The 72,089-nt window shown below is 40.0% G+C and overlaps 3 protein-coding genes and 1 pseudogene across 3 annotated transcripts in view; 3 read left to right on the top strand and 1 right to left on the bottom strand.

Moving 5' to 3' along the window:
* Positions 1-3,561, top strand: part of LOC137737756 (uncharacterized) — a 12,003-nt gene extending 8,442 nt beyond the window's left edge. The window contains exons 14-18 of the mRNA XM_068477309.1: positions 172-239; positions 389-461; positions 982-1,043; positions 1,227-2,406; positions 3,030-3,561. Of these exons, the coding sequence (XP_068333410.1) occupies positions 172-239; positions 389-461; positions 982-1,043; positions 1,227-2,406; positions 3,030-3,291 (1,645 nt within the window). The 3' untranslated portion in view covers positions 3,292-3,561. The remainder of the gene's footprint in view (positions 1-171; positions 240-388; positions 462-981; positions 1,044-1,226; positions 2,407-3,029) is intronic.
* Positions 3,562-9,336: 5,775 nt separating this feature from the next.
* Positions 9,337-9,840, top strand: LOC137735969 (uncharacterized). Its single transcript, XM_068475320.1, has one exon. It carries the CDS (start codon positions 9,337-9,339, stop codon positions 9,838-9,840), a length of 504 nt encoding a protein of 167 aa, XP_068331421.1.
* Positions 9,841-50,984: 41,144 nt separating this feature from the next.
* Positions 50,985-53,073, bottom strand: LOC137735968 (protein disulfide isomerase pTAC5, chloroplastic-like; annotated as a pseudogene).
* Positions 53,074-54,619: 1,546 nt separating this feature from the next.
* Positions 54,620-59,972, top strand: LOC137737757 (E3 ubiquitin-protein ligase PRT1-like). The gene is made up of 8 exons (XM_068477311.1): positions 54,620-54,892; positions 55,277-55,305; positions 55,383-55,562; positions 56,794-56,921; positions 57,001-57,154; positions 57,237-57,404; positions 57,956-58,065; positions 59,317-59,972. Exons 1-8 carry the CDS (start codon positions 54,759-54,761, stop codon positions 59,689-59,691), a joined length of 1,278 nt encoding a protein of 425 aa, XP_068333412.1. The 5' UTR covers positions 54,620-54,758; the 3' UTR covers positions 59,692-59,972.
* The last annotated feature ends 12,117 nt before the right edge of the window (positions 59,973-72,089 follow it).

Genomic DNA, 72,089 nt, shown 5'->3' with positions numbered 1-72,089 from the left:
GACGAAAAGCTACTTCAAAAGTTGGATGCAGACAATCCACTATGCATATTTTGCAGTACTGTACTTAGATGATTTACAAATGAATGGATTTAAGAATATTGTAATCTAGAAAGTGGCAGCAACACTAGTGAGGTGCATTATTGGTTATTGAATTTTGTAATTTTGCGGTAGGAGGTACACAAAATTCTATGGGACCTCTGAAAGGGCAGCTCAGGACATGGTGCATGATGCGCTGACAAGTTTGTATATCTCTTTATCTATTGTGACCTTTTCATCAAAATACTAATATGTTGACATTCACTAGATTTAGTTTTCCACTTACTGTTTCTTGTTTAACAATCGTTGCGGTATATGTGATGAGTCCTGATCAGTTTTGAAATCTGGACAGATTATAAGCGATGGGAAGAAGATAATGAAAGGTGGCAAAACCCTATCCTCAGGGACGAAACATTACCAGAATGGTAAGAATGGAAGCATTATACTGTGGTTGCTCTTTGTTAAATCAGAATGTCCCATCAGATAATAAATTGGTTTCCTAAGTTGGTGAAACTGCCTTAAAGTACCCAGCAGTAGAATCTGAGCTTATGTTTAGAATAGCGTTGTCAATTCTTAAAAGTTGTGAAAAATAAGTGCACCGCCTTACATAAAGAAAGGTGTTTGCATGTGTGTGCACGATTTGCATCTCATTTCTTTAGAGATTGTGATGTTAGATACCTTCCTTATATTCAAATTAACAGCACACAACTGTGTCCACTGAAAGCTGTTTTGAGCTTGCTCGAATGATTGGTCCAGTAACAATGGTCTCTGCAATTACTGTAGTCAAAGAATCATATATACCCATCTCCATTACAAATAGAAACTCCCCAATGAATAATCCATTGAGTAAACATTGTGAAGTTGCTTCGCTATGTTTACCTGTCAATGATTAACTATGAACTTGGTTGTCAATCTTGCGGCTAATATTTCACAAAATTTTTGCAGGTACAAGTTCACATTATTCAATGAGCTCTACTTTTTGGTGGCAGGTGGAACAATTTGGATCGGTATTTATCTAATCCTGATTTCCTTGATAACTCACATCTGGAAATAGGTTCTAAGAATGTTTTCATGTGGATACTAGTTCTAGTCCGAACAGCGAACGTGCACTTTTTATTCACATATTTCCCTTTTTGCTAATTTTACCGTAAAACTGAGAAATGGGCTTTAACTGTGATTGATTCATGCAGATTGTCCCTTGCCAACAACAAACATTAAAGACAATCGACACCAATTAACAAATGTTGAAAATACAGATGTTACGGTTACTGAATCTGAAGTGAAGAGCAATCACAGCGCAGTTGTTGAGCACACTGCAACTGGTTGCCAAAGGAGTGTAAAGTTGGACCCACAAAATGCCAATGAAGAGGTTGGGAGGTTCCTTTATCTGGAAGGAGTGGAATATATCATGTGGAACACATACGACGTACACTTCTATGCATCATTTGCCCTTCTTGAGCTGTTTCCCAAAATTGAACTTAATATTCAAAGGGACTTTGCAAAAGCTGTCTTATCAGAAGATGGAAGAAAAGTAAAGTTTCTGGCTGAGGGTAACTGGGGAATTCGTAAGGTTAGAGGAGCTGTCCCTCATGACCTGGGAACACACGATCCTTGGAACGAAATGAATGCATATAATATTCATGATACTAGTAAGTGGAAGGATTTGAACCCGAAGTTTGTACTTCAAGTGTATAGAGATTTTTCTGCATCGGGGGATATGTCATTTGGAGTTGATGTTTGGCCTGCTGTTCGTGCTGCAATGGAGTACATGGAACAATTCGACCGGGACAATGATGGACTCATTGAGAACGATGGTTTCCCTGATCAGACCTACGATGCTTGGACAGTTCATGGAGTAAGTGCTTATTGTGGGTGCTTGTGGCTTGCTGCACTTCAAGCTGCAGCAGCAATGGCCTTTCAACTAGGCGACAAGGCCTTTGCTGAATGGTGCAAAACCAAATTTTTAAAGGCAAAACCATCTTTTGAGGAAAAATTGTGGAACGGCTCTTATTTTAGTTACGATAGTGGGTCCAGTAGTAACAGTAAGTCCATACAAGCAGATCAACTGGCTGGGCAGTGGTATACCGCATCCTCTGGTTTACCCTCACTTTTTGATGATTTTAAAATCGAAAGCTCTCTGCAGAAAATCTATGATTTCAATGTCATGAAAGTTAAAGGAGGCAGAATGGGTGCTGTAAACGGAATGCATCCCAGTGGGAAGGTGGATGAGTCTTGCATGCAGTCACGTGAAATATGGACTGGTGTCACATATGGGGTGGCTGCTACGATGATTCTTGCTGGAAAGGAGAAAGAGGCATTCACTACTGCTGAAGGTATTTTTATTGCTGGCTGGTCTGAAGAGGGCTTTGGGTAAGTAGACATATACCTCCATTATTTAGAGTAATCAATTGTTCATGTGATTTTACTCTTGTTCATGTCATGTGCTAGATGTGAAAATTATAGAATCTTACAGAGAAAGCTTTAGACAGGAAGAACTCTTTGACTGAAAATACATGTATTTCTCATTAAACAATAATTAGTTCTACACTTGGTATTTGTAGTGTTAACAGAACTAGCACTTTACACATATACCCTTAGTAATACTAACAATTACATTTGAGAATAACAACTATACAGAGAAGAAACTAACAGTAGAACTATATTAGATTGCTCTTAAAAAATGGTGATCATTGAAAATCTCGTAGTTTCTAGTTTTTAAGTTGTTTTTTCCTCTGGCAAATTAAGTTATCCAGCCAAACTATAGTAATGCTCTGCTGTTTAGTTATCATTTTTTCTTCCTGAAAACATAAGATGTCTGGAAAGGACCCGTCGAAAGCATAAGTTGCTCTGCTGTTTAGTTATTCAGCATCACGTCTCCCTGGACTTTCGTGGCGGAGAAATAATATCTCAAATTTTGTCATATTTTTAATGGTCATTTTTTGTTGTCATATTTTGGCGTTAACAAAGTTAATTTTCTGTTAAACTACCTTTAGATACTGGTTCCAGACGCCTGAAGGATGGACGATGGATGGGCACTTCAGATCTCTAATATATATGAGGCCACTATCGATTTGGGGGATGCAATTCGCCTTGAATCTGCCCAAGGCAGTTCTCGAGGCTCCTCAGATCAACATAATGGACAGAATACATTTATCGTCTGTCAGCTCACAATCCTCTCACAACGAAACAGGTGTGAGAAAGATTGCAACCAAGGCAAAATGCTTTGGGAATTCAGTTTTTAACTGTGCATGCTGATATTGTAAGATGTAAATTGATTGTATTGTAAAGAAGTGTATAGTGAAATCTTCACTTCCCCATACCCTCCCGATGTGAGGTAATATAAGTTGGGAGAGGTTTCGGGGGGGAAGTCTTGAAGAAATAGCCAAATAGGTATTTGTAGATCAGTCTTTCCTTGTAATCTGAATCCTGGCATGTAAATTGGAAGACAGTATCGAAATAATGTTGTTGTGTTGGGTAGATGAATAGAAAAAAAGAAACCTCTTTCAAGGGGTGGTTTTTGGTGCCCGTGAATGGATTCGAATCCAACTAGCTAGTGTTGGCGACAGTGTTAAAATGGTGTAGACTTGGTTGTTTTTGCATTATGTTCAGGCATCTAATTCTGAGACTTCCCAAGACATACAGCTTAAGCTTTGGTTCAAGGTTTGCCAAAGCTCCAGAGACTTCCCAATGTAAGGCTCAACCGCAATTGGTATTGGTGGTAATTTACCAATATTCTATTGTACTCCAAGGTACCTTATACTTCTGTGTTTTTAGTCGTTAGATTTTTTTATAATTATGTCTTTTATAAATCTAATGGCTAAAAATTTTGGAGCATACTAGAAAATCTTGTTATTTTTTCTATTGGAAATAATAATAGTGGCTAGAAATTGCCAGGTTCCCAATATCTCCTTTATCCACTTAACCCGTGAGATAACACGGGGGCCTTAATTATTGCATGTGTGTATAGTCAGTACAACACGGGGGCCTTAATTAAAAAAAAAAAATTCTTAATTTTTGGTAATAAAAAATTATATAATAACTTTATTTAATAAAATAAACTTAAAACTTTAACCAAAAAAACTTTAACTTTAATAAAAATGACTTAAACTTTAATGAAAATACCAAAAATTTAATATAATAAAAATAAAGAAAAAAAAACAACTACTGATGCGTGGGTCTCATCACAACACTGTGACATCCCACATCGCCTAGGGTAGTGATCCTTAAATGTATATTCCAATCCTTACCTAGCACGAGGCCTTTTGGGAGCTCACTGGCTTCGGGTTCCGTAGGAACTCCGAAGTTAAGCGACTAGGGGGCTAGAGCAATCCCATGATGGATGACCCACTGGGAAGTTGCTCGTAAGTTCCCAAAAACAAAACCGTGAGGGCGTAGTGGGCCCAAAGCGGACAATATCGTGCTACGGTGGTGGAGCGGGCCCGGGAAGTGATCCACCCCGGGCCGGGATGTGACAATTTGGTATCAGAGCCTAACCCTGGCCGTGGTGTGCCGACGAGGACGTCGGGCCCCTAAGGGGGGTGGATTGTGACATCCCACATTGCCCAGGGTAGTGATCCTTAAATGTATATTCCAATCCTTACCTAGCACGAGGCCTTTTGGGAGCTCACTGGCTTCGGGTTCCGTAGGAACTCCGAAGTTAAGCGACAAGGGGGCTAGAGCAATCCCATGATGGGTGACCCATTGGGAAGTTGCTCGTGAGTTCCCAAAAACAAAACCGTGAGGGCGTAGTGGGCCCAAAGCGGACAATATCGTGCTACGGTGGTGGAGCGGGCCCGGGAAGTGATCCACCCCGGGCCGGGATGTGACAACACTATTTTTGGGAATTTTGAAAAGTAACCATATTTTAAACCCTATATCGAATTATAGCCACCATTTTAGTTTTATGATAATTCTAACCAAAATTTGATGTAAAAGTACTAATATACCCTTAATATTAGGGTTTCTCATAACAAAAACAAAACCTCCTTTAAACTCTCTTGCAACCTTTTGGCTTCTCACCTTAAACCAAAAGAGCACTCTTTGCCGATTTTGCATAATTAAGTAGCAGGGATGTTCTAACAAAAAAAAGGCAGCAGGACACATCAACCTTTTCAAATTGTCCAAGAAACAATGGAATGGTTGGTCAATTGTAGCTTCCAATTCCTAAATCAACTTTTTGATATTTCATATCATGGTTTTAGTCAAAACTTTAATGATTTTCATGTTCCAATGCAGGTGAATATATTATGAATCCTTCGACAAATCAACAACTTTAATGATTCAGTTCCTGATTCATTTTATGTTTAGTTTATTGGGTTATCTTCAATTTTCACGTTCTCTGATTACATTTGAATATCTATATCTACTCTATATCTATATACATATACATACATAAATATATATATATATATATATATATATATAGATAAAAAATTAAAAAAAAAAAGTGTAGGAAATGGAGAGGTTCGGGATTAGGGGTACTGGGTAGTATTCAAGATCTCAACTAATCGTTGTTTTTTCATGGTTAAGAGTAATGGGGAATTTTTTGTCATTAAGGGTATATTAGTACTTTTACATTAAGTTTTGGTTAGAATTATCATAAAACTAAAATGGTGGCTATAATTCTATATAAAGTCTAAAATATGGTTACTTTTCCAAATTTCCCCTATTTCTTATACTGAACATTAACTATTTTTTAAACTGAACACTAGTACTATCACTATTTCTTAAATAGAACACTGACTATTTCTAGAATTGAATATGAATACTATCACTTTTTTCTAAACTGAACACCAACTATTTCTAAAACTGAACACTGTCTATTTCTTAGACTAAACATGGGTATTATCACTATTTCTTAGACTGAATATTGATACTATTTATTTCCTAAATTGAACACTAATTATTTCTTAAACTGAAAACTGACTATTTCTAAAATCCACGTCAAAAAACCACCTTGTTTATGCTTGGTTGGTTACATCCCACGTTGAAGCAATGAAATGTGGGGGGATGTTCTTTATTCGATTGTACCCATAAATCATTACATTCCAAGTTGCAAATCCTTCTGGTGAATCATATCAAAAACTACACGTGCCATATCAATCAGGCCACAAATAGGATACATATGCACCAATGCATTTTGAACAGACATTAGAATCAAGCTCATACTTCAGCACATGAGGCGTTTATGATAATGCGTTCTGGGACAAGGTGTATTGCTGCAGGTAGCAAACCGAAGACAAATCTGTAGGATGTGAACATTAGAATGAGTAGAATAGCTTGCAAAGGGCTTATAGCTCAAGTAAGTTACCTATATCTACATGGTAGCATGAAATGGCACGAAATTTGAACAATGTTGGGGCTCAAAAATGTCACACACCAATCCAATCAAGTCTCAAGACCCAATTGTCATGCAAAGCCTACATTCAAGCCCAAGCACATGCCAAGGCACGAGATCGACGAAGAATATATTTACAAGCATGCCATGCCGTGGTGATTAAGTCAGATGTTCACACCATGCTCATGCCTATTCATCACGCCATGCTTCCTTAGCCACAAATCATGCTAAGCCTAAGTCACATAATCGGGGCTTGCCAAGTGGATTGTGGTGTGGATAGTTACGGAAGGTCATCGGGCCTACGTGGAATCGAGGTCATGGAAGACTTTGGGCTGCTTGGGAGCCCAAAGATCCAAGCCCATACCTTTTGTATTCCATGCATGCATCATTGAGAGAGAACCAGCCCATACCTTTTGTATCATCACATGCTCTAGAACCATCCATGGATCCACGATCCCAAGCCAGTGGAAGCCATTTGGGAACCTTCTGGGAACATTGAGAAGGCTTACTAGTGCAAATACTCCAAGCTGCAGAGCTATGATACACCATGGTCTCAAGTTGAAGGATAGGGAGATGAGGATGCAAATCTCATGGATTTTACCCCAAGCCTAAGTGATGACGTCTTCACCATCGATATGCCAGAAGAATACAATGAGGAAGCTGCAGAAGAGTAGCTGTTCCACCAGAAAATGATGGCTGTGACTCTGTACAGCCTTCCTGACATGGAAGCTGACACATCTAAGCTTTACTTTTCCCCAAGGCAGGGGCACACTACAGCGCATGTCCTCCAAGAAAACCCGAAGTTCAAATCCCTCTTCAACCAGTTTGAATATGACCCAAAAGCAAGGATTACTACTGTTGAAGCTCTCATGCATGTTTCTGAGGACTATGGCCCTCAATGCTACGACGCCCAACTGCAAAAGGCTTTCCTCGAGAATAACGCCATCATCTTCATTGACGAAGACATGGAAATGGCTTTCCTTGAACATCGAAGGCCACTGTACCTGGAAGGACAGATCAATGACATCTTCATTAGGCTTGGTTGACACTAGTTCCTCCGTTAACATTCTGCCTTTGGCAGTACTTACTATAGCAGGCGTCCCAATGACAAAGGTGGTAAGGTCTCAAATCTCTATCAATGGGTTTGGGAATATCAGTGAAGAAACTATGGGATATATCGAGATTGACTTGAGGATTGGCCTTGTCAGGTCTTTTACTAAGTTTTTTGTGATGGACATCAATGTGGCTTACCACACTCTGCTAAAAAAGCCATGGATAAACAAGCACAGACTTGTAGCCTCCACCTACCACCAGTGCGTCAAGGGAAGGATTGGGCTAAGGCCTATTCGCATCCTAGGAAACCGGATGTCATTCAACTTTGACGAGGTCCACTATTCCGATGCCGAATTCTATAATGATTTCTTAAGTGATGGACGTGGGATATCACAGGTCTTAGAGATACCTTTACCCCATTGGGAAGAAGTTCGAGATCTCAGTGACCAAGAATTCCTAGCCACTGTGGAAAAGGGAAAACGCATTCAACCTGAGACCAATGTATTGGCCTATAGTTCACCTCAATGCTCCAAGGTCGTGTTTCCTGATGGCCGCGTCGTCTACCGCTTATGACGGGTTGGGGGGCCTAACCACATTGAGTGGGAAAGCCCCGAGTATGGAGAGAGTATGGAGGCATTGAACACCAAGCAAATGAAGTTCCCAAGAAAGCTGAAGACATACCTGCACCTGTTGGTGAGGATGAATCCCTACAGAAAATCATGCCTGCGCCAAAATGCATGCGGGATGGATCCACTGCAGTGGTGGAAAAGCTTGAGGAGGTAAACCTAAGTGATGATCCCTCTATGCAAAAAATGATTTCTATTAGTGTTTGCATTGATTACCTAGATCTCAATGCAACATGCCAAAATGACGAGTTTCCACTGCCCAACATGGACATCATGATCGATTCAACCTCAAGGCAAGGCCTGATGTCATTCATGGATGGCTTCAGTGAATACAACCAAATCAAGTTGTCTGCCAAAGATGTTGAGAAGACGGCTTTCCGCACGCCATTTGGAAACTTTTATTATACGGTCATACCATTTGGACTAAAAAACGCAGGTGCCACCTATCAACAAGCAATGATGGCAGTCTTTCACGACATGATGAGGAATGAAGTGAAAGACTGTGAGTACGATCTTGTCATGAAATCTAAGACCAGGGAAGGGCACTGGGAAGTGCTAAGGAAAGTGCTGGGAAGATGTCGAGCATAAGGGTTGAAGATGAACCCCAAGAAATGCGTTTTTGGTGTTTCCTCAGGCAAGTTCTTAGGCTTCCTAGTGCATCAGTGCAACATCGATGTAGATACAAACAAGGTGGGCACAATTGGAGCTCTTATGCCCCTGACAAATGCAAATGAGCTGAAAAGCTTGATGGGGAAGCTGTCATACATTCAACACTTCATCCTAGGATTAGCAGCAGTAACAAGAGCCTTTGCCCCACTGCTCAGGAAAGGGAAGGAATTCGTATATACCAAAGAATGTGGTGAACCCTATCAATGGGTCCAGCAATTAGTCATCAACCTTCCTACCATGAAGGCACCAGTCCTAGCATTCCGTTCAAGCTCTACCTAGCTGTAACAAGCACTGGTGTAGGAGCCCTGCTTGCCCAGGACAATCCAACTTGGGAAGAAGCACTAATTTACTATGTCAACCGATAGCTAAGAGGTGCTGAAACCCACTATGAGAAGACATAACGCCTCTGCCTAGCTCTTGTCTACACATCACAGTGGCTACGACCACTATTTCGTAGCCCACAAGCTGCACCTTATGGTAAAGTCTGATCTGGTAAGATACTTACTCACTAGACTTATACTATCTGACTGTTAGGCTCATTGGTTGCTCCAACTTTTTGAATTTGATATTATATGTGTGACGCCTAAGGCTATCAAAGGCCAAGCTGTGATAGACATGCTAGCATTATTCCCTAAAGAAGAAGAGGCCACCATCTCCAAGGAAGTCCTTGGTGCACTACCAGAGATAGCTGCCGCAGCTGTGGAAGAGGAGCCATGGGTTATGCAATTTGATGGTTATTCTACAACCATAGGAAGAGGAGCTGGTGTTGTACCTGTTAATCCAGAGGGCCAAGCTACTGCCCTATCCTTCAAGCTAATCTTTCCATGCACAAACAACGTAGTCGAGTACGAAGCTTTCATTAAGGGCCTTTCCACAGCCAGGGAAATGGGTGCAAGGAAAATACGAGTCGTAAGGGATTCAAATTTGGTCTTGAGCGAGGTCCAAGGAAACTTTGCGTTGAAGGAAATAACTTTGGCACCATACAACACTATGGCAGAGAAACTCATGGCAAGTTTCAAGCAAGGTGGTGTTGGAGCACATTCCCAACATAACCAACAGATATGTAGATGCCCTAGCCACACTTGGCTCCAAGCTTACCTTTGTCGAAGAATAACCTAGCATTGCTGTAATCAGAAGGGAGGCCCCATCCATTGATGTACCCTTCCTGAAGGAAGCTCCAAAAGATGATGACTGGAGGGAAATTGTCAGAAGAGAACTTTTCAAGCCAAGTAGAAAGCTCAGCATCAAATGTCTTAAGGAGTAAATCAATGTTACTGGGACACTCTACAAGCGTCCACCCGGATGAGTGTTAACCCGATGCCTTAGACCAAAAGAAGCACAAATGCGGTTGCACGAGATCCATGAGACCATATGCGAAGTCGACCAAGTTGTGAGTCTTTACTGCCTACTACAAAGAAAAGCGTACTACTAGCCAGAGATGAAGCAACAAGCCATATGCATCTAAGCCGACTGTCCAAAATGCAGTAGAATGCTTTCCCCATAAGAAGCACTTGCAAATTCCATTGTTGATGATTAGTGGTCTCCATACCTAACCTTTTTTATTGATGGAATACTGCCAAGCAATATTAGGGACACACGTAAGTTGAAAGGGATAGCCAAAAGGTACTTCGTGGGTGAGGCAACTTTATACTGGAAGGGATTCAATGAGGAACTATTGAGGTTCCTTGGGCTATCCAAGTCGTCACAAGTTATGCAAGAGGTACATGTTGGAGAATGCGGTGAGCACCAAGGAAGAAAGAAACTACACAAGCAGCTACTGAGCCTAGGATATTATTAGCTAAGCATGAGGGAAGACACGCACAACATGGTCAAGCGATGCCATGCATGCCAAGTTCATGGAAATTTAATCCACAGGCCTCCAACGCTACTGCATGACATGGGCACCTCATGACCATTCCATACTTCGGGGCTTGATTTGATAGGAACAATCAATCCATCTTCCAAAGGCCACATATGGATCCTAGTAGCCACTAAGTCCTTCACAAAATGGGTAGAGGCAATCCCTCTCAAGAAAGCAATAGGTGCAGCAGTATCCAATTTCATCAGGGAATGCATCGTTTTCTGATTCAGTATACCTTACAAAATAGTAAGAGACAATGGCACACCTTTTGTGAACAAACAAGTAAGTGCCACACTTAATGCTTACGGGATCAAGCACTGTCGCTCCATGCCAAATTTTCCCTAGGGAAATGGTCAAGCTGAAGCCACAAACAAGACACTGCTAAGAATCCTAAGCAAGATGGTACATGATTACGTTGGGGCTCGAGCACTTATCTTCTAGATATCTTATGGGCCTATCACACATCCCCAAGGAATAATATGGGTTTCTCTCCCTATTCCTTGGTGTATGGATCCGAAGCTATTTCCCCTGTGGAAATGATGATGCCTACAGCAAGAGTTTCAACATTCAACGATGTGGAATGGGATGCTATAGCATAAGCAAGCTGGAGGTGGAAAAACCTTAAGTTACTCGAGGAAAAGAGGCAAAAGTAGCTGGGAAAGTAGCCCTATACCACCAACAAGTTACCAAAGTCTACAACCGCACAGTCAAGCCACGCAACTTTAAGGAAGAAAATCTTGTCCTCAAGACAAGCAAGCACATAAGGAGGCAGATCTCCGGACCTTCGAAGTTCGCCCCACACTAGGAATGACCTTTTGTGATCAAGGAAGCATATCAGAGTGGCTACTACTACTTGACCTCAGTCAAGGAAGGTACGCTAATGGAGCCTGTCAATTTAAAGTGGCTAAAGCCGTATTACTGCTAAAATGCTTATGCTTATTTTAGAAGGACAAACTCCTTCTATGCAATGATCATTTTGCTTACTCTATGAGGCCTTGTAAAGCCATGCAATGATTGATGTACCCCAAATTTTAATGAAATGAAGGAGCATTTTGTCAAAATCTTTGGTCTATTCGTTTCTTTACATTGGCAAAGGTAACTAGAAGGATTTCTTCTAAACAAGCTATAACAGTAGTCATGCCAAGGCTATAATAAAAGCCCACGCCGAGCCTATCAATGCCATGCAAGCTACTCAATGGTTCAATGCTTATGCAACATGCCAAGCTAACACGCCATGCAAAACCATTGAGTCAAGCAACTTAAGCTTTTTCAAAAACTATACTCATGCAACTTGCCAAAGTCTATCAATGCAAAGCAAGCTGCTCAATGGTTCAATGCTTATGCAACATGCCAAGTCAACATGCCATGCAAAACTATTGAGTCAAGAAACTTAAGCCTTTTCAAAAGCTATACTTATGCAATATGCTAAAGCCTATGAATGCAAAGCAAGCTACTCAATGGTTTAATGCTTATGCAATATGCCAAGCCAACACACACCATGCAAAACCATTGAGTCAAGCAACCAAAGCTTTTCCAAAAGCTATACTTATGCAATACGCCAAAGCCTATCAATGCAAATCGATTCCAAGCCTATCAATGCAAATCAATTCCAAGCCTATCGAGGCAAATCAATGCTAAGCCTATCAATGCAAATCAATGCTATGCCAAGCCTATCGATGCAAATCAATGTTATGCTTATCGATGCAAATCGATTCCAAACTTATCGATGCAAATCAATGCTAAGCTTATCGATTCAAATCAATGCTAAGTGGTGTAAACTTGCAAGTGCATAAGATAGTCATAATATAGCATTTGGCAAGTCCAAGTATCGTTCCCATGAGGATTCTAATTCAACCTCCAATTTGATAAACTGAACCGAATATAATGACATTAAAAACACACAAACACGAACATATAAACCCAAACAACAAACTAGACTTGATCTTAATTTATAATTCAATCAAAGATGTGAAGAGTTTGTTGTGATGATTTTATAAGCGAACAAAAATAGGACCTAAAATTAAAACTAAGATAAAAGAGAAGAAAACATTGAGTTTTAAGGCAAGTAATGAAAATCTAGGGATTTGGAATCAACCACAAGCAATCCAATTCAGGTTCAATGCATTCAATGGAATATTTCGTCTCTTAGATGACAATCCCCGTATCTAAGTCTAATTAAGCCACTATAGACCATAGCTCTCCTTAAGTATATGATTCTCTCCGGTTAAGGCAGAGATTGTATATCCTAACATGCAGTCTATCTAGTTAGGGCATAAATTTAACATGTAGAACTCATTATGTACAAGAGAACTGGAGAATCATGCAAACCATCAATCTTGTAATTCACAACCCTTATTCACAAGAAGCTAGTTCGAATTATATTGCAGTTACGCCTCAAATCCGTCTTCAAATTACTATATGTAAAGCCCTAAGGTGACAAGTCAAAGAACTTCAACACAAAGCATTCAATTCTTGTAGTGAATAAGAATTCATCTCGTAAAACTAAATATCCATCAAATAGTCATTGAAAACCATAAACATTCATGCTAGGGCATCATCCTAGCCCTAGAAAAAGGATTTAGTTACTCATAGAATATGAAGACATAATTAAAATCTTATAAACATGAAAAACTTCCGAAAGATGAAGATGGATAAGAAAGATGGTTGGCGGCTGCGACCTCTCTCCTTTGCTCCTTGGATTCCAAAAATCCCGTTCCCCAAACTTGGTCTCCAAAATATCCCTTTTTTTCTCTTCCTTCTTTTTCTCTTGAATAAATGCTAAAATCCTTATTATATAGGACTCTTTAATTCTCTTCTTACTTGGATTGATATTTTGATGATGTGGCACACCAAACTAGTAAATATATTAACTATGAACCTTTTAGGATAGTCTTGAACTCTTCTAATAGCTCTCCTTTTTCTTTGCAAGTTTCCTTTTATTAAAGTTTGTAAATTTGAAGTCTCTTTGCAAATCCCGTGTAAGCATTGCTGGCAGACGTCTGGTACAAGAATCACTATAACATCTTCTAGGAAACTTGGACTCACAAACTGTAAAATTCCTCTGAAAGCTGATTTCCATATCTTTCAAATGGTACAAGCCTCAATGGCTGGTTCATTATGAGGAATTACAGTTTAATCCGTAAAGTTGGCTAATCTGCATAAGCAGCTTCTACTTCCAGCATGCTAAACTCATTTACATAGCAAAAGTGCTCCTTTTTGAAGGGAAATTTGAGATTTCTATGGGATTTCTAGTGACTAGCATGCATATACAATTCTAAATTTATATACACAAGCAACAGAAGCATATTATCACATATTATCAAAGCTATAGTCATGCAAATCCCCTTTAAGAAGCATAGGTTCATATATGATGCATCAAACAAAATATTGAAGAACAAAGTGAAGGTTGAGTTTTATACCTCTTGATCTAGATTTTTGGCCAATGATGGACCACCTCCAAGCTCTTTGTTCTTTGAACTTCTTGAGGTTAGCCTCCCTCCTTGCTTCCTCCACCTTAAAGATTTAAAGCTCCTTGGTTCTTCTTAAGCCTTCAAGTATAGAAGACCTCTAAAGATCCACACCCACTAGTGTAGTGAGATGGATGTTGGAATAACCAAAAGGAGAAGAGATGATTAGCTATTTTCTCCTCTTGGTGGCCAGCTATGTGTGTGTAGAGAGAGAGAGAGAGAGAGAGAGAGAGAGAGAGAGAGAGAGACTTATTTTTCTCTTGTTGAAAAGAACACACAAAAACCCTAATGAAACTTTTTCATTAAACTCCCTTTATAAAGGTAAAAGAAGTAAGTCAACTAATTGACTCTTTCTCTCTCTTCTTTCTTCATCCTTGGCCGGCCACTTAGTGTTGGTTTGGACTTTGGGTTTTTATCATTTCAAGTCATCATATGCTTGAATAAAAAAGCCCAATGGGCCCTAATGAACCATAACTTTTTCTTTAAGCCCGAAACGATCTTTCATCGCTTCTATGATTTCTTTAGACTTTCTAATTAATCATAACACTTAATTAATCCAATTAATTAATTCCATCATCCTTAGCTATCTCTGACACACCCCGACCCAGAATATCCACAAGGACTCCGAATCGAGCGGTGCTGGCTGACACCTAGAAGGTGACGAAGCCATAAAGTATGATGATGTGGAAAAATATGAATAAATTTGAACCTAAGAGTGCCTAAATACCAGAGTGCGCTAGTGAGCAGGAATGAACCCACTTCACACGTGACGTTAGAGCATAAGTAAGTACAGTAGATTGGATTGAGAATCATACCATTGAAAGTAATCTCCAATACCAAGATTTGCCAAGAATTCTCATTGAAAAGAAAGCTCAGCTAATACAACCTGGAGGGTGAAACAAAGTAAGGGTGAGTGGCCCTAGAAATAAAATTTTAATGAAAACCTTCTAATTGTCGTAATCCCTAGCTATAACACCTATATAGTTTCCAGGAAATCATACCACGCATCAATGTGAAATCAAAAAGTATATCAACATGAAATCCAGAAGTATACCACTACTCAGCATCTCATTAGCAATATAAATAATGTTGTGCTTAATAACCCATACTAGCACGCAAAGTCAAAATCACCTATGATGACCTGTACAACTGCACCCATATCTCATCAACCAATGCTAGCACATAAGTCGGAGTCACCTATAGTGACCTGTATGACTTATCCATATCTCATCAATCAATATCCAAGTAATATGTCAGCCGGATCCACCTCTTGTGCCCTGTACGGCTGAATCAATAACTCATCAACATGCTAGCCAATAGCTCATCAACATGCTAGCTGGAGTCACCTCATGTGACCTGTATGGCTGAATCAATAGCTCATCAACATGCTAGCCAATAACTCATCAACATGCTAGCCAATAACTCAATAACATGCTAGCCAATAGCTCAATAAGTATACCTGCACACGAGTCGGAATCACCTAAAGTGGTTTGTACGACAGGACTTGGTGTAAATAAATACGCTCAAGTGCTATGATCACGTGAAGACTGTGCGAATAATCACGGGTCACCTACGAGTCGGAACCACCTATTGTGGTCTGTACGACAGGACTGTGCACCTACCTTGGATCCAAGGTGAGCATAAGGTGCGGAAAGTGAACATCACGTGAAAGATTGTGCCCTGGCCACGGGGGGAGCACTAACACCGAGGTGCAGGTTTATGAGCTCTAACTGCATCTAATATAACATGTACGACGCATGGGCAACTTGTATGACAAGGTCGGAGTTGCCTATTATTGCAACCTATACGACAATGTCAGGGTTGCCTAAAACATAAATGTAGTCATGCCATAACTCCACCACTTCAACTAATACCATAAACTCACTTGAACTTACCTGTGTGTCCTGCATTCACCTTTGCACTTCAAAGCATTCACAAAAATTATGTGCAGATATTATACATGTGGATATGCCATGACGCAATCTAGTACTCAACCATAACATAGTGTTTCCAAATATATATATATATAGACATACACACACACAACATGGCGTGAAATGCATAATCTATAACGTCCCACTTCAAAACTATTTATTTCGGGAATAATTATCTGGGATAAGCCCAACTACACACTAGTTTAATTATCTATCATTACTTACAATTCTTTACTTCAATTTCTCAATTCCTCACACATTGCTCAATTCCCCAAACAAGGCTTTTGTCTCAATTATTTAATCTCATCTATTGTATGGCTGCATCTAACGTCTCATTAGACTGCCTACGTACCCTAAACAGGGATCAAGCCAATCGTAGTTCACAATAATTATTTATAGGTAACATGCATAAATTAATTTAGAAGCGTTTGTGGAACTTTCAATTATATACATATGATAAACAGGAAAAGATCCACTCATGTGGAGTCTATGCCACAACTTCCTAGCACAACCATCGAGGCGTCTCGAACGATCGACGCTTAGGACAATTATCAAATCACATCCCATAATTCTTATCAATAGATCATGTAATTTATGTAAAGCACATCCCTAAAACATTTTAGAGTGATTTAAGCTCCATTAACCAAAAGTCGATCGTCGGTAGGGTCCACAACCATGCGTAATTCAATCCAGGAGATCCACTCCTCGGATTTCCGATCTGTAACTTCCAAAGATCCACATTATGATTCTGAAACATCATCCTAAATTTCATTATGATCCAACGGTTGATCTCCTCCAATTGCCAAAACAAAGTGGCGGTTAACATTTATTTTACGAACTTACAGTTCCAATTCGGGAAGATCCGTATATCGGATTCCCGATCCGTCAGTCCCTATGATTCTCAAATATTATGTACTATAATATTAAAGTTTGGTGACGATCCCACGGTTGGGTCGTCGTTTCATATTTTTACCAATTAACGCATTTTAATCAAACTAGGTTCACATAATCAAGTCATAACATATAGACATCAAATCTAAAATCAAGATATCGATTTAACGTAAAATGACATTGGCGGCCCACTAGCCATGCGCCGCCGCCGGTGGAGGTCGGCCGCTCCGGCTTGCCAGAAAATCCAACTATTTCCAAAAATTCTTAAATTTCACAACAATGAAGATCTCAACGAGTGGAGAAACTTTCATACCTGTGACTAAGGTCAATTTGGCTGGGAAACACCTCAAATCACCACAAAATCGTCGGAACCCTATATGTGGGTGTTCTCCAATTCGTCCTCAAATCGAACTCGATGCTCCAAAACTTGTTTGGGCTTTGTTCCAGCCATCTAGGGAAGGATTTTGGTGGAGGTAATTGGATAAAATCATTTCAGATTTGGAGGATTGAAGACACGGTTTCGTCGCGCCCATGGGTGTGGTTTTCATCAATTCAAAGCCAAACTCCATAAATTTTGGGTTGTAATTGATAGAGGGAAGGTCATAGAGTATTTCCTAACTGTTAATTTGGCATGAATCGCTGGAAAAATGGGTAGAAATTGGCCGGAATAACCCCGGCCGAATGGTTTGCATGCCATGGGCACGGGTCCAAGAAGAAAGGGTTTTTTTTTTTTTTTTTTTTTTTTTGTTTTTTGTTCCCTCCTTTCTCTCCTTGTTCCTCTTTCTAATTGGTCATTCCCTTTCCTCCTTTCCTCCTTTCTCTCCTCTTCTTCTCATCCCAGCCGTCCCTTACTTTCTTTCTTCCATCCCAGCCACACACGTGGCTTGACACATATTTGCTCTAGAAATCTGGAGCCTTCTAATGAAGGCCAAATTTACAGTAATTTCCCTAATTTTAAACATTAATAACTCTCTCGTTATAACTCTAAATTGCGCTCCATTTGCGCCCACGCGTCCGTAACGATGAGTACTATGAAGATATGCTAAGAAAACGAACCTTACGTGGCACAACACGACAGTTAACAAAGGTCAACACTTCGCCTCAAAGGGCATTCTTCTAAATTCACTTAATAAAATTATAAAGATCATAATTATTGGGGATGGGTTTAAGGTTTAGGTACAATCTCACCACAAGAATGTATCAGTGTACAGTCACTTTAGGTTCTAATTAGCGAGGCAATGAGGTGATTGGTACCAATCCAATGGATTTGTATTTATCCAATCACTTAGTGAATTAAAACTTACTTTTAATTCTCCTTCTTTGATGACTACTTATTCAATCATCAAGAATGACCCACAAGCCACGAGTGACATTTAACCATATTTCATGGCTACCCAAGCTAATGTTGAATTTGGTCGGAGAACCTACTCAGTTGGAATTACAATGTAATTCGATCATTCCCTAAATCAATACTCTCAATCACATTACTAGGGTATGGATACTTTATGTCAAACCCCTAATGTGATTAAACTATGTCATATGATTCAATTGAGTCGTATAGGAATGCCTTCCATCATTACGCTCGATACTTTAACCGAAGATTCCCGAATCATATCTTAGAGTATTCTTCTTCTCGTACAGAGGATTAGAGATTCCTTGTTGAACATTCACATCTCTACATGATTAGGCAACTTAACCTCAACAATGTTGTGGACACTCTCGAACGGAATGCCTTTGACACTATCAAAGATCAAGGACCTAACCACTGGACAACTATGATGTCTCAGGTTAAAGGACTTACATTATTCCAACCAATTGAGTTACTTGCTTGATGTGTGAGTAGAACTCCATGCAAGTACTCTATTTTGATTGTGTTTAGTGGACTCATTCCCTTAATGAGCACCTACATACTTGTCTTAGTGTTTCTACACGAATGGCTTGAGACTTGCCATCCTACCAATTGAAGCAGACATACTATGTACTGGTCTATCCGGATTCACAGCGTCCCTCTAACAATCTTATGACCAGGAACCTTTTTGGACATTATGGTTATGTGAAGAAGGTCTTAGTAGTCTAACATCTTTAGATTACTTCTTCCATTGATCCATTGTCCATGGACTCACCATTTTGGATGTGTATCATTCATCAAGATAGTCTTAATAAGTGACTTTGCCCCTTTTGATGTATTAGACTTAACCATACATTCAGACATTGTCCTGAAAGGTTTCTTCCAAAGATTAACTTTCAGGGCATATCTCCAACACTTTTTCCTTCTTTCTTCATCTTCACTCTTCAAATCTAAGAAAAACATAAAACTAAGTGAAACAAACTAAATTCACTCAAAAACATAACAAGAACCTAAACTAAAAGGGCATGAAAATGTACGCAATTATGGTTATATCACTAACTCTAAGCCTACCAATGCAAATCAATGCTTAGCAAGTCAAGCTTTCTTGACATGCTATGCTTCCCTACGGAAGCTACAACATCTTTTCCATCTTCATTTAGGGAAACTCATTGGCAAAGTGCCAAGCGACATGATCAGCTATTTTCCCCAAGAAAGAAAACGGAAGCTCAAGCCTGTGTCTCAAAACCTAAACATAACTTCATCTAGCAAATTCTCATGCACTCAAAGTAAGAAAAAGCCAATGTCATTGCAAGATTAAAGACATTGCAAGCATTATGCTAAGATCAATATTAGCATCCAAAGCCAAAGGAAGAAGTCAAAGGCAAATAAGCAAAATACAAAGAAAAGCAGCCCCATGCCCATTGTTCGAAAAGCAATAAACTAGCTGTCTAAATGGAAATTACAAATAAAATTAAAGGTGGAGTAAGGAAATCAATCTTCTTCATGGTACGCTACTTCAACATCTCAAGGTTCATGCTTTGCTAAGAAAAAGAAGGGATGGTTAGAAAAATGCAAACAGTCATGCAAAGTGTGCAACTAAGGAAAGGTGAGGAGTTAAGCTCAAAACACCACCTCTTGGAGGAACTACTAAAGGTGCCAGCATGCAACTGATCCGCAACAAGTTGAAGGCACGCCACTATTTCCTTAGAGCTGCTACATACCAACTTCTTCAACTTGAGCTTCTAAACCTCTAGTTCCTTATGTTGCAGTTCGAGAGCACGCATTAACTTGTTGACTTTGATGAATGGGTCCAAGAAACCCTTCTTATTTTCAAGTCCAAACATGGTATCGTGCAACTCTCCCATCTTCTCACTAGAGAACCCACTGACACACCCAAAGCAGCTACATCACTGATAATATCTCGCCAACATAACAGTCTGTGCTCGATGAGTTCTAATGGGGAAGTGTGCTCCATACCATAAAGTAGGAGCCCGAGTTCTTCGAAGATCACCCCATACATAAAAGGAGATAAACCTACCAAGCTCACATCTGCATCCCCAACACACTCAAAGAGCTAGCCAAATGCCTCAGCTAGCCTGGAACGAACCTTCACTCCCCTAAAGTCAACCCTGGAAGAAAAAGCCTCGCTGGAAGGAATCAGTTCCTTAATCAAACTTAACACTCTGGCTTTATTGGCAATACTATGCTTGAGCTTTTCGAGGGCTTCATGCCATGATGCCCATTCCTTAACCAAAGCCCGCTTCTCAGGGGAAAGAACCTCTTCAAGAAAAACTGTATGCTTGGGAAGAACGCAACTGGGGGTTTGAACATTTTCTATAGCCTCTGCAACACCATTTTTCACCTACAAGGAAAGCAAAGAAAACACGCACAAGTAAGGAAACATATAAACAAGCAAAGACGTAAAGTATCACGGCTCACAAGAGGTATCCAAGGAAAAATTCCAACAGATCAACATGCTTATACATGCACATGCAAAAACATAAAGCAAACATGCTAGAAGTTTAGTTACTTCTTACAGACACATGCAAGCTTAATCAAAATTTTCAAAGGCTTAAAAGGAAAGATGGCAATAGCAAATTCATGCAAGGTTAAGCATTAACAGAGAATAGGGAGGCATACCTTTGTATTTAAAAACCCGAAAACTTTATCGAGATCAACATCCTCTGCTACCTTGTTGCCATCCTTGCTGCTTGGTTCTCTACCGCAGTTTTCATCCTTCCCTAGGAAAGCTTGATGATGTTCCCCACTCCCCTGGTCAGACTTGGCACTTGTATTGCTACTTTCTTCGGCGACTAAACCCTATCCAGTTGCCTCATCGCCTTCAATTTCCCCAGCGCTCCGTTCTTCCTCACTTGCCTCAGTAATATCAAGGAACTCAGGAGGCTTGGGAGTGTTGGAAGAGGTAGACGCTCGGGCACTTATGGTCCTACGTGCAGAGCCAGCGGGGGCTACTTCCTTGGTAGGAGTTTTGACTATAATAAAATTTATAATCAGCACACAACCACAAAGCAATGGAAGCAAGAAACAAGGGAATATGACTCATTGCCAAGCTTTGGCTTCCCCGAGGAACTTTCGCTCTTCAATTTCTTTGGAGTAAGGGAAGCATTAGGCTTACTGCTGGGAAGGTCGTCCTTTACCATGCGAGGCCTGAAGTGTTTCATTGCATCATCTGAGGCATAACATATAAAATGCTTAGGAAAAACATGCAAAATGAAGATTGGCAAGAGAAGTGAAGATAAGAAATATACCCGAAGCTGCTTTCTTCACTTGACCTGCAAACTTTCCTTTGCCAACACCTAACGACGTACTCTTCTTAGTGCTCTAGGAAGAGTCACTCGAAGCATTGCTTTCCTTTGCTACAGTAGGGCATCGGCGCTTCGAACCAGAAGCAGCAGTCATAGGCTCTAACACTAGCTTGAGATGGATGGCAACGCTGAGAGATAACCACTGCTGCTTGTCACCATGAAACTTGGTGATAACAGAGAAACACTTCAACCAATAAGCAGCATAGCCGTTAGAGATGCCACCCGAGTCCGGTTGGTAATATACTGGAAAAGGTGAAAACATTCCGGAGGCGCGTACACAAAACTCCAAAACAGATTGTTGAAAGAGGTCTTAGCTTTAATGGGGAAAGACATTGGCACACCTTGGTCAAAGCCCAGTTGCCGTCGCATCCGGAAAGGAGAGTAAAATGCACTCATTTCCTCACTATCTTCCCCTTAGAAATAAGAAGAATGAGCTAACATAGTCAATGGATTTTTAGTAAACGAAAAGAAATCCAGATTCTCGAAGAGAGGAATTGACATCACACTTGGATCATCATCACAGGCAACATCGATAAAAAACATCACGGAGGAAAAACATTCGGGGATTGACGCATATGGACGGAAAACAAAGCTGTTCATGTCATCTAGAAGCTCCAAGATGTCCTGCTTCTTTGTTGGAATCTTCCCAACCCAGCGACAAGCCAGAGGGAGCTTCTCAGGTAAATAACATGAGGAGTCAATAACAAAATGGTTTTTCACTGTGCGAGAGTGGTAATGAGTTATCACTGTGCGAGAGTGGTAATGAGTTATCTTTAAACCTTTGATACGCTCCTGCAAGAAAATTTGCAGAAAGCTAGCACAAAAAAAAAAAAAACTTTTCAACAGGGCACTACCCGTGGCTTGCTCTACCAAAGTGTGAAGCTGGTCCAGTTCATGGTAGAAGAGCCCGAGAAACAGTGAAACCAGCGGAACCACTTGGCCGTATGAGATTGCCATGGCCTAAGGAATCACTTAACGACTGAAGGTATCCTTGTTATCACAGAAGACGAAGCGGCCTAGCCATAAACATAACATGGCCTCGAACTTGCAGTTCAGCTCTTGTTTGTTTTGCCAAAAGTATTTGATCCATTTGCTGAAGTGAAATGCCTTGCTCTGAGAGGTAGGAGCACTCTTCTTTAAAACATAAAAAATGTATGTGTCTGTAGAAGGAATGATGTAACGGAAGGCATCTACGTTACCCATAATTGGAAGATGCATAATATTGGCAACATCTTCCAGGGTGGGGGTAAATTCTCCCTAAGCACAAACAAAAGTATGGGTCTTTGTACTCCACTGCCTAACCACGTGGCAAAGAAATTCGGGCTCGAGACGAACAACTTAGTTCTTGGTCATGAAGACAACGTTCAAAACCTTGGCCTTTGCCAAGGTTACACACTGGTTTGCAAAGCTAGGCTTAGTATCCACCCAATTTGCCTAGCCAGTGGCCTCACCACAGAAGAACTCGAAGTGGATAGGCAAGGCGGGAAACAACCCACTCTCAATGTAGCACTGAGAAAAATGTTTGGGATCAATAGGAGGGACCGAATCTAAGGAAGGTAGCATTGAGAAAAACGTTTGGGATCAATAGGAGGGACTGAATCTAAGGAAGGCTCTTCCCCCTTGAAAGCCTTGCTTTGAGAACCAAGAGGAGGAGGCGGCTTGCCTTGTCAAAGTCGATCCTCAGTAGTAAAAGACCCATCAACCGTAATTAGGTACTTTGCTGACTCCGCAGCCATAATGCACCTATGGAAAACAAGCGTCAAACCATAGATATCATAAGCCAGTGCAACATGCAAGAAGAAACGTGCAAGTATACAAGGTGAAACACGATAAGAAATCTACCCCAGGAAGGCAAAATGGTACGTGTATAAATTCAAAGCCCTTCATGCAAAAGTCTAGGACTTTAATATGGGACTATTTTCCCTACATGATATCACACAAACACATGAATCTTTCCCTGCACATGCCATGCTATCAAAGTCCTAAAATATCTAGCCAGCGAAAGTGCTCAAGTGTGCACCAACATGCAAAAAAGCAAGGCAAAATGACAATTGCATAGCATACATGGAAAGTATGAGAGAAATCGCAGAGGCCAAACACACAGAATTTCTAAGTAGCAAGGTTACCCAAGAAGTTGAGTCCAAGTTCTCAAAGGAAAGATCCACACCCCTTCCACGTCCATGGAGAAACCCGAGAATCTTTGAAACACACAATCAAAAGAGGAAAGATGGATGCCTAATTTCTTCACATGGCAAACGCAAAAGACAAAAAAGAGAAGAAAAATCTGAAAGGGGGTCAAGGGAAGAATTTCCTTACCTGGATAAAGCCTTATCGCAAAACTCGAAGAAATATGAACGGGATGACACAACCCAGCGCAGAAAGCAAAGAAAAATTTGGAGAAAAAAACAAAGCAGTTATGAAAATTTGAAGGAGGAATGAGAATTCAAGGAGGAGAGGGAGAGCAAGGACAAATTAAATACTTGTACTAGGGAGAAAAGCAGTTTGTAACAGTTACCAAGTGGACGCGGGGAATACCCAGAATTTCTCTGTATGATTGGATGTGCACGGGAAGCAGGGGAGCACAACGGCAAGGAGTGATCAGCTGCCAAGCAGGAAGAGGAAAAGTCCCATAGCCCGCTCAAAGCATCTCATAGCCCAAATAATCAAGGGGGCTAATGTTGGGGCCCAAAAATGTCACACACCAATCCAATCAAGTCTCAAGGTCCAAATGTCATGCAAAGCCTACATTCAAGCCCAAGCACATGCCAAGGCATAGGATCGATGAAGAATATATTTACAAGCATGCCATGCCGTGGTGATTAAGTGGTGTAAACTTGCAAGTGCACAAGATAGTCGTAATATAGTGTTTGGCAAGTCCAAGTATCGTTCCCATAAGGATTCTAATTCAATCTCCAATTTGATAAACTAAACCAAATCTAATTATATTAAAGACACACAAACCTAAAAATATAAACCCAAACAACGAACTAGACTCGATCTTAATTATCAATTCAACCAAAGATGTGAAGAGTTTGTTGTGATGATCTCATAAGTGAAAAAAAACATAACCTAAAATTAAAACTAAGATTAAAGAGAAGAAAACGTTGAGTTTTAAGGCAAGTGATGAAAATCTAGGGATTCGGAATCAACTATAACCAATCCAATTCAGGTTCAATGCATTCAATAGGAATATTTCATCTCTTAGATGACAATTCCTATATCTAAATCTGATTAAGGCACTATAGACCATGGTTCTCCATAGTATATGATTCTCTCCGATTAAGGCAGAGATATTATATCCTAACATGCAATCTATCTAGTTTGGGCATAAATTTAGCATGTAGAACTCATTACGTACAAGAGAACCAAAGAATCATGCAAACCATAAAGCTAGCTTGAATTATATTGCAGTTATGCCTCAAATCCGCCTTCAAATTACTATATGCAAAGCCTTAAGGTGATCAATCGAAGAACTTCAACGCATTCAAGTCTTGAAGTGAATAAGAATTCATCAAATAAAACTATATATCCATCAATAGTCATTGAAAACTGTAAACATTCATGCTAGGGCATCATCCTAGCCATAGAAAAAGGGTTTAGTTATTCATAGAGTACCAAAACATAATGAAAAGTCTAGAAAAGAACATGAAAATTTTATGAACGATATTGAAATATAGAAGAACTGAACGATGGTAGATGGTTGCTGCTTCCCTCCTCAAAATGTCACAGAGAATCCCCCAAAAGAACGTCCCATGGCTTCATACAATCTCTCCTTGATATATTCGTCAAAATCCTAGCATGATTAGGTCTTTTACAATATTTTCCTCATTTGTATTGGACAACTAATGATGTGGTGAGCAAACTTCCCACGTAAATTACTCCAAACCCATTTGAAACAGGATTAAAGTCATCTCCAACGTGTTTCAGTTGAATTGTGACTTGAAAAAAACCAACAGAGTTTGCAATTTCCACTTAGACTTGGCTCACCAACGTTTTGCATGAAATCTTCATAACATTGTCTAGAAAACATGAAATCGGAGTCCGTAAAATTCCTCTGAAAGCTAACATACATATCTTTCTAATGGTATAAAGCTCAGCATCTCATTCCTTCTGAGGATTCACAGTTTATTCCATCAAGTTGGCTGATCTGCACAGACAGTTTCTGCTTCCAGGACACATAACTCATTTCAATTGCAAAATCTATCCTTTTTGTTGTGTCTTTGTCTTTACTCCTCAAACCTAGGAAAAACACAAAACTCAGTGAAAGAGAACTGAATTCATTCAAACATCACAAGAATCTAAATAAAAGGGATATTAAAATGTAGGCAATAATAATCATATCATTAAGCCGGATGTTCATGCCATGCTCATGCCTATTCATCACATGATGCTTCCTTAGCCACAAATCATGCTAAGCCCAAGTCACATAATCGGGGCTTGTCAAGTGGATTGTGGTGTGGATGGTTACGGAAGGTCATCGGGCCTGTGTGGAATCGGGGTCATGGAAGACTTTGGGCTGCTTGGGAGTCCAAGGATCCAAGCCTATACCTTTTGTATTCCACGTAGGCATCATTGAGAGAGAACTAGCCTAGTTTATCCATTTCCCTAGCAAGCCAACCCCCTTAGTTAGGATTAAACTAGATTATTGCATTAAATGCATGTTAAGCCCAGCAAGTCAAGCATTTAATGCTAACTTTCCCTTCCCAGCCTGTACAGATAGCCATGAAGCACTATCAGATTTAACGACTGCAGAAGATAGCCTCGGGAAAGCTGCGCCTCGAGAAAAAGCAATCTGCAAGTCTGGACAGTGCATCTAGTTTACACCAAAATAGGAATAATAGAATAGCTAAGGAGAAATGAAGGGAAGACCAAGCCACAAAGGGATATTCCCTTGAAATCCAGAGAAGAACCCTTCACCTAAATAAGGAGGGAGAGAAGCCATTGGAGAAAAGACTTAAATGAACACAGAGGGAAAAATAGAGAAAAGGCAGTAAGATAGAGCCACCCAAGAAGAAGCCTAGAAAGTTCCATGTTTGTCCAGAAGCTTACTCCAAGCCTCAAGCATCACCGTTCATGCAACCTTAGCAATTTCCACAACTTTCTATCAAGCATCTCATTCATTAGAAACCTTGTTATCACCCAAGGAAAGCCCAAAATGTGACAACCCGTCCCGAATTAAAATATATTTTATCCTTGAATGTGTGGAAATGGCGAGTATACCCTTGAGTCGTAGTGACGTGGCTATACGTTTTTAGTTTTAAATTATTTGTAGTAGACGTGAGTAAATTATACGCGACATCACGAGAGCGTGGATGCAAGTTTGGGCCGAGTCGGGTGTGTAGAGAAAATGTTGTGGAGGAATAAGGGAGTTGTGGGTTGTTTTGATTTAAATTGTTAGCCTTAAATCTCATGGCCCAATCAAGGCCCTACTCCTTCTATTTCTTCCCAATCCCGTGAGACACACACACCTACACACTTGCTCCTTTTTCCCTAACTCTCTCTCATTTTCTCAAACTTTCTCTTTCTGTACAACTTGAGCTCATAGCTCTCAAAACCCTTCAAAAGCTCATAGATCGAGTGTAAGGATAACACTATTATGCTTCCCTTGACCTCAGGAGTTGAGCGGTACCCTTGGTTTGAAGGGAAGATTGGTAGAACTCGAGATACCCAAGCTCCGGCAAGGAGTGTAATTTTCTCCAACGTGATCGTCAAGGTTTACTTGCTATTGAGACTTGGAAAGGTATTGTTACAACTCCTCTAGTGTTTTAGACTACTTTTGGTTAAGTTGGATGTCAAAATAACCTCGGTAGTGGGTTACAGGTTTAGTTGGAACTTCAAGGGTTTTTCAGACAATTTCTCGCCGTATTTCGGACCCTAAATAGGTAAGATCGTGTTCTTCTAGCTCAGGGCTTCAATTTGATATAAAATTTGTGAAATTTGGTGTTGAACCGATGGAAATATTGAGATTCAAAGTTTTTCCAGAAATTGGCGAGTGCAGCGGCGACAGCCGGTGAAGTATTTCGGCGAACCACAGGAGAAGACAGAGCATATTCCGTCAACTTTGACGGAATATTCTTAACGACGTCAGGTATATTTATCGGAATATCCTATTATTTAACGAAATATTCCCCAACGACGTTAGGGTTACCGTCAGCATGCTAGGCACGTGCCTGCAAGTGGCCGGCGCATGAGGGTTCGTGGGACGTCGAAAAAATTTTCTAAAAATATGAGGATGCTCGTGGTGTGGAGTAGGCCATGATTGTATATTCAAATACCTCAATTGAGCAATGTATGAGAAATTATTACATGATTTTGGTTATGTACTTAAAATTGACGTTAAAATAGTGGTTCCATATATAGGTAAGACGTTTTCAGAGGATGAGCGCAGCCAGGCGGTTACGACCCGACTACATACCAGTGAGTGGGCTTTTGGTTTTCTATATATACGTATATATGCTTTACGTTTTCCCAGAAATAGTTTTAAATGGTCTTTATGTTCAAAATGCCATGTCATAATTGCTTTATATTTTAGCATATGAATTTAGTATAGCTTTGCATGATGTTGCATGACGCTGGGGACGCTCAGGTAAGCCTCAGGTAACCTTCACGTGATCGTTCACCTCCCGCACCACACGCTCACCTTGGATCCAAGGCAAGTGTTAGCCTGTCGTACAGACTACGTTTGGTGGTTGCAACTCGTAGGTGACTTGCGATACTTCACACAGCCATCACGTGATCGTAGCACTTGAGTGTATTCATTTAAACCTAGCCTATCGTATAGAACACATTTGGTGGTTCCCACTCGTGTGCCGGACTTGATTGATGAGTTATAGACTCAGCCGTACAGGCCACGTTAGGTGACTTCGGTTGACATGTTATTTTATATTGAGTTATTTAACCTGGTTTACTTAATCATGGTTGGGATGATTGACATGGGATATATTTGATTCTTGTTACTTTCGAGCAGGGTTATTATATACGTATATGGTACTATTTTCTGGGAAATTATACGGGGTTTTACGGTGAGGGGTTATTATATTTGGAAAGATAAATGGTTTTGTTTTTGCCCAATCACACTTTCTATTTTGCGCCCCTCCAGGTTCTAGATAGAAGTTCATGTTGGTGGCTCACGAGGACTTCACGGCGGTTCTGATAGACATCCACCAGTGTAGGGTTTCTTTTATGATATGTATAATTAGAAATTATACTTCTGGACTGCATTCTGATACGTGCGCTCTGGTTTTGTGTATGTACTTACACTCTAAGCACTTCCACTTGCACTAATATGCTACTCTAGTGTCAATTAGCTAGTTGGTTTTTATTTACCCATACTTTTCTATCACTATCACTTCCGCACTGCGCACATGGCTACGTCACCCCCACGTGACGGCCAACATGCCTCAATTTAGGTCGGGGTGTGTCAGGTTGGCATCAGAGCCTAGGTTCGGCAGTCCTACATATGTTGTGAGTATTCTAATTATTTTGATGTCTTTTGTCAGAACTATACCGCCTCATAGAGAGCTTTGCACTTCATCTGAGTCTAACTTCCCTGATATTACTCAACTTGGGAGGCTATTGCTAATGCCATTCAGTCCTCCTTTCGTCCTAACCAATGGACTCCTTTGGAGACAGTATGTAATTTGAAGTTGAATAATTTTATTGGTACTGAGGGGATCAAGGAAGCCGAGCGTTGGCTTAATCATGCTGATAAAACTTATCGAGTGATGTAGAGGCAGGGGAACTTCCCTGAGGATAGATAGGTACAGAAGACCACTTGGTTTTTAGGTGAGGAGTCTGCATCCTAGTGGAGGCAAGAATCTTTTCAGTTGACACTAGAGGAAGCTGCAGACTGGGAGATTTTTAAGCAACTATTCCAGAAGAGATTTGTACCTCTAGAGTATATAGATCGTAAGAAGCCAGAATTCACACATCTAAAGCAAGGGAAAATGTCAGCTAATGAGTACTATAGAAAGTTCATTGATTTGTCTCGGTATTGTCCAGAGATTGTTGAGAACCCTACTGAGATGCTACGACGATTTAAATTGGGTACTAAGAAGAAATGGATTCTATGGCGACCATGACTCCCTGCACCACCTATCAGGAGTTTTATGAGATTCTATTGCGAATTGAGGATTCTGAAACATGCCCAGTAATAGTGAAGGAGAAGCAGAGGAGAAAAATGATAATAAAGATAAAGGGTAGTCATCACAGGGACCTTGCATGACGTAGAGTTTTAAGAGAAGTGGTGCTAGTTCCAATTCGTCTAGTGGAGGTTTGAGTTCCACTGCGCAACAGAAGGGGGGCCGTTCAGGCGGTTCTCGCTTCCAGGGTCACAAAGGTTTTAGTGGTTATGGTGGTCCATTTTGCAGTAGATGTAACAGTCAACATTTTGGGGAGTGCAGGCAAGGTAACATAGGATGTTTTACTTGTGGCCAGATAGACATCGGGCTATCCAGTGCCGATAGAATCAGTAGAAATCCCAGCCATCTGCCTTGCCACCACCAGTTTCTATCCAGCAGATTCAGGGGTCCAGTGGTTATACCTAGACAGGTTATGGTGGAGCCTACCACTATCAAGGTGTTATAGCTCCATATTTTGGAGGACAGTATCAGTATCTACATGACTTGTATCATCAGGGAGGTTATTGATAGGAGCATATTCATGCGACTTAAATGGCTTGTTCTCGTACATTTACGTTATGTTTCTTTATTGATAGGAGCATATTCATGCAATATGAATTGATTAACTTTCGTTGGAATTTCATAAGTTGTGGATTCAATTTGTTTAACCGTTTGATTGATAACTTATTTATGAATGTTTATTAAGAATGCGCGCTTAATTTTCATGCATGAATATGACGCTAGAATATAAGTGAATTTCACCTAATCGTTATGAACTTATATTCACAAGTAGTGGAGGTTGCTTATAAACAATCGCGTTAAATGAATTCTTGGCACGAGTTTCATGCTTATCATAGTAACGAATGCCTCGTCAACACTTATAGTTTTCATAATGCTTAATGATCTTTGATTGTATCTTTATTGTGCTTTTCACGTAAAGGACTTTTGGAGAATGTGGTGAATTGCGTTGCGCTAACCCATCCAATTCATTAACTTAAGGAGAACTTGACGGTTAATTTAAGCGGAACTAATTAACCCGGAGTGTTGAGTTTCATAATTTATCGAAAGACCAACTGAGAATCAATCTTGTATGCAAGTGTAACATGTGTGGAGAAGAACCCCTTGGCTATTCCATCATCCATATTTTCATCACATTCATATTTACGTTTTGCCTTTAATTACAATTTGTCCATTTAATTTAATCTCGTCCAAACACAATCCCCCCCCCCATCTTTTATTAAGTCTTAATCATTCGTATTTGTTTTATTTTTGTGTTTTCAAGTATTTGAAGTCTTGTGTACTTGTTTTGAGTTCTTGTTAAGTAAGTTAAGTGTTATAAAAATTAGTTTTATTTATTTGAGACAAGTGTTTAGCACCCCTAGTTAATCCCCGGTTAGAACGATCCCTACTTACATCATTACTACAATTGTCACAAATAGGGTTTAGTTTGTGTGCGTATAATCTACGTATCAAATTTTGGCGCTGTTGCCGGGGATTGGCAAAGTTGCTAATCCCTTGTCTTGAGTCTTGTTTAAATTGTTCAGTTCTGTTTTGTTTTAATTTGTTTTGCACCGTGTGTATGTTTTATTTTCTTACTTGTGTGCAGGTACTAGTTTATGACCCGTAGCTCACAACCTGTTCGTGAGCATATCTCCGACTTTGACGGTGATTTCGAGAGGACTTTGAGAAGGAACAAGAAATTGCAAGAGTCTAATCCTCCTAGTCCCGAACCTGAAGTAGAAGAGGAAGCCACGGATTGGGTTAAAGAGGAAGTACCAACCATGGCCGTGGACAATCGAACCATTAAAGAGCTTTCTGCCTCAGGTTTGGCCAATGCAGCCCCTCTTTGCATTCAATACCCCGCGGCTGCCCAAGACAAGACCGATGAATTTGAATTGAAGTCAAGTTTGTTGCACCACATTCCGAAGTACCATGGGCTTTCCATGGAAGATCCCAACAAGCATCTCAAGGAGTTCGAGGTTGTTTGTTCGAGCATGACACCCATAAATGTCGATGGGAACATTCTGATGATGAAGGCTTTTCCATTCTCTCTTGTGGAAAAGGCTAAGGATTGGCTTTATGAATTGGCACCCGGGACCGTTACTTCTTGGGAGAGCATGAAGAGAGCCTTCTTGGAGAAGTTCTTCCCTACTTCAAAAGTCATTCTCTTGAGGAAGAAAATTAGCGGAATCCAACAAAGTCAAGGAGAATCTTTTCCGGCATACTACGAGCGTTTTAAAGCCCTTGTTGCATCATGTCCTCAACATCAAATGAAGGAGGAGCTTCTCCTTCAATACTTCTATGAGGGCCTTCTTCCCATTGAAAGGCAAATGCTCGATGCTTCGGCGGGAGGTGCATTGGTGGAAAAAACACCTATGGCAGCCAAGACCCTAATTGCAAACCGTGCTCTAAATGCACAACAATATGAAGGACTTGGGCAAAGGGACCCCCCACGGCAACAAGTGAATGAGGTAAGTTCTCAATCCGACCTTCAAACTCAAGTAGCTAATCTTACTTCTCTTGTGTCTCAGATGGCCGAAGGAGTGAAGATCCAAAGTCCAATTGTATGTGGCGTATGTTCTATTCAAGGTCATCCTTCAGAAAAGTGCCCTCAATTGATTGAGAGCGGTGGGTGGGAGAGTGCAAACGCCATTGGATTTCCAAGCCAAAATCAACCAAGGAATGATCCATATTCTAATACATACAATCCGGGTTGGAGAGACCATCCAAACTTCAAGTGGAGGGAGCCTCAACAACCTCACCAACAAGGAGGTTTTAGACAACAACCCCCGGGGTTCTACACCAAGCCATTCGGCCCCAATCCAAACCAAGCACAACCTGCCCAAAACAATCAAGGTACGTCGTTGGACAATGAAACACTTCTTAAGTTACTTACCAATTTGTCTCAGGGGCAAGAGAATCAAACCAAAGCCATGCAAAACCAAGACAAAAGGGTGGATCACTTGGAGAGACAAATTGGGCAAATTGCGGAGTTTGTAGGACAATTCCGAGAACAGGGCAAGCTCCCTAGCTCAACAATTGTCAATCCAAAGGGAGGGTTCGAATCTGCCAATGCAATCATGTTGAGAAGTGGTAAGGAGGTCGGAACCACCTCAAGGCCGTCCAAAACAAGTCAAGAAGAGGACATGTTACTACAAGAAGAGGAGGAACAAGCAAAGAAGGCCACGGCAAGGGTGAAAGAAACTTTGCCGCAACCCCCTATTGTGCCAAAACCGTCCAACGCGCCTAAGGTAAGTCCAAATTCAACTTTGTCAAGTTCTATTCCACTAAACGTGCCCTTTCCTAGCAGGTTTAGGCAATCAAAGAAGGAGGAGAGTGAAAAGGACATTCTGGAAACCTTTAGGAAAGTTCAAGTCAACATTCCGCTCCTTGATGCAATCAAGCAAGTCCCTAAGTATGCCAAGTTCTTAAAAGAGCTTTGCACAACGAGGAAGAGGATTTCAAACAAGGAGGTGGTAAGGGTAAGTGAGAACGTTTCCGCTATTTTACAAAGAAAGTTACCACCAAAGTGCAAAGATCCAGGTAGCTTTACAATCCCTTGTATTATTGGTCAAACTAAGTTCGAACATGCTATGTTAGACTTAGGAGCTTCAATTAACGTCATGCCATACTCTATTTATGCCTCAATGAACCTTGGTGAATTGAAAAATGATGGTGTGATTATTCAGTTGGCCGATAGATCTAATGCCTATCCAAAGGGCGTATTGGAAGATGTCTTAGTGCAGGTGAATAATTTGATCTTCCCGGCGGATTTCTATGTCCTTGAAATGGAGGAAACCACCCATGCTCCATCCTTGCCGATTCTTCTTGGGAGGCCATTCATGAAGACGGCCCGAACTAAGATAGACGTGTTTAAAGGCACTTTAACAATGGAATTCGATGGGGAAGTGATTGATTTTAATATTTCTGAAACTAAGAAATTTCCTAATGATGATCACTCATGTTTCTCTATTGATATTCTTGATTCTTTGGCGCAGGCACACATTGATCAATTACATGGCGATGCACTTGAAAAGGTCATTACAAATGGCATAGAAATGAAGGATCATGTTATGGAGGAGATCCCATTGCATGCCGAGGGCTCTATGTGAGAAATGAAGGTTTCGTCCGGCTGCAAGACGTAAAAGAAAGCGCTACTTGGGAGGCAATCCAATACACTGAATAAAATAAAGCTGTCCATTGATCTCCGATTTGATTACTCAAAAAAAAAAAAAAAAAAAAAAAAAATTTCATATATTAAATAAAATACTAAACATGGAGAAAGGTGGTGCTTCACAAAGGTTGTTTACATGAAGCCCCACTACGAGGCGTCGAAGCGGAAGGCTTTGAAGCGGAAGGCATCGGAGCGGAAGGCATCGGAGCGGAAGGCATCGGAGCGGGAGGCATCGGAGCTAGAGCATTCCAGGCCTCAATACTTGGCCAAGCGCTGGATGAGCCAGGAAAAAGGTGCCTCTGGAGGAAAGACGAAAACCTTTGACGGTCACTGTGAATCCGACCTTCAGACTCTTGCAGCTCATCAAGCTTCCTCTTCATGCCCGTCGAATAGTTGTTGGCAAGCACGTGCAAACTTCTATTCTCGTACTTAAGCTGCTGGATCTCCTGCTTGAGACTTTCCACCTCTGCCATCAATGATTCCACCTGACGGGAACGGGCAAGCAGGCGTTGGCCCATGTTGGACACAGAACTCGCACACTGAACACTAAGTGCGAGGGACTCTTGAACGGCCAACTCATCGGACCGTCCTGACAGCAGCCTACTATCTTTTGGAGTGAGGAGGTTCCTAGCTACTATTGTAGCTGTTGTGGCGTCCTGCATCACGGAGTCTTCACCTGTAAGAAGACCGTTAGAAGATAAGAAAGAAGGGCGCCATACGTTACCTTGACGCGGCGCGCCCGTATCACTGCTAAGGCTCAATTCCAAGCTAAGGTTCGATGAGTTTGCCATTTTTCAAAAGTGTTCAAAGAGAAGGGATGGAGTTAAATTTCCAAGGGCCGGAGTCGATTTTCAAGAATGGGAAATCTTCAGAGTGTGTTTGTTGGCGGTGATCGATAGCTATATAAAAAGCCAAGGCGACGCGTCCACCGATTCAAAGAGCCGGATTTTCCGGCGTAAGTTAGGCGACGCTTTCTCTGCTTTTCAGAAAACGCGTTCAACTTTGTCAAAAGATTTCTGACAAAGCTGAAAACACGTGGACGCCATCATCGCAACTACACATCTTTAGCCGACAAGCGCAAAGTTCGGCGACGCTTTCTCTGCTTTTCAGAAGACGCGTGCAGCTTTGTCAAAAGGAGTCGCATCTGCACTACCACGTGTCGTTCAGAAAGCGAAGGGGCGTCGTTCAGAAATCGAAGGGGCGCCTGCTCAGAAATCGAAGAGGCGTATTCAAAGATCGAAGAGGCGCCACTATTTCAAAAAGCCGGAGTTGCGGGATCAAAACGTTTGTCGACAAAGGTAAAAAGTACCACCACTTGCTATTATCTCTATATATGTCGACCTTCGTCTTTTATGGCAGGGCAAACCTGAAGAAAATGCCCAACTCTCCCTCACCTCTGAAGGCGCACTCCCAGCAAAGCCTTTCGAAATACTCAATTCTTTCTTCTTCCCCAAAGATGATACCAGATGCCTGGAGTACAGATGACCCAGGAGGAAACAGCACAACAAATACATGTGCTGATTCATTCACCGCTTCTTCAAAAGCAAAGGTATCTCATATCATCAAGGTCAAAAGCAAAAGTATCTCATATCATGCTCTTTCCCTGTCTTTTTCTTTGTCCTTGTTCTTACTCGCATGGCAAAGTAAAAGAAGCAATCAGCCGGCACTTGGAGTCAGTCTTCCGATCTGGAGCCAACTGCCTGGAATCTATTCCTGATTGCTTACCTAGCGTTGCTCTCGAGTAGTCATCTTCAACGGTTGATACACTTCCGGAGAAGGGACCACTTCTGCAAAGGGGAGCGAGTAAGGCAAGTGAAAATGATACATTGAAGCATGTGGAGACAAACATAGGCTGAGTTATCCTCCAACCCTTTTCAATACGAATTGGAAAGATTGAACAAAGAAACAGACCAAAGGGGTAAGCTCAGACCTTCGGGGAAGACCAAAAGAATCCTCCAGCCCAGTAGCACAAAGGAAAATCAACAAGTGGAGGAGACCAAAAGATTCCTGCTGCCCAGTTCAAGAGTAGCACAAAGGAAAATCAACGATGGGCGGAAACCAGTTCAAGAGTAAGCCTGTGGAATCACAAAGATCAAAGCCTCAATGCAATTACCAAGGAGAATATGGAATTTACACTCTATAACCAGATTTGCGTCTCTAAACTCTTCTCTTTGTTAATTACATTATGCCATGTTTAGTATGTTTAAGTGCTTTTTGTGTGTTTACTTATGTTTTGTGTGAATCTATGCTTAAAACATTGAGGACAATGTTTGATTTAAGTGTGGGGGGGTAACTAATGTTGTTAATGCAAATTCGTGGGATTTTATCACCCATAACTTCAAATGTTGTTCCTTGCTGTTTTAAGGTGTTTTTAAATTATTTTAGAGTGTTTTAGTGTGTTTTGTTTTATAACTCCGAAAATCACATAAAAATTTTAAAAAAAAATGTTTTGAAAAGCCTAAAAAGAGTGTTTTGAGTCGTTTTTGTGTGTTTGTGTCTTAGGGTACCTTCCAACACAATGATAAGGATTTGGTTTGTAATTGCATGACGGTTAAAAAGAGTTATAAACATAGAGAAAAGTTTGATTTACTCTTGGTATATGCTTGGTTATGATTATAATGTATGACTTCACATGCAATCATAAAAGAAAAATTTGTTTTTGTAACATGCTTGAAGGAAGGAACTCAAACAAACGCTACATCCCTGTGAGATTCGAGCCATTACTTTCTTTGGAGAGTTATTTTCTGTGATTCTTTGTTTTCTAAAGTTGTTGCATGATCTCATTATTCCTTGCTTGGTTACTACTTAGAATGCAATTGTATCATGATAGAACTAAATACTAGAACTTATATCCGTTTCATTCAAAGCATGATATTGATTGCATAACATACAATAAGATGAAGTTGTTAGTCAAGCCAAAGCCAAAAAGCCTATCCCTTTTCACATGTATTGTAGGATTACCCCTTTTTAGCCTTTTCAAGCTTATTTTCTTTGTTAACCCCTTGTTCTTAAAGGATAGTGAAGCATGACTTAGAATGAACTCCTTTTGATCAATATACTGCAGAAAATAAGTGTGGAGGAAGATAATAGGGCACGGCCAAAGAATGAAATAAAAAAAAAAAAATTGTTGAAAAGAAAGAAAAAAAAAAAAAAAGAGTTGAAAAATAAGTGAGAATGATCTCACAAGCATTGGTTATTGAAACTAGGGTCCAAAAGAGTGAATTTGACCCTAGTTGTTGCATGAATCTTCCCTTGTGTTTAAAAGTTGATTTCTGCCATTAAAAGTGAGTATAAGTGTCAATTTCATTCCTTCGCTTCCAATTACCTTTGTTTCACTTTACCTTTCTTTGTTAAACCATTACCCTTAGCCCCGTTACAACCCTCAACTTCTATCTTGATGTTATGTATTCAATATGTGGAGTTTGGAATTGATATGAGCTTATGGAATCACTGGTTCTCATTCTAAGTAGTAGCATTCCATTCATGAGATCATATTCATGTCATTGTCGTAAATCCAGAAAATGCTTTCTTTGATATAACATATGTGAGTGTTAGAATTCATATTTACATCAATCTTCTCACATATAGCTAGTGTAGGGTGTGTAGTCAGAAAATCTGTGTGAAAAATGAGTGCATATCTTGTAAGGATTTGAGCAAATTCTCTAAGGCATGTTACTACATTCAAAACATGGTTTTAAATGCTTAATTGTGAAATAATATGTGGTGACTATGATGAAGAATGTATTTAAGTGTGAAGATGATTAAAATCTATGGGACTAATGATTTTTAACTTGTCATGTGCATTGGATATCCTTGAGACAATTGTTGGAAGGTGTAGGTTGTGTTTTGTTCGTTTTGTTTTGTTTTTGGTTTCTTTTGTTTTGTTTTGCTCGAGGACTAGCAAAAGCTAAGTGTGGGGGTATTTGATAGGAGCATATTCATGCGACTTAAATGGCTTGTTCTCGTACATTTACGTTATGTTTCTTTAGTTATTTTAGTCCTTTATGCTTCTTTTGTGTGTTTTCAGGATAATAGGACGTGTTTGACGAAAGGATGCATTGTGGAGTGTTTTGGGGCCTTTTGGAGCACTATTGGGCTAAGGATAGATAGCTTAATGCTTGGAGCCCAAGTCTTGGATGAAATTGAAGGCCTTGTATGCACTTGAGGATACAAAACAATGGCCCTAAACCCAATTACATAACACCTTGCCATGGGCTCAACACAAACACCATTCCTTGCCATGCAAGGGGGAGCAATTTGGGTCCATTTCATGCACTTAAAACCTAGCCCAACTACACACCATTGCAGCCAAATCCATTCTTTGACATGCACATTCATCACCAATTCAACCACATGCACTTATTCCTCCATCATTGCACAACAATGCAGCCACATGCACCTAAAACTAATCAATGCCGTGCACTTCCCTTGCATTTTCAGCCATCACACTTCATCATTGCAGCCACCATTCACCCTAATTATCAATCACATACTTTCCCATTGTATAATACATCCACATGCATCTTTAACCAACAAACATTGCAGCCACAACACTCAAACACAATCAATGCCGTGGGGTACATTACAATTCCAGCAATTCCAGCTTTCCAACCTAGCCACATTCACATGCATTCACTCATAATCATTCACCAAACTTGCAGCCACATTTCCACCTATTCCAAGCTGTCATGTTCCCTCTCATTTACCTATAAATAAGCATGCAACCTAGCCACAATCAATTCATTCATTTCACAACACAACACACAACACAAATACACATCCATTGCCGTGCATATCCTTCCAATCTGTGCAGTTTTTCTCCTCCATTGCAGCCACTATCCAACCACTTCCCATCCCTCCAAAACACTTCACATAATCCCCAAAGCTCACCTTAGACCTTGTGCTACAACAACGAAGAAGAAAAGAGTGCCTAAACGTTCATACAATTCAAGTTTGAGTTGTTGGAATGTTTAGGTGTTTCTTTGATTTCAAAGTTTAAATTTAATTCTCTTTGTTTTGTACGTATGAGAATGGAAGAGAAGAGTGCCTAAACGTTCATACAATTCACGTTTGAGTTGTTGGAATGTTTAGGGGTTTCTTTGATTTCAAAGTTATGAGGAACTAAACTCCCTTTAGCTAGGGGGTGATTCGAAACTATGTTTATATTTGCAATATGAATTGATTAACTTTCGTTGGAATTTCATAAGTTGTGGATTCAATTTGTTTAACCGTTTGATTGATAACTTATTTATGAATGTTTATTAAGAATGCGCGCTTAATTTTCATGCATGAATATGACGCTAGAATATAAGTGAATTTCACCTAATCGTTATGAACTTATATTCACAAGTAGTGGAGGTTGCTTATAAACAATCGCGTTAAATGAATTCTTGGCACGAGTTTCATGCTTATCATAGTAACGAATGCCTCGTCAACACTTATAGTTTTCATAATGCTTAATGATCTTTGATTGTATCTTTATTGTGCTTTTCACGTAAAGGACTTTTGGAGAATGTGGTGAATTGCGTTGCGCTAACCCATCCAATTCATTAACTTAAGGAGAACTTGACGGTTAATTTAAGCGGAACTAATTAACCCGGAGTGTTGAGTTTCATAATTTATCGAAAGACCAACTGAGAATCAATCTTGTATGCAAGTGTAACATGTGTGGAGAAGAACCCCTTGGCTATTCCATCATCCATATTTTCATCACATTCATATTTACGTTTTGCCTTTAATTACAATTTGTCCATTTAATTTAATCTCGTCCAAACACAATCCCCCCCCATCTTTTATTAAGTCTTAATCATTCGTATTTGTTTTATTTTTGTGTTTTCAAGTATTTGAAGTCTTGTGTACTTGTTTTGAGTTCTTGTTAAGTAAGTTAAGTGTTATAAAAATTAGTTTTATTTATTTGAGACAAGTGTTTAGCACCCCTAGTTAATCCCCGGTTAGAACGATCCCTACTTACATCATTACTACAATTGTCACAAATAGGGTTTAGTTTGTGTGCGTATAATCTACGTATCAGTTATCCTCAGTACCCAGGAGGTTATACTCCATATCCTTCGTATTCAGCTGGTGGACCACAGTGGTATCTCGGATGACAGTCTCAGAATGTTGAAGTTGCTTTTAGCAGTGCAGGATCATCGAGGTAGCCTAACCAGCTTGGTCAGGGACGAGGTGCATAGGGATGTGGAAATCAAGCTAATAGAGGTCATGAAGGATGGCAATAGCAACAAGGTCGTGTTCACCATATCTCCTTAAATGATGCTCAGAATAACCCTGATCTGATTACGGGGACGTTAAATATCCTTGGCCATTTTGCTAGAGTATTAATTGATTATAGGGTAACACACTCTGTTATTTCTCATACATTCGTTCAAACGACGCAACCCTACCCTACACCTCTTGGGTATGAGTTAGAGTTTTCGATGCCTAGAGGTGAAACGTGTTATGTTAGTAGGGTATATCGGGGATGTCCTGTTTTGGTGGAGGACATCGTTATGCCGGCTAATTTGGTTCCATTAGATATAGTTGATTTTGATGTTATTCTGGGCATGGATTGGTTACACTACAATCGTGCCAAGCATGATTGTTATGAGAAGATAGTCGCTTTTCATCGGTCGGGCTTGCCTGTGGTTACATTTATGGGTGTACGTAGTGGATTAAAGCACGACATCATTTCTTCTGTGAGGGCCAAAAGGCTATTGAGGAAAGGTTGTGAATTTTATTTGGCTCACATGGTATTGAATGAGGATACTCCTATTCGTGTGGAGGATGTTCGAGTAGTTACACATTTCCCTGATGTTTTCCCTGACGATTTGCTTGGATTACCACCAGATAGAGAAGTGGAGTTCATTATTGAATTACTCCCAGGTACATATCCTATTTCCTTAACTCTTTATGGAATGGCTCCGCGGAGTTGAGGGAATTGAAAACTTAGTTGCAGGAATTGGTTGATAAGGGTTTCATTTAGCCTAGTACTTCACCTTGGGGAGCTCCAGTTTTATTTGTATGGAAGAAAGACGGAACTTTGAGGCTGTGTATAGATTATCGACAGCTGAATCGAGTAACGATTAAAAACTGTTATCCATTACCGCCTATAGATGATCTAATTGATTAGCTTCGAGGGGCTTGTGTGTTTTCCAAGATTGATTTGAGATCCGGGTACTATCAATTAATGATTAGAAGTGAAGATGTTCATAAGACGACTTTTAGGACTTGCTATGGTCATTATGAGTTCTTTGTGATGCCATTCGGGTTAACTAATGCACCTACAACTTTTATGGACCTAATGAATCAAGTATTTAAGCCATACCTCGACATGTTTGTTATCGTTTTCATTGATGATATTTTGGTGTATTCTAAGTCTACAGCAGACCATACTTAACATCTCACTCTGGTTTTGAAGAAATTGAGGGAACACCACTTATATGCTAAGTTTAGAAAATGCCAGTTTTGATTAAATCAAGTGGCATTCTTGGTGCATGTAATATCAGCCCAGGGTATATAGGTGGACCCGCAGAAATAGCTGCAGTTGAAAATTGGGAACAGCCATGAACCGTCACTGAGGTACGAAGTTTTCTTGGTTTAGCGAGTTACTATCGACGGTTTGTTAAAGATTTCTCTACTATAGCTTTACCACTAACGAGGTTAACTAGAAAATATTGTCCCACCCATGCACCTGTTTTGGCGCTTCCAGACGACGGTGGTAATTTTGAGATTTACAATGATGCTTCCTTAAATGGCTTAGGCTGCGTATCAATGCAGCATGGTAGGGTGATTGCATATGCCTCACAACAGTTGAAGCCACACGAGATGAATTACCCTACCTATAATCTCAAGCTAGCAGCCATCATTTTCGCTCTAAAGATTTGGAGACATTACTTATATGGAGAAAAGTGCAAGATTTTCACAGATCATAAAAGCCTTCAGTACCTATTCACCATGAAAGATCTTAACCTTCAACAATAAAGATGGATATAATTACTTAGTGATTATGATAGCATGACTGAGTATCACCCTGGTCATGCAAATGTGGTGGCAGATGCACTTAGTAGGAAATGACACGGTTGACTTAATGCTTTATATGCTTGCCATATCCCTCTCCTTGCAGAATTAAGATCTACTGGAGTTGATTTGGGAGTAATAGATCGGGAAGAAGCCTTACTTGCCAGTTTCCAGGTCAAACCAATTTTAATTGGTCGTGTGCTAGAGGCTCAAGCAGAGGATGAGGAATCCTAGGAATTAGCAGAGGCAGTGTCACGAGGGAAGAAGAAAGATCTTAGAATTCGGGAATCAGATAGCATGCTTATGCAGGGAAGTAGAATGTATGTGCTGAATATTGCAGAACTAAAGAAAGATATTCTTGATGAAGCACATATATCGGCTTATGCGATGCATCCTGGGAGTACCAAGATGTATCATACCATTAGACCTTTCTATTATTAGCCGGGCATGAAAAGAGAGATTGTTGAATATGTGAGTAAGTGTGCAATTTGCCAGCAAGTTAAAGCTGAAAGAAAGAAACCTTTTGGGTTGATGCAGCCACTTTCTGTTCCCCAGTGGAAATGGGAAAATATTGATAGGAGCATATTCATGCGACTTAAATGGCTTGTTCTCGTACATTTACGTTATGTTTCTTTAGTTATTTTAGTCCTTTATGCTTCTTTCGTGTGTTTTTAGGTTCATATGGCTAAGGAAGCAAAAAGATGCATTTTGGAGCAAAATCGGACTTGGATTGGATAGCTTATGTTTGGAGCAAAAGGAATGGACGAAATTAAAGACCAAACTATCATAACCACCTATCATCACTTATCATCACCACATATCATTCATTTATCACTTAACATATCATTCATTTATCACTTATCAATATCATTCACTTATCACTTAACATATCATTCACTTATCACTTATCATAACCATACACTTACTTATCATACTCATAATCATCTACACATTTCAACCATTTAAACACATGCATTTCAACTCACATGCACCCACCTCTTTCCACCTAATCCACATGCTTTCACAACCTAAAACACATGCACATTCACCCTAAATCAATCACACACCCTAGCTGCCATTCACATGCATTCACATGCATCACAACCCCAAAACCATCAAGAAATCAACCTTGCCGTGCACTTCACTACAATTCCAGCTTTTCCCTTTGCATTTCCCTTTCATTTCAGCCACATGTATCCTTCAATTCAGCCACACTTCCACATGCATTCATCATCATTCACCCTAGTTGTCCCTCACATGCTTTTCCAACAAAGAATTCAGCCAACACATGCACCCATCACCCAAAACAAGTCCATGCCGTGAGCTTCCCTTGCATTTTCAGCTTTCCTCCTTGCAACTCCACATGCAATTCCAGCTTTCCAACCTAGCCACATTCACATGCATTCACTCATAATCATTCACCAAACTTGCAGCCACATTTCCACCTATTCCTAGCTGTCATGTTCCCTCTCATTTACCTATAAATAAGCATGCATTGCAGCCACAATTCAATTGATTCCATTCACAACACAACACACAACACAAACACTTCCCCTTGCCGCAAATCCCCTTCCATTTCTACACCATTTCTTCTCCTCCATTGCAGCCACTCCAACCATTCCCCACTCCATTCCACATACACCTAAAGCCCTAAACATCTCCTTATACCTTGTGCTACAACAACGAGGAAGAGAAGAGTGCCTAAACGTTCATACAATTCAAGTTTGAGTTGTTGGAATGTTTAGGTGTTTCTTTGATTTCAATGTTTAAATTCAATTCTCTTTGTTTTGTACGTATGAGGAATGGAAGAGAAGAGTGCCTAAACGTTCATACAATTCAAGTTTGAGTTGTTGGAATGTTTAGGTGTTTCTTTGATTTCAAAGTTATGAGGAACTAAACCCCCTTTAGCTAGGGGGTGATTCGAAACTATGTTTATATTTGCAATATGAATTGATTAACTTTCGTTGGAATTTCATAAGTTGTGGATTCAATTTGTTTAACCGTTTGATTGATAACTTATTTATGTATGTTTATTGAGAATGCGCGCTTAATTTTCATGCATGAATATGACGCTAGAATATAAGTGAGTTTCACCTAATCGTTATGAACTTATATTCACAAGTAGTGGAGGTTGCTTATAAACAATCGCGTTAAATGAATTCTTGGCACGAGTTTCATGCTCATCATAGTAACGAATGCCTCGTCAACACTTATAGTTTTCATAATGCTTAATGATCTTTGATTGTATCTTTATTGTGCTGTTCACGTAAAGGACTTTTGGAGAATGTTGTGAATTGCGTTGCGCAAACCCATCCAATTCATTAACTTAAGGAAAACTTGACGGTTAATTTAAGCGGACCTAATTAACCCGGAGTGTTGAGTTTCATAATTTATCGAAAGACCAACTGAGAATCAATCTTGTATGCAAGTGTAACATGTATGGAGAAGAACCCCTTGGCTATTCCATCATCCATATTTTCATCACATTCATATTTACATTTTGCCCTTAATTATATTCTGTCCATTTAATTTAATCTCGTCCAAACACAATCCCCCCTTTACTTTATTGTTCAATTTAATTAGAAATCAATTTAGTTTGTGTTTTTAAAGTATTTTGAGTCTTTTGGTTTGTCTTAGTGTTTTAAAGTTTAGTTTTGCATTCTTTGAGTCTAGTATAGTGTTTTAAACTTTATTTTACGTTTTTGAGTCAAATCCAAGTGATTAACAATCCCTCCTAATCCCCGGTCCAGAACGATCCCTACTTACATACTTACTACAATTGTCAAAAAGAGGGTTTAATTTGTGTGCGTATAAATCTCGCATCAAATATTACTATGGATTTCATGTACAAGCTTCCTCGTACACGAAATGGATATAATGGCATATGGGTGATAGTGGATCGGCTTACTAAGTCAACCCATTTTATATCGATTCAAGAGAACTATTCCTTAAGTCGATTAGCTGAGTTATTTATAATAGGGATTGTTAAATACCACGGGGTTCCAGTTAGTATTATTTCTGATCAGGATCTTAGGTTCACTTCTAAATTTTGGGTGGCATTTCAGGAAGCTCTTGATTCGAGATTGCTTTACAGTACGGCGTGTCATCCGCAGACAGATGGGCAATCCAAGAGAACCATCCAGACATTAGAAGATATGTTGAGATCTTCAGTGCTACAGTTCGGCGACGCTTGGCATAAGCGTTTAGATTTGATGGAGTTTGCCTACAATAATAGCTATCATTCTAGCATCGGGCTGTCACCTTTCGAGGGATTATATGGTAAATATTGTCGTACTCCTCTTTGTTGGACAGAAGTTGGTGAGCGGGAATTAGTAGGCCCAGATATTATGGATGAGACTACCCATAATGTTCAAATAATTAAAGCTAACCTGAAAGCAGCCCAGGATCGATAGAAAAGTCTAGCTGATAAGCACGCTACTGATAAGGTGTATAATGTGGGAGATTGGATATTTTTGAAATTATCTCCATGGAAAGGCGTAGTGCGGTTTGCTAAGAAGGGTAAGCTGAGTCCTCGCTACATCAGACCTTAATAGATCACCGAGCGAGTCGGTGAAGTTGCTTACAGACTTGAGTTGCCTCCGAAACTGGTAAAAGTACATGATGTTTTTTATGTTTCTATGCTTCGCCATTATGTTTGTGATCTGTCACATGTATTACCTCCTCAACCATTAGAAATTAATCCAGATTTGACTTATGACGAGGAGCTAGTGACGATTTTGGATTGGAAGGATAAAGTTCTAAGGAACAAAACTGTTCGCTTGGTGAAAGTTTTATGGACAAACCATTCAATGGAAGAGGCTACTTGGGAAATAGAGGATCGTATGCGAGATATGTAACCATGTTTGTTTTATGGATATTGATATGTTGTATGCTGGTGTAAGAAATTTTAGGGACGAAATTTTTCTTAAGGGGGTAGGTTGTGACGACCCGTCCCGAATTAAAATATATTTTATCCTTGAATGTGTGGAAATGGTGAGTATACCCTTGAGTTGTAGTGATGTTGATACACGTTTTTAGTTTTAAATTATTTGTAGCGGGAGTGAGTAAATTATACGCGACGTCACGAGAACGTGGATGCAAGTTTGGGCCAAGCCGGGTGTGTAGAGAAAATGTTGTGGAGGAATAAGGGAGTTGTGGGTTGTTTTGATTTAAATTCTTAGCCTTAAATCTCATGACCCAATCAGGGCCCTACTCCTTCTATTTCTTCCCAATCCTGTGAGACACACACACCTACACACGTGCTTCTTCCTCCTTAACTCTCTCTCTCTTTTTCTCGAACTCTGTCTTTCCGTACAACCCTAACTTATAGCTCTCAAAACCCTTCAAAACCTCATAGATCGAGTGTAAGGATAACACTATTGTGCTTCCCTCGACCTCACAAGTCGAGCTGTACCCTTGGTATGAAGGGCAGATTGGTAGAACTCGAGATACCCAAGCTCTGACAAGGGGTGTAATTTTCTCCGACGTGATCGTCAAGGTTTACTTGCTATTGAGACTTGTAAAGGTATTGTTACAACTCCTTTAGTGTTTTAGACTACTTTGGTTAAGTTGGATGTCGAAATATGCTTGGTAGTGGGTTGCAGCTTTAGCTGGAATTTCAAGGGATTTTCCGACAATTTATTGTCGGATTTAGGACCCCAAATAGGTAAAATCGTGTTCTTCTAGTTCAAGGCTTCAATTTGATATAAAATTCGTGAAATTTGGTGTTGAACCGACGGAGATATTGAGATTCAAAGTTTTTCCAAAAACCGACAAGTGCAGCACCGACCAACGAAGTATTCCTGCAACCCACTGGAGAAGACAAAGCATATTCCGTCAACTTTGACGAAATATTCTTAACGGCGTCAGGTATATTTATCAGAATATCCTATTATTTAACGGAATATTCCTTAACGGCGTTAGGGTTACCGTCAGCTTGCCAGGCACGTGCCTGCGTGACACGCCCCGATCCTGATATTCCCCAACTACTAGGATAGGCACGTGTTGGCCGACACCCGAGGGTGACGAAAGCCATTTATTGAGTGCAAATGCTGAAAACAAGGGGTAGATAAGGCATATAAATATAAAAGAATAATGAATATACGACTAAGTAAAACACTAAAAGAAATAATATAAAATTGAATGAATAAAAAAATGGGTCCTACGACGAGAGGACTCGAAGATGCTGATGCGAAAGTCCTTTGACGCCGGGATTGTACGCCTCAATTCTAAGTCCTGAAGGGGGCGCAAAACAAACATGAGTGGACCAAGTTGATATATATATATATATATATATATATAATAAAACAGTTATCAACGTACTAACCCCCAGGTTTTATGAAAACACACATATCATGACAAAACTAGGTTTTTCAAAACCTAGCATGTCGTGCAACGTCCCAAATCATAACTTGTATATACACTAATCACTAGTGAATGTCCAATAACCACCAGGCCCCATGCTGACTCCCCGTCTCTAAGTAGACAGTTAGAGGAAAATACACTCCAGGCCCCATGCCGGCTCTCATCCCCGTGCTAATAGCCAGAAGAAACACACTCTAGGCCCTATGCCAACACCAAACCATCGCCCGGGATGGACTGGAATCTATCCCTACATCCTGTAGCGGAATAAGGACCACTAGGTAAGTACAATACATATATTGAAAAACAACTTCATAAGATAAAGTCATCCATCATCTATACTATAAAGAGGTGTTCTATACATGTTCTAAATATCATATCGTCATCCATCAGATATTTTATAAGAACACAGGTTATAGGAAAAATAGTAATAATTCAAACTAGCCTTAGTAAGCATGTTATCTCATAAAACGTTTCATAAAACATAGTCATCAAATCATGATTTTCATGTATGCATTTCTACTATCAAAACATGCATTTTTAGAAGGGGTCCATTCACAGTACTTAGCTGCCGAAGAGCCACGCAACTAGCGAAGACGGATACGCCACAATTAATTGCCCCTAAGCACATAAAGGGTACATTTAGTCAAACTCTACTAAAAAGATTGAATTTGGGAAAATGGACATCGGAAACGGGTTCAGGATGTCGAAATTAGCCTAGGAAGGGTCCCACACGAAAACCCAAAAAGTCAACAGTCAAAGTCAACGCTGACAATTGACTAAGTTAACGGTCAGACCGGTTCAAAGTCAACGGATCCAGGTCAAGGGTATTGGGTTGGACCGGGTTGGGTCAAAGGGTTTGGACTTGGGTTTGGGTTCTGATGGGTTTGGGTTTTAAAAGGGATTAGGCTTGGGTCATAAAGGCCCAAAGTTTTGGTTTAAAAGGGACTTAGGTTCTGATGGGTTTGGAACCTGGGCTGGGCCTAAGGCTTAGGTTCAGCCCTAAAGGCTTGGGCCAAGGGCTTGGGTAAAATGGTTGGGTAACCCGGCCCAAAGGCCTAGGTTGAGGGTAGTTTTCAGGCCACCATTTGGCTGGTTTCTGGGCAAACTTCAAACACCCATAAATTTTTCGTTACTCAACCAAATCAAGTTATCCAAAAATGAAAGTCATAGTTCTCGAAGAAAGGAAAAGAATGGTACCTTGCACGATGGCTAACTCGCGGTGGTTTGGCCAGAAAACACCTCGAAAGCCGCAGAGGTTGCCGGAAACTTGGTAAGATTCAAATGGATATAACTTCTTCAATACTCAATGAAATTAGGTGGAACAAAAAGTTGTAGTACTCCGCAAAACAAAGAGATTGATACCTTGCACGCCGGCCAACTTGCCGTGGTTTGGCCGAAAATTGGCTCGAAAGCTGTCAGACTCACTAGTAAAACTGGAAAACACCCTCCGAGCTGTTCCTCACTACAAACCTTCACCAAAGCACCTAAAATGAGTCCTAACTAGAGTTTGATCGATCTAAGAGAAAGATTAGAGAGAGAGTCCCGAAACTTACCAAGGTCGAGGGTTCATCGTTGTGGTTCCCTAAGATTACGGGTTGGAAGACTGGTATCTGTTCCTTCCTCCGCTTAGATGGTGACTAGGTGTAACCATGTAAGTATGTATGTGTAGCTATGTGTGTGTGTTGTTTTCAAAGAGGAGGGGGACAACACAGAGAAGGGAGAGAGAGTTGCAGAGAGAGTTTTGGGGGAGAAAGAAGAGGAAAAAGTAAGGGAGAGAGATGAGTCCATAGGGAAAGGGGAAACCAGGGACACAAAATAGGGGTGGGCCCCTTGGGCACACCATTTAAGACCCAAAAACCATTTTAAAAAGGAAAATATCCCCCAAACTTAGTGAAAATACAAAAATACCCTTTTTCTTTCATAAATCCCAGGATGGGTTGTTACACTGCGTGTGGCCGCGTGGGATATCGGAAAATTTTTCTAAAAATATAGGGATGCTCGTGGTGTTGAGTAGGCCACGATGGTATATTCAAATACCTCAATTGAACAACGTATGAGAAATTATTACAAGGTTTTGGTTATGTACTTAAAATTGACCTTAAAATAGTGGTTTCATATATAAGTGAGACGTTTCCAAAGGACACATATAGCAAGGCGAGACTTGGGGATTACGACCCGGCTACATACCAGTGAATGGGCTTTTGGTTTTCTATATATGTATATATGCTTTACATTTTCCCATAAATAGTTTTAAATGGTCTTTACATTTAAAATGCCATGTCATAATTGCTTTATATTTTAGCATATGAATTTAGTATAGCTTTGCATGATGTTGCATGATGCAGGGGACGCTCAGGTAAGCTTCAGGTGAGTATATATTGATGGTAGTGACGGTAATGAGTATGATTATGATGAGTTGCATTAGTGATTAATATCCTGCATCTTGGTGTTAATGCTCCGCCCGAGGCCAGGGCCTAGCCTTCATGTGATCGTTCACCTTCCGCACCACACGCTCACCTTGGATCCAAGGCAAATGCCAGCCTGTCGTACAGACCACGTTAGGTGGTTCCAACTCGTAGGTGACTTGCGATACTTCGTACAGCCTTCACGTGATCGTAGCACTTAAGCGTATTCATTTACACCTAGCCTGTCGTACATACCACATTTGGTGGTTTCGACTCATGTGCAAGACTTGATTGATGAGTTATAGACTCAACCGTACAAGTCACGTTAGGTGACTCCGGCTGACATGTTATTTTATATTGAGTTATTCCACCTGGCTTACTTATTCATGGTTGAGATGATTGACATGGCATATATCTGATTCTTGTTACTTTTGAGCAAGGTTATTATATACATATATGGTACTATTTTCTGGGAAATTATACAGGTTTTACGGTGAGGGGTGATTATATTTGAAAATATAAATGGTTTTGAAAAGTTTTTTTTTTTTGCCCACTCACATTTTTTGTTTCGCACCCCTCCAGGTTCTAGATAGAAGTTCGTGTTGGTGGCTCATAAGGACTTCACGACGGTTCTGACAGACATCCACCAGTGTAGGGTTTCTTTTATGATATGTATAATTAGGAATTAGACTTCTGGACTGCATTCTGATACCTACGCTCTGGTTGTGTGTATGTACCTACACTCTAAGCATTTCCACTCGCACTGATATGCTAGTCTAGTGTCAATTAGCTAGTTGGTTTTTATTTACCCGTATTTTTCTATCACTATCACTTCCGTACTGCGCAGTTGGCTACGTCACCCCCATGTGACGGCCAGCATGCCTTGATTTAGGTCGAGATGTGTCACAATACATGTAGCTACGAATGCCATGCAACCATGCCAACCTTCTCTCTCATGTAAACTGATAATCTTGTAGCTTCCACACCACTCTTCACTTGAGCAAGTCATTATCTTGATCTTTCCTGCTATCTTCGAGCCGTTGATGTTACCAGGGTATTTCCTAAGACAAGCTATCACTTTCAAGATATCCCGGGACTTGTTGCGAACTCGCACCAAAGGAGACAAGAGGACATTCTCAAAGCTCAAGTCCAACTCGACCTAAAAGTCCTCCAACAAACAAAATCTTAACTCTTTCAACCACGATTTTGTAGGATGGTGCGGGGAGAACATACAATAGATGTACATTTTCCACATTCGTGTATAAATCTAAATACATTGTCACTAAACAGCCAAATACATGCACTATAGCATAAAACTGCACATGTACCGAATTGTACAAGTATGTATTTCATGGCTAAACTACTGATTTCCATTACATACGTCGCAAATCGTATATCCGAGACCTTCACAATAAGAACATTTTGCTCCCTCCTCCACCCAATCCAAGAACTTCTACCATTCAACCCAATGATTACTGTGTAAAATCATCTCACATGTTCTTCGATGTTTGGTTCGCTTGTTCCGTCACATTCTACACATGTAAAAACTGTCACTTACTAGCCATTGTTGTTCAATTTTCTTTTAGAAAGTGAACGAAGATACACACGCGTATGAAGTAGGGTTGGATTGAGTGCAGTGAACCTAAATCGTGACAAAGTCGGAAGACAGGCAGGAAGTACTTGTACATAGTATGCCGCCATCCCCTCGACATGTAAGGCACCCTGCTGAGGTATTCGCCATCTTGCCATCACCACCTTTTTTCTTGTTGGTTATAAGTCTAGTAGAATCTTCTTAGCGATTCTCTCTTAAGAGAAAAACTCGATGGTGGGATACCCCTACTTCTGTACCGCCTTCTTCTTTCACTACTATTTGCTGGATCTCTGATATGTCAGTTGTAAAAGTAACTGTACCTCCATTTGCATCTTCCTAAACAGCACAACCAACTCAACCATTAGAAGCATCATTACAATGTTTCGAGTTGCTAGCTAAAGCTCAACCACAAAACTTCGTTTCCAATTTAGCGGAATAGTTAGAGATTTATGTCAATTTCGCAACTAAGTATGAGTGCTTGTTTTTCAAAAAGTACGATTGCTTCTTTGGTACATGAAGGCACAATTTGCTTCAAGTTAAACAATCAAACAAGGTTTTGGTTCCTAACGATGCAAACTGTTATTTTTCACTGAAGTGAGGCATGCAAGTAAATGACTTATCAAACCATTATGTTAGTTCGAAGCATGATTTTGAAGTATATATTGGTACTGAAACTTAAAACATCAGTTGCTTCCTTTTAGTAAAGGCTGATGCAGTACATCCCGTAACTAATGTATGAATGCTGCTAGCTTAGAACCTCATGTTCCCAACATACCTTTGGTGTAGCCACCCTTTTGTCATCTGCACCCTCAATTTGTTGATCCGCATACACAAGAAGTTATGCAACCACTATTCTGTCTTGAGGAACGTCTAACGAGGCCTGTCAAACAAGTTATTACAAGTTCAGTAACCCACATAAAATTTTCCACTGCCATTGTTTTATTTAACCTTATTGTTTTGAAATTTCTCTCTTTACGAATGATGCGCAGTCATATACAACGAATCTGAAACTTCCTTGCCAAGTCTTGACATCGTGTTCTGTCCTGCTTAAGAAGCTGGAAAACTCCATGTCTTCCTCACCCGAATAAAACCCCAATTTTAGCAATGCTTCATGTCATCAACGATTCAAATAATCGAATATTGGAACATGTCTGAATGCAGAATAAGAAAGAGAAACCCAATTGCAAAATTTTTACACCTTTCTAGTTTCTACTATGAAAAAGTTGATGCATTTAGTTAATTGTAAGCTCAGGAATCGTAGAAACCAAAAAAATAAAAATCGCCTTTCAAAAGTAAGCTGCATTGCTTGAACCTCTTCACCTTCCAATCCTTTCCGCAAAGCACTTCTGCTCCTTGTCATTTTCCTCTTAGCAATCACCTCCTCCTGAATCTCCTAAATTTCTTGATGATCCAATTCCACGGTTTTGGGACTCGACCCTGTATCCGCTATCAAATCCTTCTCCTTGAGCATCTGAAACAAACCGGTGACGCTGGCAATGGTGTCAGACTCCGACACCGCAGAAGCCCCTCCTCTTAGTCCTCTCTGGCGTTCGAGAGCCTAGATTTTGAGCTTGAGCTCAGCAATCTCATGGAGGAGTGTGTCGCGGTCACACACCCAGTGCTGTTCCTCCTAGAGCCACTTCTGCTCCTTGCGGAGCCATCGTAGCTCTTTGCAGAGCCACTGGGCTTTTTGCTGTCGTTGTGAGAATAATTTGAAGAGAAGCAATTGATGTTGAGGGGTTTTAAGGATTTGAAAGAGAGATAGAGAGTGGGGAGAGAGAGTAGTAGTGGTGGCACTTGGGGAGAAGAGGGGGAAGATGAGGTGAAGAAAGAGAGTGAGGGAGGAAGCTGCATACATCTAAGAGAAATTACAGACAAAAATTGAAATAAAGAAGAAAAGACAAAGAAGATATGAGCGAGTGAAGAGTGAAAGCAATGATATATTTGAGTGGATATCAATCAAGTGCTCTCCCAACTTTCACCATTTGGCAATTGCCATTGTAACCGTCCAACGGTCTTTTTTCCTCACGACTTTAGCTAGTTTTTTCGGGTCTATTTTTTGCTCACCATCCTTAAGTAGTGTATTAGAACCAAATTCAAGCACTGCTGCAGACGGAGGAAGTGAGCAAGTCCGACTACCTGTAAGTAAGCAAACAATTGAAGTCAGAGCAACAGTAGGTACCAGCCAAAGGCTCTCTAACGGTCAAGTTAGTAAGCAATATTGAGATTCGAGCAATGGGTAAGAGAATAATGAATGCATTATGGAAGTGTTACTAGAGATTTGCCCAAGATGAGGGTATTTATACTAGTCGGGACATAGGCCCTTTATGATTTGGAATTCGTATTAACCGAGAGAATCCAAGAGGAAATCTAGGGTTAGATATTGTTTCCTCATAGGAGTGTGATTACTTGTGGCACACGTCAATCCCTAAATTTTAGGAATCTCCAAGAATATTGGAAACCTTTTTGATCCCCAATTGGATTAGGTTTTCATGTGTTGCAGAACAAGAATGGTTACTCTTAGTGAAATCGGTGGACTTCACCTACCTTTCTAGAGTATGGCAAGATGTGGTGGCATTACTAGTCCGTTTGAGCAACTCAACCTGATTTGGAGTTGTTAAGTCCATGACTGGACTTCTGAGATACGCGTATTCCTATCTGCCTTATTCCGGCCCTGGAAAATCATGGTTCCACAATTGTCCCTAACTATACATCTGATAGAGCGTTTTGCTTGATGATGGATATTTTTTACGACCCATGCCTAATTTTTTCTATTTTATTCTCCAAAGGTGGGAAATGACAAAAATGTCCTTTAGGCTAAGTGGAATCTTATGTGTAGCTCAATTTGTATTTTGTTTCCTTTCTTGTTGTATATTTGTAGAACTCGTCGATCGATACGAACGCGTGAACACAAGTGGATCAAAATTTGAAGCTAGAATGAAGATTTTACAAAATATCGAATGTTAAGGGCAATTTGGTAATTTTACAAAACACGGAATGTTAAGGGCAATTTGGTCTCAACATCATTGAGAAGAGTGAGTATGGAGTTGCAAAGGGTGATGTCGTCAATAAGGAGAAGATAGAAGAGTGTGAGTGGTTTGGAGACTCTCGACTCTAGGAGAGAGGATGGGGTCCCGATGGACTAGGGTAGGGAGAATTAACGGTTGAAATTCCATTCATTACATTTAGAAATAGGCCGGTCCAATGTCACGTTATTCTAAATATTAGGACTCAGCCCACCCCTAAATATCAACGCTGTGTCTTGCCCCAATTATCCTCGAAAAAAATTGGACTTGTTCGGTACCCGCCCTAAACCTTGTCTACCCATCCTAACCTACGGTTCCTCTACCCGTTTGCCCACCCCCAATTTTAACGGAATAAGATAGAAAATCAAAGTCTTGACCCCATCTTGCAAATTACAAAAACTTGAAGGGGGTAAAATAGTATGCCGATGAAGTGTGGGTCGAGGCGCCCCCATTACCCGCCACTGAGATTTCTGTAACATCATCCCCCTCTCTCTCCGACTCTCAGATTTTATGCGAAATGGAAGACGATAAAACCCTAATCAAACAATACGATATGGAAGACGAGAAAACCCTGATCAAACAACAGCAAGAACGGCAAGAGGAGCTCGAAGACGAGGAATTCCGAAAAGAGTTTGAATGCTGCATTTGCCTGTCAGTTTCTGAATCTAATTCTTCAATTTCTTCAATTCTTGCAATTTCATAATTTGTTTGTTTGTTTCACTGATTAGGTGTTTAATTTACAATCAGTTCGCTTGAAATTTCATTTATTTGTTTAATTTTTATAATTAGCTGCTGGCAATTTTTGTTTGATGATTTAGCACTTTATGAATATTTTAGTGTATGAAGAATTATAGGCAGCTTCATTACATGTATTTTTTAAAACTGAGTAGAATAAAAGCATGATTCTGCTGTCGGTTAGTCTGATCGAGTGAGCTTAAATTGGCTAGACTGGTTGCTTAATTTATAGTTGAATTAACTTTTTATTCTGCGGTTTTTCGTGATAAATCCCTAAAGGCGATTTCTTTTACTTTGCAGGGATCTTCTTTACAAGCCAGTTGTATTAGGTGATGAATCATGCCATTGAACAACATTTTGAAATATATGTTTCATTCCCTTTTTGATGACTTTATGATGTTTGCAGGTTGTGGCCACATGTCATGCTTCTGGTGTGTCTTTAACACCATGAATGCTTTTCATGAGTCCTATTGTCCCATTTGTCGGGACCCATTCAATCATTTTCCGAGTATCTGTCAGTTGATGCATTTCTTGCTCCAGAAGTTGTATCCTGGAGTGTACGAAAGAAGAGGAAAACAAGTGGAAGGTGTGCTTTACCGAATCTCTTGAACATTTACCGTCTTGAATCTCTTACCATTTTGTATGATTTACTATGCTCACTACTTTCTATCTCTACTTATAGACTCACTTTGCCTTTGAAATTGTCTTCATAAAAAGTAGTTTTTTTATGAGCACGAATCCTTTAGAATCTACATTGGTTCCGCAGAGTGATAAGTAATATGTAAGGGCTGCTTGTGATACCAGTAAAATGATGGAGAATATAAGTGAATTTTTAGGTCTTGGTTCACTATGTGGGCATCGCACTGAAGTTCTCTTCAAAGGAACAAGTCCAAAAAACTTCTGATAGTAGTTGTATTCATTCATCAGCATTCTCCATTGAATTCAAGGGAAGAATTTATAAAATTAATAGGCGTAGTCCTGCTAGACAAGGGAATTTAATAAAGTAAATGAGAAACTAATGACAGAAATCTGCTCCAAAGTCTAATCCAACCACAATGATAGGACTGAATAATGTAGCTTCTTCTTCCATCAATTTTGATGGTGTTCTGTTATCCTTTCAGGAGTATAAGTGATCATAAAAAGGAAACCTATTAGTTTTGCACCAAAGCTCTCAAAAATCCATGATTGCAACAAATGGTTTTTACCTCTATGCCTTGGAGAGTGGCAGCATGGCATGGGATTGACTGGGTTTTGGCATGGGATTGACTGGGTTTTCTGGAATATGGTACTTTGCAAGTGCAAAGTGGCCTTTCGTTAAACTCAAAATTGTGCATTTTTACTCCTTTTAGACTGCTGTAACGTATAATATGTGTATATCCTGGTAAGTAATCTCTGGAAACTGATATGGTTGTATCCAGTTCCGTTGTATCCAATAAGACAAGACATCTCTATATTTTGTAGGAGTGGATAAAGGGTCACATAACCTTCAACAAATTATAGTATTTATAAATAAAATTCATATTAGAAGTGCAATAATGGTTTGGAAACCTTCAAACAATGGTTAGGCTCTTTTAATGCGCTGTGCTGGTGGATAGTAGATTTGGAAGTGTTACATTGTCTTTTCTGTATCATTTGGTTCTTCTGTTTGGGGTTGACACTTAAAGAATGATGTTCTTTATATTGATGGGTGTCCATATTATTTTGACATTCTGAATAATCATACTTTGTGCTGAAGCTTTAGTTGATTTGTATGGCAGTTGCAATCTCACAGAGTATGTGTTAAATAATTTATTGTATTTCTTCCTTGGCTCTACCAGAAGAAGAAAAGGAAGTTGGTTTCTTCTCGCCTCAATTTGATAATTCACTATCCGGGTCACATCGTATTGAGGAGTCAAATATTCTGGGCAATGTTCACTCAAAGAACTCTGAAAGTTGTTCTTCTGGGGTAGGACAATCTTCCTGACTTGTAAATTCTCCAGGAACAATGTTAGATTATGAAGTTAATATTTCAAGCCCTGCAACAGAATGAAGCTACTGGAAATGCAGCAATCCAAGAAGGCTGTTCACGTGATTGCAATCTTGGAAATGGAACTCACCAGAGAGTTTCTGTTTCTGATCTACTGTGTGCTGCATGCAAGAACCTGCTCTTTCAACCTGTTGTTCTCAATTGTGGTCATGGTAACCATATCATTTAACTGTATGTTGTAGTCAGAGTTATGCGCATGTGAATATATACTAATTTAGACTTTCTTTTGTGCAGTATATTGTGAGTCCTGTATCAACATTCCAGCTGATGGAATTTCTAAGTGTCAGATTTGTCAAAGCATGCATCCGAAGGGATTCCCTAGTGTTTGCAAAATTTTAGAGCACTTCTTGGAGGAGCAATATCCTGAAATTTATTTGCAGCGACAAGTATCATCACTAAAACGTATGACAGTCTTAAGAATTTCTATTATTTTGATGCTTCTTTATTTTCCAATAGCATTATTATTATCTAGAATAGGAGCATTGATTATGTCTCGGAAATTGGTATTGTAACAAAACCGGACTGTTCTAAGCTATAACTGGAAACTAAATAAATAGGCAAATATCTTATTCAATAATCAGAGTTACAGATCGTTCTTGTTTTCCATTTTCTCCTAAAACCAAATTTCTGATGGTAAAATATTACTTGAAATTTTTTAAATTTTTGTTTATATCAGACATCTTATTTTAGTCTTATCTATAAATGGTATAAAACAGAGAGAAACATCATGTTGGAAGATCGTTCAGATTCAGGGTTTGAATTCAATATTTTAATGTTGCACTCAACTATGTCGATGATATAATTAGTCATAGACTCATACTGCAGTTATATTGATTTAGTACTACCGATGTTTCCAGTACTCTTTCCTTTTTCTTCTTAATTGCTTTTCCTGCATTTCTTATTTCCGTCTTGTTTCTGGCGCTCGTATGAGATTAAATTGATTTTACGTTCAGTGCATGTTCGTCAACGTGCTGACCAGTCATCTTCGACACTTTCTGATGATTACTTATCTTGCTGGGCTGGGCAGAAAGTTCATTACGGAGTTGGTTGTGATTGCTGTGGGGTAACGTCCTTTGCCCTTCTTTAATTCATATCAACTTTACATTTAGGAATAAGGGCCAGGGGCTTGCTTCATTTGTTGTTAACTTGATCTTAAAAGTCAATGGATCAAACTTAAATTTGTAGGTCCCAAGAGATTTTTCTAGCAATTACCCAATACTGTAGGAGATGGGTGTGGGGGATATCACCTGTTCGGAGGATATCATGTATTATGGTTCATTTTTGTGAAAAAAAAATAAAAAAACCACTTTTCTGTTAGGAATTGACTCGTCAATGGTTGTGTCCTATTTTATTTGGGATTGTATTAGGAAAGCTAAAGGTGCGCATCTTCTTGTCCTACAAGGATTAAGAAAGAATTAAGTTTTCTTGTACAATTAGATTCTGAATCCTAGAAGCAGAAACGCTATAGGAATTTAAGTGGACTTCCTATTCCAAATAGAATGGGAGTCCTAATCAGTAAATAGGTGTGTAACCCGCACCCTATACTCATAAATAGGGTGCAGCAAGGGGCAAAGAGAACAAGACCAAGAGAAAGAGAGGGATTAGTTCTAGGGTTTACAAAAGCACTGTTTACTCTCTATTAATTAAAGAAGCTGTCATTTCTCTATCCAGATAACCACAACTGGACGTCGGCAAAAAGTTCTGCCGAACCAGATTAAATCTAGTGTGTTTGTAGTTATTCTCTATTCTGTGAGTTTAGTCTATTGCCGGATACATTAAAGAACAAGATCTAGAGTGGAGTCGAAAATTATAACATTTTCCCCTGCACTGCAAAATCCTATAAAGTTTTTCTTTTCCAAAGTTTCACCAATATCAAATAATAAATTGATATTTCTGGTATAAGAGTGTTCATGATATGATGCAAGTTAAAGAGAGAAGACTTAACTGGACATTTTTGAGAAGCCGGCTGACCAGTGGAAAATTTGGAATGAATTTTTTGATAATCAAATAAATAATATGCTATGGATACTTTTTTCTTGTTTTGATTTCATGTATATAATCACTCAACTAGTTTGACCTGTGTCTACACTTCTACCACGTCTGTACTCCTTTCTGTAAGCAAATGGAGTGAACTTTTAAGCATTCAAATGATCAGAGTATGGGACACAGTTGGAAACAATTGTTGTGTTGATAAAGTGTTCAGAAAAGAATAATTTAATAATAAAATAACTGGGAGTTCCCCGCAAATCATAGTAAGAAGTGCTGTGTTATTTCTTGTCCTTTGACTTGTAAAGCACTATGCTCTTCTTTGCAGGTATCTCCAATTATTGGGGAGAGGTACAAATGCAAAGACTGCGTGGAGAAAATAGGTTTTGACTTATGTGGAGCATGCTACAATGAGCCTTCTAATATCCCTGGCCGATTCAATCAGCAACATAAACCAGAACACAAGCTTGAGCTTGTACCTCCTGGGAGACTACCTGTGCTTCTCTATCAATTAGATGATGACGGTGCCGTGTTTCAGGAAGACCTAGAAACCGTCACTGCTGCTCCCATTCCAGAAGATCCAGAAAATGGCCCTACCAATGTGCAAAATGGTTCTCCTGCTTTTGTATTCTCAGCTGATAGCTCTGTAGATCTGGATGATGATTCTGATGGCGGTGCTTTACCAGACTTAATGCAAGAATGAGAAGGTACCAACGAGCCTACAGTCTAACCAAAACAGCAAATCATGTGTCCATTTTTTTATGTTTGATTTGTTGAATGAGAATTCCCTGTTTCGAAATTTCTGCATGTTAATAATGTATGTTTACAGCCAAATTCAGCACAGAAACACTGTTATAATTTGATAGAAAAATATTTTCTTTGCTTTTTGTAAAAATGCAACTCCCATCTTCTTGAAGGCTGCTTTGCTTTTTGCTACCGTAATTGCCAAGGTGCTTTCTGGTAAGTCACTCTGATTTTGAAGTTTTAGTAATTCCTCCCTCCCTTGCTGCTATGTAGTATACAGTAGGATCTTTGGTTTAACTGTTTCTGCCAGAAACTAGTTTCAGATAAATTATCCTCGTTTTTTTAAGTTAATTTGATAGTACCACTTTCTTAAGAGTCTATTTGATAACCATTTTGATTTTTGTTTTTTGCTGGAGAAGGGGGGGGGTTGATGTCAACTTTTCAAAATCATTAATTTGTTATTTCACTCTCCCCTTTAAATTTTTCATTCATGTCTTGCACATGATTTGGTTTCACGGTTATTTCGGACTTTTTAATATTATAAAAAGCAAACGAGGATATATATGTGAGTTGGGATGAGTGAGATTTCAAGGAGCATGTGACTGCTCACGTGTGGGTTATACAATCGGTAACCCTAATTATGCAAGAAGATTGATGGGATTCGTGGGTAGGATTATTGGCTGTTGAGGAATTAAACAGCTTTTTTGATAAATCCTTTCCGTAGAAAGGAAGTTTTATTACAAAAGTTAATTACAAGATGAAGCCCACAAAAAAATATTAACAAGACAAAAAGGGGCCATCCAAATTTTGATATAGAGCTCCAGAACGTTCCAGATTGCTCCCACTACTGCAATAGTTCTTCCCGATCACCCAAAACCGATTTCCCAAATCGATGCCACAACTCCCACCAAGCAGCATCGTAGAGATGAAATGAAGTCACACCCTATCTCCCAACCACGAACGCTGCACCGGTCTCAGCCAAAAATTGAAAGAAGCCCGTTAGATTACAATGGACAACACCGCCAACAAAGGTAGATAGAGAGAAGGAGGTCGTGTTGTAAACACCCGACCCGGCATAACCGGAACTCTACCTACCTTCTCGAAAGAGCGCATCAAAATGTGTTGAAAGCCGATTGCAGACCAGATAGAAAAAGCTTGAAGAAGATGAACGCCCATAAGGTATAACGAACTCGTTAAAACAGGAAGGATAGATGGGGAGAGAGGAAGCAAAAGGAACGGATGGAGGAGGAAGAAAGAAAGCGGCCAGATCTTCCACTAACCCTTGCCACGACGAGAGCCGGCGGCAATGAAATCAACGGGTTGGAAGCTACTCACACTAATGGTGGGAAGGACTCTCAAGAAGACAAAACCTCTCACACTCAGAGAGAATGAAATTAAACAACTTTGGTACCAAATAATATATGCATACTAGGAGAGAAGAAATTAATGCCTCTCGCATGCATGTGAGCGGGTGCGGAGAGGCTAGTATGCATAATATTATCTGGTACCAAAGCTATTTAATTTAATTCTCCCCAAAGATGTGTTGTTTTAGCTATTCTTATATTTCTTAAGTGATTATTTTATAAATTGTGGATGTGTCCATCACAACAATTTCTTATTATTTTCAATCATCTAAGTTAGTACCAGTTTGGTACTGCTTAAATTTTTTTAAAAGCAAGGATGAAAATAAGTTAAGCTCAATATTATGTTTGGTAACTCAGCAACAAAGCACTTATTTTCAAAATTGCTGCGAGAAATAGCTAGAAAGTGGAAGCAACTATTTGCTGCTTTCAAAAACTAACTTTTTATCTTAGAAACACGGGTGAACAGTAATGTTTAATGAAAGTTTTCAAATGCCGATCCTACCCTCACCCCTCGTGTTGTCCTCTTCCTTGCTCTAGCATCTCACTAGTTCTTTCTCTCCCATCTCACTCATTCACACCCAACTCGTCGCCCCAAACCCAATCCCCAACCTGAAACTTCCTTCCTCCCAGCGATCTCTCTCGTTCTCCAGGTTGCGTTCTCCGACTCGGCGTCCTTCCTCTGGTAAGCTTCTCTTGTCTAAAATTTCGTTATTTATTTGTTTGTATTCTTAAATTTGGGGATGGGAGAGTGAGTGAAAGAGGGTGGGAAGAGCGAAGGGATGAGTGTATGGGTGTCGGGAAAAAAAAATGGGGATGGAGGGTCAGGAAAAAATTAATTGGGAAAAGGTGATATGGTTTGTGGAAAAAAAATTAATTGGGGAAAAAAATTAGGGTTTGTGGAGGAAACAAGAAAAATTGAGAGAGAAGTAAGAAAAATTGATTAATTCTCTATTCAATTTTTTTAAAAGGTCTGGAGGAAACATGTTTATAGTTGTTGATTACATTTTTTAGATTAATTTCTTGTTTGTCATTATCTGAATTGGTCTATGAACTGCTCTGAATTGGTCTGTGAACTCTGCTTCTGATTTATCTTAGGGTTTAGGTATATATTCTGTAGTGAAAAGGTGTGACCTTGAACCTCCCCTTAAGTGTATAAGCCTACCCATCCTTTAATTCTACAAATACATGTAATAGGACCGCTTTGCCCGCAACAAAGCTTGTTGTTCGAGCCGCTAGAACTGAGTCCAAAGGGGTCTCTCTGGGGTTCTGAGCTCCCAATTTTGAGGCACCACATATATACTTGTTCTTTTTAAATTGACCGTCTTGTTGAAGCTTATGAAACTAGGAGTTCTGCAAACTCATTGATGAGGCCGCTGCATATAGGCAGTAATATTCTGGAAGTGATAGCGACTATTGCACAATTGCCTAGTAATGAGTCACCGAGTTATGGTTGTTTGCTACATGTTTATTTTGTAGTGCAGAGAAGCGAGAGGTGTTTCCCACGATAAAAGATCCTGAAGTCTAGCTGACTTGGTTGAAATACATGTTCAACAAACAACAATAAGGAGCTAAAACTATGAATTAGGACTATGTGTGGTTTGTACTTTGCATTAAGGTTATGTGTTGAATGTTGCTTGTATGTTGTGTTTATTGAATGTTGGATTATGATTTCTTGTTAAACGTTGGATTATGACTTGTTCTTGAATGTCAGATTATGACTTCTTAGTGATTGTTGGATTATGGCTTGTGGAATGTTGAATTATGTGTTAGGTTACAGGTGTATATTCAATATGAACATTTCTGATGATGATGTTGAGGATTTGGAGGATGGTCTAATTATATGTGCTGTACCGAAAGCTGTTGAAACATATTATTTAAAATATGTCCACAAAACTCCGTGTATGAATTCTTCCCAAACAGGTAATATTTGGTTGATGGAAGTACTACAAGGAATGATGTGCGATGCTATAGAATGTTTAGGATGAACAAAGATGTCTTTTATAGATTATCCAATGACTTGTAAACTAATTATGGATTGAAAGGTTTAAGGAGAATGAGTGCAACTGAAATATTAGGAACGTTCTTGCATATGTTGGGACATGGTGTGAAAAATAGATTAGCGCAAGAGAGATTTCAACATTCTGGTGAGACTGTTGGTAGATATTTTGGTGCTATATTGGATATCGTATGCAAGATGGCAATAGATATTATCAAACCGTTGGATTCGGAGTTTTGTGGCATTCCCCAAGAAGTAAGGAGAGATGCAAGATACATGCCTCATTTTAAGGTAAAGTTTGACTCGTCTTCTAACTTATTTGCAAACTATAAGTGTTTGTATACTATACGTGTAGGTTGATGGTTTTCGTCTATGTTATTATTTTTAGGATTGTATTGGCGCCATAGATGGAGTAAATGTTGAGGCTTCAATGCCACCTCCGGATCAAGTTCTATACATTGGTAAGAAAGGAATGTCGACTCAAACTTTTATGGCTACATGTAATTTTGACATTAAATCGAGGCATGTTCGCTGTCACGTGAGGGTGACGTAGCCATGAGCGCAGTGCGGAAGTGATAATGATACGAAAATGTGAGTAATTAAAAACCAAAACTAACTAATTTACACAACGTAAGTATAGAAGTGCGAGTGAAGATGTTTAAAGCACAGATACACATTATCATAGCATGGATAACCTAAGTGCAGTCCAGCAGACAAAATATTAATTATACAGTATATGAAAAAAAACCCTACATTAATTGGAGTCTATCAGAACTGCCGTAGAGTCCTCGTGAGCCACCAACACGAACATCTAACTAGAACCTGGAGGGGCACAAAACAGAAAACGTGAGTGGGCAAAAACAAAGCTTTTAAAAACCTTTTCACTTTTCAAAAGTAATAACCCCTCACCATAAAACCCGTATAATTTCCCAAAAAATAATAATACATATGTATTTATAGAAATCAAGCTCGAGAGTACAGAAAACCAAGTATATGCCATGTCACTATCTCAGCAGTAAATATGTAAGCCAGGTGATATAAATCAATGTAAAAGTTATATGCTAGCCGCAGTCACCTAATGTGACCTGTACGGCTGAACCTATTGCTCATCAATCTAGCCGGAGTCACCTCATGTGACCTGTACGGCACTAAACTTGCACATGAGTCGAAACCACCTAATGTGGTCTGTACGACAAGCTGGGTGTAAATAAGTACGCTTAAGTGCGATGATCATGTGAAGGTTGCGATGAATCGCAAGTCACCTACGAGTCAGAACCACCTAATATGGTCTGTACGACAAGCTGGCACCTGACTTGAATCCAAGTAGAGCGTGTGGTAAGGGAGGTGAACGATCACATGAAGGCTAGGCCCTGGCCACGGGCGGAGCACAAACACCGGGGTACATGACAATGAGCTTTACGTGCATCAACTCATAATCAACTACCATGCGACCATACCGTCAATATATACTCACCTAAACTTACCTGGGCCTCCGTAGCATCATGTAATATTATGCAAAGCTATACTAATGCATATGCTAAAATGTAAAACAAATACGACATGGCATTTTAAATGAAATTCCATTTAAAGCAGTTTATGGGAAACGCCTATGTGTGTGTGTGTGTATATATATATATAGATAGAAAACTAAAAGCCCACTCACTAGTATGTAGCAGGGTCTAAACCCCCAATTCTCGCCCGGCTGCGCTCATCATCCGGAAACTTCTCACCTATATGTGAAACAACTATTTTAACATTAATTCTAAGCACATAATCAAAACGGTGTAACAACTTCTCATACTTGCTCAATTGGGGTGCTTGAATATACCATCGTGGCCTACTCAACACCATGAGCATCCCTATATTTTTAGAATAATTTTCCAATGACCCACGTGCCGGCCACGCGCAGCCATGTGCCTGGCACATGGACGGAATATTTGACGCCGTTAGGGAATATTCCGTTAAATAGTAGCATATACCGTTAACTATTACCTGACATCGTTAGTATATTATGTCAAAGTTGACGGACTATTCTCCTTCCTTCTCCTATGGTTCGCCAGAATCCGGCGCCGGTCACTGCTGCATCGCCCAAAACTGGAAAATCGTAAAACTTCAATATCTTCTTCGTTTTTCAACCAAATTCCACAAATTTTATATCAATTTGAAACCCTGAACTAGTAGAACATGATCTTACCTCTTAGAGGTCCTAAAATCGACAAAAAATGGTCGGAAAATCCTTTGATATTCTGGCTAAATCTGTAACTCGTGGAACTAACCTATCTCAATGTCCAAATCTTCCCAAAAATTGGTCCCAGGTCTCTATGGAGTAATTTTAAGACTCCTTAAGCTTTAAAACTCCGTGAAATAACCACGATCACGACGGACCAACAAAGCACCACGCCGGAGCTCTTAGGTTCTCGGGTTCCCGTGATCCGTTCTTTGATCCAATGGCACAGATGGGTTCGTGAAGTCACCAAAAACACGTTGGTGCAAAGCTTAAGCTTGATCGATGAAGTTTGGAAGATGTTTGAGGGTTAAAGGCTTGGATTGTACAGACGAAAGAGAGAGTTTGAGAAAGAGGGAGAGGAAGAAGGAGGTTGGCATTTGTATGTGTGTATGCCTCCGGATTGGGCAGAAATAAAATAGGAGGGCCCTGATTGGTCTATAAGGTTTAGGGCTAGCAATTTAACTCAAAACAAACCCATAATTCTAATTGGACCCAAGAAAGTAGGAGGTATGATGATTGGTCCATTTCCTTAGCCCGATTACACGATCGTTTATTCGTAAGATTTTCGTTACGAACCCAACTTGGCCCTAAATCATGTCAACACTCTCGTGACATCAAGTACGATTTAATTACGTCAACAGGAAAATAATTTAAAACCATATACATACGTCCACGTCACTACAACTCGAGGGTAAACTCATCCTTTCCACACATTCGAGGATAAATATATATATTAATTCGGGACGGGTTGTCATAACCTACCCCCCCCCTCGAAATTTTGGTACACTAGCATACAACATATCAATATCCATAAAACAATTGTGGATATAAATCTCGCATACGATCCTTCATCTCCCAAGTAGCCTCTTCCACTGAGTGGTTCCACCACAAAACTTTCACCATGCGCACAGTTTTATTTCTAAGAGCCTTATCCTTCTAGTCTAAGATCGCCACTAGTTCTTCATCATATGTCAAGTCCGGATTAATTTCTAGTGGCTGAGGAGGTATCACATAGGATGGATCGGAGACATAATGATGAAGCATAGAAACATGAAAAACATCGCACACCCGTGATAATTTTGGAGGTAACTCAAGTCTGTAGCTGACTTCACCAACTCGTTCGGTGATCTGGTATGGTCTAATGTAGCGAGGACTTAACTTACCTTTCTTACCAAACCGTACTATGCCCTTCCATGGAGATAACTTCAAAAATACCCAATCTCCATTATACACCCTATCAATGGCGTGCTTGTCAGCAAGGCTTTTCTATCAATCCTGGGCCATTTTCAGGTCAGCTTTAATTACCTGAATATTCTGGGTAGTTTCATCAACAATCTCTGGGCCCACTAACACCCTTTCACCAACTTCTGACCAACATAAAGGAGTACGACAGGATTTACCATAGAGTGCCTCGAAAGCCAACATACCAATACTAGAATGGTAGCTATTATTGTAGGCAAACTCCATCAAATCTAAACGCTTATGCCAAGCATCGCTGAACTATAGCACTGAAGATCTTAACATATCTTCTAACGTCTGGATGGTTTTCTCGGATTGCCTATCTGTCTATGGATGATACGCTATACTATAGAGCAATCTCGTACTAAGAGCTTCTTGAAAGGCCACCCAAAACTTAGAAGTGAACCTACAATCCCGATCAGAAATAATACTAACCGGAACCCCGTGGTATTTAACAATCCCTGTGATAAATAACTCAGCTAATTGGCTTAAGGAATAGTCCTCACGAACTGGTATAAAGTGTGCTAATTTAGTAAGCCGATCCACTATCACCCAGATGCCATCATAACCATTTTGCGTACGAGGAAGCTTGTACACGAAATCCATGGTAATATTTTCCCATTTCCACTGGTGAACGGGAAGTGGCTGCATTAATCCAAAAGATTTTTTCCTCTCAGCTTTGACTTGCTGGCAAATTGCACATCGACTCACATATTCAATAATCTCTCTTTTCATGCCAGGCCAGTAGTAGAAAGGTTGAATAGTGTGATACATCTTGGTACTCCCAAGATGCATCGCATAAGCCGATATATGTGCTTCATTAAGAATATCTTCTTTAATTCTGCAATATTCGGCACGTACATTCGACTTCCCTGCATGAGCATGCCATTAGATTCCCGAATTCTGAGATCCTTCTTTTTCCCTCATGGTACTACCTCAATTAACTCCTGAGATTCCTCATCATTCATTTGAGCTTCTAGTATACGATCAATTAAAATTGGTCTAACTTGGAAACTAGCAAGTAAAACTTCTTCCTAATCTACCAATCCCAAATCAACTCATGTAGATCTCAAATTTGTGAGAAGATGGATATGGCAAGCATATAAAGCATTAAGTCGGCCATGTGATTTCCTGCTAAGTGCATCTGCCACCACATTTGCACGACTAGGATGATACTCAATCATGCAATCATAATCACTGAGTAATTCTATCCATCTCCGTTGTCAAAGGTTAAGATCTTTCTGGGTGAATAGATACTAGAGGCTTTTATGATCTGTAAAAATCTTGCACCTTTCTCCATATAAGTAAAGTCTCTAAATCTTCAGGGCAAAAATAATGGTTGCAAGCTCGAGATCATGGGTAGGGTAGTTCATCTCATGTGGCTTTAACTATTGTGAGGCATATGCAATTACCCTACCATGCTGCATTAATACGCAGCTTAAGCCATTTAAGGAAGCATCACTGTAAATCTCAAAATTACCACTATCGTTCAAAAGCGCCAAAACAGGTGCATGAGTCAAACAATATTTTAGTTGCTGGAAACTCCGCTCACAATCATCATCCTAATCGAATCTAACATCCTTTCTAGTCAATCTCGTCAGTGATAAAGCTATAGTAGAAAAATCTTTAACAAACCGTCGGTAATAACCTGCTAAGCCAAGAAAACTCCATACCTCGGTGATGGTTCGTGGCTGCTCCCAATTTTCAACTGCAGCTATTTTCTATGGATCTACCTGAATACCTTGAGCTGATATTACATGCCCCAAAAATGTCACTTGATTTAACCAAAACTGGCATTTGCTAAACTTAGCATATAATTGGTGCTCCTTCAATTTCTTCAAAACCAAAGTGAGGTGTCGAGTATGCTCTACTTTAAACTTAGAATACACCAAAATGTCATCAATGAAGACGATAACAAACCTGTTGAGGTATCGCTTAAATACTCGATTCATCAGGTCTATAAAAGCTGCAGGTGCATTCGTTAGCCCGAATGGCTTCATGAGGAATTTGTAATGACCATATCGAGTCCTGAAAGTCGTCTTCGGAACATCTTCACTTCTAATCTTCAATTGATAATACCCAAACCTCAAATCAATCTTGGAGAACACGCAGGCACCTCAAAGCTGATCAAATAAATCATCTATACGTGGCAACGGATAACGGTTTTTTATCGTTACCCAATTCAGTTGTCGATAGTCGATACACAGCCTTAAAGTCCCGTCTTTCTTCTGTACAAACAAAACTAGAGCTCGCTAAGGTGAAATACTAGGCTGAATGAAACCCTTATCAACCAATTCCTGCAATTGGGTTTTCAATTCCGTCAACTCTGTGGGAGCCATTCGATAGGGAGTTAAGGAAATAGGATCTATACCTGGAAGTAAATCAATAGTGAACTCTACTTCTTTATCTGGTGGTAATCTAGGTAGATCGTCAGGGAAAACATCAGGGAAATGCCTAACTACCCGTACATCCTCCACACGGGTAGGCGTATCCTTATTCAATACGACGTGAGCAAAATAACCCTGACAAACTTTCCTTAGTAACCTTTTAGCCCTCATGGCAGAGATAATGCCATGTCTTAGTCCACTACATACGCCCACAAATGTAACCACAGGTAAGCCCGGCCGATGAAAAGTAGTTGTGTTCTCATAACAAACCATCTTAGCATGATTGTAGTGTAACCAATCCATGCCTAGAATAACATCAAAATCAACAATATCTAATGGAACAAGATTAGCTGGCATAATGATGTCCTCCACTAGAACATGACATCCTTGATATACCCAGCTAACATAACATGTCTCACCTCTAGGAATCGAAAACTCTAACTCATAACCGAGAGGTGGGGTAGGGTTGCGTCGTCTGAACAAACATATGAGAAATAACAGAGTGTGTGGCACCATAATCAATTAATACTTTAGCAAAATGGCCAAGAATATTTAACGTACCCATAATCAGATCAGGATTGTTCTGGCATCCTGCAAGGTGATATGGTGAACATAGCCCTATGGCTGCTGTCGTCCTCCATGACCCCTGTTACCTTGATTTCCACATCCTTGTGTACCTCGTCCCTGACTAGGCTAGTTAGGCTGCCTCGATGATCCTGCATTGCTAGAAGTAACCTCAACGTTTTGGGACTGTCCTCTAGGATACCACTGTGATCCACCAGCTGGATATGACGGATATGGCAAGTAACCTCCTGAATATTGAGCGTAACCATTCTACTGATACGGATCATGTGGATACTGATACTGTCCTCCAGAATATGGAGCTATATCTCCCTAATAATGATATGCTCCACCATAACCCGTCTGGGTATAACCACCAGGCCCTGGAATATGCTAAATAGGAACTGGTGGTGGCAAGGCAGATGGCTGGGGTTTCTGCTGGCTCTGTGGCACTAGATAGCCCGATGTCCCATCTGACCACAAACAAAGCATCCACCTATGTTGCCCTGTCTACACTCTCCAAAATGTCGACTGTTACATCTGCGACAGAATGGACCACTAGAACCACCAAAATCTCTCTGTCTCTGAAAGCGGGAATCTCCTGAACATCTGCCCATTCGCGGCGCAGTGTAACTCAAGTCCCCCACTAGAAGAACCAGAACTAGTACCACTTTTCTTAAAACTCTGCGTCTTGCGAAGACCTTGCGATGACTGACCTTTATCTTTATTATTGTTTTTCTTTTGATTATTATATTTTTCTTCCTCTTCCTCACTGTCACTGGGCATGTTTTTAGAATCCTCAACCCGCAATAGAATCTCATAAAACTCCTGACATGTAGAGCAGGGAGTCGTGGTCACCATAGAACGTTACTTTTTTCGAGTACCCCACTTGAATCGTTGAAGCATCTCAGCAGGATTCTCAGCAATCTCTGAACAATACTTAGATAAATTAGTGAACCTTCTATAGTACTCATTAGCTGACATTTTCCCTTGCTTTAATTGTGTGAATTCTTGCCTACTACGATCCAAATACTCTGGAAGTACAAATCTCTTCTGGAATAACCGCTTAAAAACCACCCAATCTGCAGCTTCTTCCGGTGACAACTGAAAAGATTCTTGCCTCCACCAAGATGCAGTCTCCTTCCCCAAAAACCAAGTGGTCGTCTCTACCCATCTATCCTCAGGGAAATTCACCTTTCGCTGCATCACTCGATAGGTTTTCTCAACATGGTTAAGCCACTGCTCGACTCCTTCGGGCCAGTCATTACCCACAAAATTATTCAACTTTAAATTATAAATTGTTTCCAGATGAGCCCTCTGGGGAAGGCACAATGAAGACTGAATGGCATTAGCAATGGCCACACCCAATTGCCCAATATCAGGAAAGTTAGATTCAAAGGAATTACGTGGCTCTCTTCGAGGCGGCATGGTTCTGACATAAGACATCAAAAAGATTACAATACTCACAAAAATACGCATGACCGCCAAACCTAGGCTCTGATACCAAACTGACACACCCTGACCTAAATCAAGGCATGTTAGCCGTCACGTGAGGGTGGTGTAGCCATGAGCGCAATGCGGAAGTGATAACCATACGAAAACGTGAGTAATTAAAAACCAAAACTAACTAATTTACACTAGGTAAGTATAGAAGTGCGAGTGAAGATGTTTAAAGCATAGATACACATCATCAAAGCATAGATAACCTAAGTGCAGTCCAGCAGGCTAAATACTAATTATACAGGATACGAAAGAAAACCTTACATTAATTGGAGTCTGTTAGAATCGCCATAGAGTCCTCGTGAGCCACCAACACGAACATCTAACTAAAACATGGAGGGGCGTAAAACAAAAGACGTGAGTATGTAAAAACAAAGCTTTTAAAAACCTTTTCACTTTTTAAAAGTAATAACCCATCACCGTAAAACCCGTATAAATTCCCCATAAAATAATAATACATATGTATTTATAGAAATCAAGCTCGAGAGTAAAGAAAACTAGGTATATGCCATGTCACTATCTAAGCAGTAAACATGTAAGCCAGATGATATAAATCAATGTAAAAGTGATATGCCGGCCGAAGTCACCTAATGTGACCTGTACAACTAAACCTATTGCCAGAGTCACCTAATATGACATGTATGGCACTACACCTGAACACGAGTCGGAACCACCTAATGTGGTCTATATGACAAGCTGGGTGTAAATAAGTACACTTAAGTGCTACGATCACGTGAAGGTTGTGCGACGAATCGCAAGTCACCTACGAGTTGAAACCACCTAATGTGGTCTGTATAACAGGCTAGCACCTGACTTGGATCCAAGTTGAGCATGTGGTGCGGGAGGTGAACGATTACGTGAAGGCTAGGCCTTGGCCACAAGCGGAGCACTAACATCGGGGTGCAGGACAATGAGCTCTACGTGCATCAATTCATAATCAACTACCATGCAACCATACCGTCAATATATACTCACCTAAACTTACCTGGGCCTCTGCAACATTATGTAATATTATGCAAAGCTATACTAATGCATATGCTAAAATGTAAAGCAAATACGACATGGCATTTTAAATGAATTTCC

This window comes from Pyrus communis, chromosome 6 (assembly GCF_963583255.1).
Source record: "Pyrus communis chromosome 6, drPyrComm1.1, whole genome shotgun sequence".
Taxonomy (NCBI): domain Eukaryota; kingdom Viridiplantae; phylum Streptophyta; class Magnoliopsida; order Rosales; family Rosaceae; genus Pyrus; species Pyrus communis.
Note: the sequence above shows the minus strand (reverse complement) of the source record. Positions and strands in the feature narration are given on the sequence as shown.

Excerpts from the sequence above, each read along its gene's own strand:
- LOC137737757 (XM_068477311.1), top strand. The coding sequence starts at position 54,759 with ATGGAAGACGATAAAACCCTAATCAAACAATACGATATGGAAGACGAG. Across the intron at positions 55,563-56,793 it reads AAGAGGAAAACAAGTGGAAG|AAGAAGAAAAGGAAGTTGGT; the intron begins GTGTGCTTTACC and ends TGGCTCTACCAG. Across the intron at positions 58,066-59,316 it reads TTGGTTGTGATTGCTGTGGG|GTATCTCCAATTATTGGGGA; the intron begins GTAACGTCCTTT and ends TCTTCTTTGCAG.
- LOC137735969 (XM_068475320.1), top strand. The coding sequence starts at position 9,337 with ATGCTAGCATTATTCCCTAAAGAAGAAGAGGCCACCATCTCCAAGGAA.